The sequence below is a fragment of the Myxocyprinus asiaticus genome, chromosome 37 (assembly GCF_019703515.2).
Source record: "Myxocyprinus asiaticus isolate MX2 ecotype Aquarium Trade chromosome 37, UBuf_Myxa_2, whole genome shotgun sequence".
Lineage (NCBI taxonomy): Eukaryota > Metazoa > Chordata > Actinopteri > Cypriniformes > Catostomidae > Myxocyprinus > Myxocyprinus asiaticus.
In genome coordinates this window covers 778,230-850,318 of record NC_059380.1, presented here as the reverse complement: position 1 = coordinate 850,318, position 72,089 = coordinate 778,230, and the positions used below count along the sequence as shown (strand labels likewise).

General features: G+C 39.4%; 3 protein-coding genes across 11 annotated transcripts in view; 1 reads left to right on the top strand and 2 right to left on the bottom strand.

Moving 5' to 3' along the window:
* Window positions 1-19,180: 19,180 nt before the first annotated feature.
* Window positions 19,181-39,482, top strand: LOC127428098 (speckle-type POZ protein-like B). 8 transcript variants are annotated; one of them, XM_051676180.1, is made up of 13 exons: window positions 19,181-19,361; window positions 21,275-21,382; window positions 25,725-25,850; window positions 29,053-29,260; window positions 29,351-29,472; window positions 29,672-29,823; window positions 29,918-30,045; window positions 32,120-32,297; window positions 33,879-33,934; window positions 34,968-35,090; window positions 35,174-35,316; window positions 35,524-35,577; window positions 38,506-39,482. In XM_051676180.1, exons 4-13 carry the CDS (start codon window positions 29,183-29,185, stop codon window positions 38,648-38,650), a joined length of 1,179 nt encoding a protein of 392 aa, XP_051532140.1. In that variant the 5' UTR covers window positions 19,181-19,361; window positions 21,275-21,382; window positions 25,725-25,850; window positions 29,053-29,182; the 3' UTR covers window positions 38,651-39,482. The 8 variants fall into 8 exon arrangements, with proteins under 8 accessions (XP_051532140.1, XP_051532135.1, XP_051532143.1 ...); XM_051676175.1 differs by having other exon boundaries at window positions 29,135-29,260; window positions 38,506-39,481; XM_051676183.1 differs by lacking the exons at window positions 21,275-21,382; window positions 25,725-25,850 and adding an exon at window positions 27,500-27,641 and having other exon boundaries at window positions 29,135-29,260.
* Window positions 39,483-39,675: 193 nt separating this feature from the next.
* Window positions 39,676-48,623, bottom strand: LOC127428104 (neurexophilin-2-like). The gene is made up of 3 exons (XM_051676190.1): window positions 48,212-48,623; window positions 47,581-47,703; window positions 39,676-42,820 (listed from the first exon to the last, which is right to left on the bottom strand). Exons 2-3 carry the CDS (start codon window positions 47,623-47,625, stop codon window positions 42,074-42,076), a joined length of 792 nt encoding a protein of 263 aa, XP_051532150.1. The 5' UTR covers window positions 47,626-47,703; window positions 48,212-48,623; the 3' UTR covers window positions 39,676-42,073.
* Window positions 48,624-62,471: 13,848 nt separating this feature from the next.
* LOC127428089 (collagen alpha-2(VI) chain-like) overlaps window positions 62,472-72,089 on the bottom strand; it is a 31,170-nt gene continuing 21,552 nt past the window's right edge. The window contains exons 26-28 of one of the 2 annotated variants that reach the window (XM_051676160.1): window positions 72,051-72,089; window positions 71,923-71,961; window positions 62,472-63,924 (exon numbers count right to left, since the gene is read on the bottom strand). The exon at window positions 72,051-72,089 is cut by the window's right edge and continues 417 nt beyond it. In XM_051676160.1, coding sequence (XP_051532120.1) covers window positions 63,323-63,924; window positions 71,923-71,961; window positions 72,051-72,089 — 680 coding nt within the window. In that variant the 3' untranslated portion in view covers window positions 62,472-63,322. Of the gene's footprint in view, window positions 63,925-64,847; window positions 66,497-71,922; window positions 71,962-72,050 lie in introns of those variants that run through there. The other variant, XM_051676161.1, reaches the window with a different exon arrangement.

Genomic DNA, 72,089 nt, shown 5'->3' with positions numbered 1-72,089 from the left:
GAGCAATGTTATTCATTTAACCCTTTAATGCAAACCTCGGGACCTCATTACAACCTCTGTACTTCATCTATTTTTTTAAGTTATCCCACACCTCCTTAGTATTCCTGAACCTATCTCTTTTTAAATAGTGTAACAAAAAAAGAAAATGTCAAAATTGCAAAAATTGTACAGGGTCCAAAAGTGTATAGAGTCTTTAAAGACACAAGATATGTAAATGTTGTCGCTTTTTTGCGCTTCCATATATCATACTTTTATGATTATTTCATATCTACTCTATATCTATATCTAAGTTTACTATCACAGTATTATATTTCTTTGTTTATTACAAGACAAACAAGTACTACATTCATACAAATGACTATTATGTATATCACGTCGATTTTCTGTGCCACAATGGTGAATTATCAGTATTCCATATGCGTGTACAAACATGCTAACCTATACGTGCTATTTCTGGCACAAGTTGGCGCTGATGTTTCAGTGACTGACAGTGATAGAAGCAACATGGAAGTAAACTATAGCAAGTTTAACACATGAACAGTATGATTTGGCTATTGTCATTTGGGTGTACTACTGAAATTGAGTAAATTGTGTGACTATTTAGACTCAAAAAGTGGCAGAGAAAATACCTTTGTGTAACATATGTATTATGTGTAGCTCAATATGTGTTTGACAGCCAGTTGCATCTCATGAAATGTCGGTGTGGAAGAAATTAATCCTGTTCGATATTTGTTACATCATCTCTATGATATATGAAAAATATATCAGATTATTTTCTAATTGTTATGAAAACTTTAGGGGCACTATAGGGGCATTTTGTAGATCCAGTTGTGATAGATGTAAGTGCTGGGTTGCTAAAGACTAGCTATTATATAAAGGTATATAATAGTCTACTGTTTGGCAAAATACCCATCCAAGAGTTTATTATTATTGAGTGTTAGAGATACACCTAATGAAAGGCACTGAAAACTGAAAGAAAAAAAAATATGGTGACAATTGTTTTAAATTGCCTGTAAATTAGCCTCATGTTCTGCAAAAGTAGTTTTCACCTCAGTTCCAAAAGTGACAGATGACAGGAAAGCTCATGCAGTTTAACAGATTTTTCATCCGCTTCCTCCTTCACCAGCCCATGAAAACACGTGTTTCACTCAGTGATTTCTCATTACAAAAACACAAATTTAGATATAAGTACAAAAAGAGCTTTAAACCCCACTGTCAATGCCGGAGATGAAAGGAAACAACTGTCGGAACCCTGTCAAGCCGTTGACATTGCCGGGCATGCGCTGGCATTATCTGCACAGCACGTGCTGCTGGAAGTGCGGGAATCGCTCGTCTGCTGACCAATCCGCCACCTCGGCTCATGCTTCTCTTCTTTTCTTCTGTCAAGCAGTGGGAGAGAGAGGAGGAACAGAGAGACGATGATGTGTTTTTCTTCTTTTTTCTATTTCTGAGGCGAAATGAGGATTCTTTTTTTTTTTTTTTTTTTTGGAAGCTAAGACAGACAATGTGTTTTTGTGCGGCGCTGTGCGTCTGTATATATTGTCTCTAATGCCTTATCATTAAGGCTAATGTTGATTAACTTCTAACAGCTCTTTCTTGAAGCTGTGTGCGTTTGGAGTTTGGCAGGAATCATTTCAACACACTAACAATTAAACACACTAACCAATGCCTTCCCAAGCTTTTGTTGATAATTAGTTGTTTTTGAAATAGCTGGACTGTCAAAAGTCTCTGAAATATCTTTGTGCAAACAGGCTTCAAGTGCTATCAGTTCTCTCACTCTTGCTTTCTGAATGGGATATTTACACAGCTGCCATATGCTAAAGACTATTGAAGCATGAAAGTAACCTTTGTAAAATGTTATATCACTACACACAATCCTGGTAGTTTTCACTTCAATACATTTTCAATGGTCACATAAAGGTGCTGGCCGCAGGTCATCTCTTGAACGAGTGATCCTATAAAATAGCCTACATGCAGAGCTTCCTTTTAATAATGCTTGTGTAACTTTATGCTGACCTGTGCACACAGGATATAAACCCTCAAACAAAAACACATGCACAGTACTATAAATACACATAGGCCTCAGATATAGACATGCATTCACATAGATCTGTGCAGTGTAACCCTAATGTTGTCAGTACATAAATCAAGTTGTCGTCATTAAACATTACTTGAAATGTCAAGTTTGGAGCTCTTAACTCAAATATAAGTTCCCTGACTTATATTTATCTTAAAAATCTGTAGACTTAAGATTTTAAGTGTAAATAACTCAAACGTTTGAGTACAAAATTTAAGATATGGCGAATACCCTTAATCCGCTTGCTTGGATTATTTAATTATGCTTCCTTGGTCAAGGGAATTTATGAGGGAATTTACTCTAAATGGTTGTTATTAAGAGTTTAGAGAGGTTTTAGCTCTTTTGTAGTATTATTTATGTTGTTTTGTTGCACATAGTCTTTACGTATAATGTCACCAGGGTGATCTGTGCCCCTTTTGTCGAATTTGGACACTGTTATCTCTATTTCGGTTCTGTTACGTTTTCAGTACAGGCATATACTGTATGTATTTCAGTGGAGAATTAAGTTTATGTAATGATTGACCTAGAATTGGTTTAAATCTTTTTTTGAGCTGTGTTATTGTATGATCTTAATTTGAGTCAATTCAACTAAAATTATTAAGTAGAAACAACAATAATTAAATAGAAAATATGAGCTAAGTCTACTTGTATCTAGCTACCTAAACGTAAGGAGTTAAATTGATTCTATATGAATACCAAGTTAAGTGAACTTAATTACACAAGTTTTGTAGATGCCTTTACTCAGTTCAATCGAGGAAACGAGTTAACTCAATCAATTGAGTAGTGTCAACTTATTAGGGTTTTCAGTGTGCCAAACACACAGGCTCAGAAGGTAATTTCACTTATTTAAGGAATGATTCACCCAATCATTTACTCATCCTCATCTCGTTCCAGACCTGTGTGAGTGTGACCCGTGCTTCTTTCTTGGAACACTAAAGGAGAGGAGGCAAATGGGGACAGGTGCTGTCATGCTCCAAAAACTGACAACAAGCTTATAAAAATACCATATGACTGACTCGTGCACTATGTAACCAGCAGGGCCATTTCTAGGCATAGAAATTTTAGAGTCTTAGTTGAGATGCCCTAGGCGACCGCCTAGTTCACCACTAGCTGGGGGGGGTGGGGGGGGCACGCCAACACCAGCCCCCCACACACCCCACCCCCACAGGGATGCCAGTTGGGATCTCACCTAGGGTGCCAAAATTGTCAGAAATGGCCCTGGTAACAGGTTCTCTTTAGCCATACAATTACATTGAGTAAGAAACAGACTTAAACCAACATTGTCATTTTGGGTGAACCTTTTAAGTATATCTATATCTGCATGTAAACAAATCAGACCACTTTTCATCTAATAACAGATATATTTATTATTCAAAAAATGCTTTCAAAATGTTCCTTAATAATGGAAGAATTAACACTGTTGTGCTCTTCCACCCAAATCTTCTGTTCCTGTTTTTCTCTTGGAAGAGGTGTGAGTGCAGTGCAGTGTCATTTAATGTGTTGAAAATCAGCTCTGGGATCATCAAACACCTCATAACTTTCAGCCTCTATTCTTGAGCCTTGTATAGCTACACATACACAGCACATAAACATTAGATGTTCAGTCACAAGAGTGTTGAAACAACCCAAGAGGATCAACCTCAACACTAATATCATTATGCCACCTTTACATCTCCAGCACAGTGGGAGGAACACTGTCTTGGTGAGTGATTTGAAAGAATTGAAAGAGATTTTTAAAAGAATGTGAGTGAGTAAGTGAGTGATGGAAAGCCAATAGATTTCAGGCATGAAAGGGTTCTGTTTATTTCTTATTATAATCTTCTATGGTGATTCAACATTTTGCTCTCTCTTGTCATTTCACTAGCCCATACGATCATGGTGTTATAAACACATCTGCTCCAGCTGCAAACACAGGTAGAGATGCTCTTCTCCACAAAAATGCTGTTTGACTTTGTGGAATCCCTCTTGTTAAAGACTGGTCGGTAATCACTCTCTCTCTACTGTTTTTCCTTTATCTCTCTCCATCCATCTCTCCATTGCCAAAGGTTTTAAAACTCATTAATATTTCCCGGATTAGTATTCAGATCTCAAACAATGAAGTTAATTACGACAGATGATTATTGCTGTAAGAGCTGTGGAGTTCTTAAGGCATTAGTCTTTAGAGGGGTCAGACAAACTGACACCAGATCAGCTAAAGTTACAGAACTATTTTTGTTTCCATCAAAACAGAAAAATATATGACAAACACACGGCTCAGAAAACGAAATCTGTCTGCATAATAAAGTCAAAATGCATTCTGCTGACAAAAATGAGTGCCAAGAAAATGTGAATTATGTTTTTTCTATACTACTTGCTTCAGAAAAGCATCACGATTATTATCTTACATACTTATTATTGTTCCTCACAAATTTCGGCATCTAACTTGACCCTCACTGTTTGCCGTACACCCATGAATGAAGTGTCAATTCGACCGGCTTATTGAGGAAAGGTGTGCTATGACTTTTATAAGTGATCGGGCGAACAATGTTTGCCTGGCGAATGCAAAAACGAGCGAAAAATCCCATAGACTTAATATTGACGGGATCATATCTCTGGATCAGAATGTCATAAAGAGCCTTCAGGGTTGGCTCTAGCTGAGCCCTAGCAACCATTCAGAGCACCCTAGCAACCAACCATTCAAAATGGGATTTCTCTGGATTAAAATGACATATAGATCTGGGGGTTGGCTCTTTTGACTCAGGCTCCCAAGAAACCTGTTTATTATCACCCTCGCAATTGCCTAGCAACAAGATGGGCTCAACCTAGCAACCGTGTGGCATAACACATTACTCTGACTGAGACCATCGTAGAGACATGGGGGTAGGTTCTTTTGACTAAAGGCTTGAAAACAGCCTTTAAGTCTCACATGCAACTACCTATCCATGCCCTAGCAACCATCCAGTGCACCCTTGCAACCATATAGCAACATGCTCCAACCATATCTCAACATCAGAACATGGTACAGACATGGGGGTTGGTCCTTTTGACTGAAGCTGTCAAGCAGCCTCACTAACCTGTAAAAAATGCCTAAAAAACTGTGTATTTTTATAACAAGGTATATTTCAATATAATAATTTGTATGCCTGTTTTATAGTACATGTAATTCAGATCTACATTTTACCACTGACACTGGTATATAAAAGCCTTATATTCATACAACTTTCATCCATGTTTGATAATATATATTTTTTCTCCTCAGATACCAGTTCATCCACTTTCATCCTTTTCATTTAGTTGATAATCCTCTTACTTTCAAACATTGATAATGCCATGCAGCAGGTCATTAGACATTGAGACTCATGTTTTGTCATGGAAATGAATAAAGTGAGACAGCTTTTAATTCAGATCTAATGAGCCCACATCATAACAGAAAAAGTGGTTTAAAAAACTATTCAAATCTCCATGTCACTTTTTCAACTGTTAGTATTTCCGTGTATATCTCCCCTGGCTTAAATGAACTGCCTTTTATAGCTCATTGAGTGATAGCCTGGATTTGTTGAGGATCATTGCCATTACAACAGCCACTGCAAAAATACTGTTATCTTCTCCGGTGATATCAAAATGATATACTGTGTATTGTGAGGCATCATTCAGTCTCACAGATGTGATACAGATCAGCCTGCCTTAAGTATATAATGATGACAAGTGGAAAAAAATATAATTTTCAGTCAACCTCAGTGACACGCCAGTCTCATTTGGGTATGTGGGGGAGGGAGGGGGAAACTGGAAAATCATGTCTAATGCCCAGTCACAGTTAAAAGCGATTTTGCCTCAAATATTGCTCACATACCTTTTTATAATTACTATATTCCACAAACAAGAATGCAAAAATAATACAACAGTAGTAGCATCATTAGTGAACAAAAAGATCACTAAAAGCAAATAAATAATATCTTTTATTTTTAGCTTCTTCAGAGTCACCACCCTCTGTGTAGATTCCAGCTATGCACACTCTGTTTATTCTAAAAGCAACATCATGAGGTGCTTCATCCTGAGTTTCTAACACTACTGAAGGAGTTCACATGTATGCAACTAATACATTTCAAACATAGAAATAAATAGATTATAAATAATAAATAAATAAATAAACATAGGCACAATTTATTAGTCTACAATACTACTTTCAAGCATTTAAGCCTTTACATCAAAAAGTTTATAATATTTTATAATAATTATTATATAGGTTTGTGTCTTACAGATGTCTAGACATACATATTACTGTACAAAGGTCTTAAAGGAATGTTCTGTGATCAATACAAGTTAAGCTCAATCAACAGCATATGTGGCATAATGTTGATTACCACAAAAAGTAATTTCGACTCGTCCCTCCTTTTCTTTAAAGAAAAAAAAGCAAAAATTGAGGTTGCAGTGAGACACTTACAATGAAAGTGAAAGTGGGTTTAAACACATAAATGTGAACCTTATAATTTTATAAAAGCACTTGCAGTAATTCTCTTGTTAAAACTTTGTATTATTTGAGCTGTAAAGTTGTTTAAATTGTAATTTTTACTGTCATTTTAGGGTTTTAGAATTTGTTGACATAACATCATCATGGTAACGAAGGTGTAAAACTGGCTATAACGTTACACAGAAAAGGTTTGTAAGTGATTTTTTAACACTAAAATTATGTTTACACTGATATACTTTATGTATTGTGGCTATAATTTTGAAACAGTGAGTATTTTAACGTTCAAAAATTGGCCCAATTCATTTACAATGGAAGTACCTCACTGTAATCCAGATTTTTGCTTTTTTTAAAGACAAGGAAGGTCGAGTCAAAATAAAATGTTTTGGTAATCAACATTATGCCACAAATGCTGTCGATTGAGCTTAGCTTGTTTTGAACCCAGAACATTCCTTTAAGTGCAATTTTTTTCTCACAAAAAACATTTAAAGTGGTTATTTTATATATTATGATTTTAGTTCAAAAATATACATTTTAGATTTAAAAATTCCTTTTGCAAATATAATTACATATATATTATATAATATAGCATCACAGTCTAACTGTTGCTAGTTCTGATTGCTTGTCTTCATTGAGACATTACAATTGGTGTCAGAAGTGGGATGTCGGGAACCGGACCAGGAGGAGGATCTCCTGTCGATGGACGAAAGTGAGTGCGTGGGTTTCAGTTTTCCATGGAGACATGTGCGGTTCCTTCAGGCGATGGTGGTGCGACCGCTACCGCAACCGAGTGCGTTGACCGTCGTGATAGTACGAGGGTCCACGTGAAACTGCCGTGATATGACGGATCAGTACCCCCGGAACCCTATTTCACACAGGTCCAACTGGTGGTGTGGCGTGCTGAATGGAACCTAGAGGATGCTGCAGTTAATTTGGCCCTGGTGCTCGAAGGCACAGCATTGCAAGATCTACTCGACCTCACACCGATGGAGCAGCGAGATTAAGTGACTCTTGTTTCTGTGCTCAAACGACGGTTCAGAGAAAGGCAGACAACAGAGCAGCAACGGGATCAGCTGGCTGGCAGGCGGAGGAAGGAGGATAAGAGTTTAGGATCCTTAGCCGTGGGTACCCCCAGTGTGATGGAGCTGCTCAAGAAGAACTGGCCCTCCACACATTTCTGCAAGCTCTCCTCCCTGAGATGCTGCGGAAGCATGTTCGCCTCGCTGTCCCAAAATCTCTGGCGCAAGTATTGGCAGAGGCGGAATTTGGCAGAGGCTGTGTTTCTTATGGCACAAGCGCCAGAAGCATTCCACAACCCTCATGCAATAGTACAGCAGGCTGAATGTGCTGACGGTGGAAACACTGAGGAGGTGGGTCAGGTAGAGGCAGCTACCCTATGGGCTGAGTACAGAGAACTCCTGCCGAGACAGAGGAGGTGATCTACCAGGTGGGAACTATGCTACCACTGTGGAGAGATGGGACACGTGGCTCGTGACTGTCCTGCCCCTGTGACCCAGCCCTGCATCCCTCCACTGTCGGAAAACTAAAGGCAGGAGGCAGGGCGGTGGGACTGCTGCTCCCACCACTTTCTACTCCCCTCCATGGCAAGTGCTCTCTGGTGGGACACACTCAGGGCTTGTACGTACTCTGTGTCCTCGATGGCCACCCCTGCCAAGCCCTGATTGACACAGGATCCACCATCTCCACCATCTGCCCTGGGGCTCTGCAGGGAACCATGGGTCTACGACCACCTGGCTGGTCAGCTACCTCATTGCAGATGAGGACAGTGACTGAGGAGCAGGCAGCCATAAGGGGAAGGAAGCTCCTGCAAGTGCCTGTGGGCACTGATAACATCACCCATGAGTTTTGGTTGGCCAACGTTGAGGATGCCTGCATTATGGGGCTGGACTTCCTGACACTGTGGAGCGTGTGTAGATGTAGCAGGGACTCATCTCCACTTAGGCACAGACATTGTGACCTTGCAGAGGGGTCAGAGAACAGCTGGAGTGTCCCTGGCCCACCTACAGAGGAAATCAACCAGCCAGCAGACCTGGGATCCACCCCAGGAAACTATGCCCCTGGATGTCCAGATCATACTGCACCAGGACTCCCCACAAATCCCGCCCCACACTGGCAGTTTGATGCATCAGGTAACCCCATCAGATCATCCAGGCTGTCCATGAACTGTGGCAGCACAGCAGGGGAGGATTCAGCATTAATCAAGGTCAGTAGCTTGGGGAATGGCTTGACAAACACCAGGACATCTTCAGATGAGGAGTGTGGGCATACGGGGCTGGTAAAGCACAAAATTGACACCAGCACTGCTCCACCCATACGTCTGTGGCCCCACCAACTGACTCTGGCCAAGCAGTGGGTGGCGGAACAGAAGATCCTGGAGATGGAAAAGGCAGGAGTCATTGAGCTGTCAAACAGTCCGTGGGCGGCTCCCGCAGTGCTTGATAGGAAAAAGGACTCCTCCTGGCGATTCTGTATTGACTACCGATGCCTCGACACAGTCACAAGGAAAGATTCCTCTTCGCTGCCCTGCATTGGTGACATCCTGGATTACATTGCCAGGTCTAGTTTGTTCAGCTCCCTTAACCTCCGAAGTGGGTATTGGCAGGTGGAACTGGCCACTGAGGCAAAGCCCAAGACCGGTTTTACAATTGTCAGGAAGCCTTCCATCGGCTGCAAGAGGCTCTGTCTGGGGTTCCAGTGCTGGCATATCCTTACCCAGGACATCCATTCATTATTGACACTGATGCAAACAACGTGGAGGTTGAAACAGTGTTGTCTCAGGCTGGCAAGGACAGGGAACACGTTGTTGCTTACTACAGCCAAGCCTTGAGTAAAGCTGAGAGGAACTATTGCATCACCCATCAAGAGTTGTTGGCAGTGGTGCGAGCACTCTGCCATTTCAGACCATACCTTTATGGTCAAAGGTTCCGGCTGCAGACTGACCATGCTTCTATTACCTGGCTACAGAGTTTCCAAAATCCGGAGGGTCAGGTGGCCCGGTGGCTGGAGATCCTTCAGGATTATGACTTTGAAATCCAGCACCAAGCCAGCTGACAGCATGGGAATACAGAAGCTCTGTCCCACCGCCCATGTAAGGTGGTTGACTGCCACTACTGTAGATGGCCGGAGGAGCGAGAGCAGGCTGTGCAGGAGATGATCATGCGACAGATCGATGGAGAGGTTGGAGAATGGGCTGGCCTGGAACATCACGATTTGCAGCAGCTGCAGGAGGCCGACTCCACACTAGTGAGGCTACTTGAATGGCTGGCAGTTGGACAGCTACCAGAGTGGCAGGAAGTGACGGCACTGGAACCAGAAGTGACAGCCTATTACTCGCAGTGGGACACTCTCACCCTCTATAATGGTCTGCTGTACCGGCAGTGGAAAGCACCCAGTAGGAAACTACCTACTTGCAACTGCTGGTGCCTCACTCCCTTAGACCCCAGGTCCTGCGGATGGTCCATGGCTTGGTGGGGGCCGGCACTTTGGGGTGGCAAAAACACTGAAATTACTGAGGAGACTGTTTCACTGGGTAGGATGTCATCAGGATGTGGAGCATTACATCCACTGCTGTGATGCCTTCACAGCCCAGAAGGGTCCCACGCGATGACCACATGCCCCTCTGCAGCAGTACATGGTGGGGGTGCCAATGGAGTGGGTAGGGTTCGACATCCTGGGGCCCTTTCTGATCTCGGAAACTGGGAACCGCTACGTCCTAGTAGCCATGGACTACATCATGAAGTGGCCTGAGGCATATGTGGTACCTGAACAGATCAGAGATGCAACTTCGAGGTGGAGGTGTTTGGAAAAGTTTTTCGGCTCCTGGGGATCAGAAAGACCCATACCACCCCTCTCCATCCACAAAGTGACGGCCTGGTAGAGCGATTTAACCGCACCCTGTCCACCCAGCTAGCCATACTGGCCAGCAATCACCAGCGTAACTGGGACCATCACCTACCCCTTTTACTGTGGATGGCGGTCCAGGAGTTCACAGGTTGCACCCCGGCTGTTCTCAATCTGGTTTGGGCCCCCTCCTGAGCCAGAAATTCTGGGGGGGGGGCAAGAATGGACTACTTGTGGTGGCTGTGAGACAACCTATGGGTGGTCCAACAAAAGGCAAGAGATAAGCAGGGGAGTGCAGCTGCCAGACAGTAGCAGGCGTGTGATGTCAGCAGCAATGACAAGGACTTTGCTCCTGGGGACAATGTTTGGGTTTACTGCCCAGAATGTAAAAAGGGCCACTCTCCAAAGCTCTGCAGTCACTGGCGAGGCCCTTGCGAGGTATTGGCTAAAGTTTCTGATGTTGATGTGGTGATGTGGGCATAGCTGAGCAACGTCTGTGGACAGTGAGGCCGGGAGAGGACGAATGGGAAGGATTGACACCTGTGAGAAATTATCTCTAACAGCTATTCTGTGTTACAGTGAGGGCTGGAGAGGGATAAAAAGGGAGTCCAGACCACCGGAGGAGAGAGAGAGAGAGGGGACCGGAATGATGGTGGAGCATTTGAAGCAGCAGGGAACTTCACACTGCTCCAGTGATCTATTGAAGATCTGTGTGAAGATTGGGGCCAGTTGGTCAGCGCAGACTTTCAGACAGGCAGGTGAGACACCGTCTGGGCCTGAAGCTTTCCTAGACTTTTGTTTCCATAAGACCCAGCACACATCCTCCTCACAGAATATAAGTGCAGGTTGAGTAGCAGGAGGGGGAGGAGGGGGGTTCCAGGAGGTGTTGGTGTGTTTGTGAATTGAAGATCAGAGTGGGGGAGGGGTGTGAGTCTAGGCTTTTCAAACCTGCAGTAAAACACATTCAGTTCATCAGCCATTTGATGATTCTCTACAGAGCGAGGGGGAGGTGTCTTATACTTGGTAATGCTTTTCAGGCCTTTCCACACAGATGCAGGATCATTGGCTGAAAACTGATTTTTCAGCTTTTCAGAGTAGCTTCTTTTAGCCACTCTGATTTCTATAGTCAGCGTGTTTCTGGCCTTGTTGTACAAGATTTTATCCCCACTTCTGTAAGCATCCTCTTTGGCATAACAAAGCTGTATGAGTTTTCCTGTTAACCATGGTTTATCATTATTAAATGATACAAATTTCCTTGAAGGGATGCACATATCCTCACAGAAACTGATATATGATGTCACAGTATCTGTGAGCTCGTCCAGGTCTGTGGCTGCAGCTTCAAAAACACTCTAATCAGTGCAGTCAAAGCAGGCTAGTAGTTCCAGCTCTGCGTCATTGGTCCATCTCTTTACAGTCCTTACTACAGGCTTAGATCATTTTAGTTTCTGCTTGTAGGTCGGGAAAAGTTGAACCAGACAGTGATCAGAGAGTCCTAAAGCTGCACATGGGACAGAGCGATATGCATCCTTTAGAGTGGTGTAGCAGTGGTCCAGTATATTTCTGTCTGGTGGGGCATGTGATGTGTTGTTTGTATTTTGGCAGTTCACGGGTGAGGTTAGCTTCATTCAAATCTCCCAGAATAATGATAAGTGAGTCGGGGTGTTGTCGCTCCATATCTGTGATGTGATCAGCCAGCTGTTGCATCACTGCCTTCACGCATGCTTGTGGCGGGATGTACACACTGACCAGAATAAACGAGGAAAACACCCGCAGCGAGTAGAAAGGCTTACAGTTGATGAAGAGCGCTTCTAAATTAGGACAGCACATGTTCTTCAATGCTGTTACATCTGTACACCAACTTTCATTGATGTAAAAGCATGTTCCACCACCTCTCGTTTTCCCGGATGATTCCACAACGCAATCCGTTCTGAACAGCCAGAAGCACGGCAGATGTAGCACGCTGTCCGGGATGGCTTCATTCATCCAGGTTTCCGTGAAAAATAGAGCAGTGGAGTTAGAAAAGTCCTTATTTGTTTGAGTGAGCAGAAGCAGTTCATCCGTTTTGTTGTTTTTTTTTTTTTTTTGGAGATTTTTCCCCTTTTTTTTCTCCCAATTTGGAATGCCCAAATCCCAATGCGCTCTAAGTCCTCGTGGTCGCATAGTGATTCGCCTCAGTCCGGGTGGCGGAGGACGAATCCCAGTTGCCTCCGCGTCTGAGACAGTCAACCCGCGCATCTTATCATGTGGCTTGTTGAGCGCATTGCCACGGAGACATAGCGCATGTGGAGGCTTCACGCCATCCACCGCGGCAACCACGCTCAATTCACCATGTGCCCCACCGAGAACAAACCACATTATAGCGACCACGAGGAGGTTACCCCATGTGACTCTACCCTCCCTAGCAACCGGGCCAATTTGGTTGCTTAGGAGACCTGGCTGGAGTCACTCAGCACGCCCTGGGATTCGAGCTAGCGAACTCCAGGTGTGGTAACCAGCGTATTTTACCACTGAGCTACCCAGGCCCCCCATCCGTTTTGTTGGCGAGGAAGCGGACATTCCCCAGATGAATACTCGGCACCAGCGTCGTAAAGTCGTGTTGATGAAGCTTTACAAGCGTGCTGGAGCGCTTCCCTCTTTTGCGTCTATTGGGGCACTTGTAGAACACCGCTACTCCTCTAACTAAGATGTCTAATAAAACGTCCGAATAATTAAACACCAGCAAAAAAATTTATATATATATATATATATATATATATATATACTGACGGCCAAAAGTTTGGAATAATGTACAGATTTTGCTGTTTCAGAAGGAAATTGGTACTTTAATTCACCAAAGTGGCATTCAGCTGGTCACAAAATATAGTCAGGACATTACTGATGTCAAAAACAGCACCATCACTATTTGAAAAAAGTCATTTTTGATCAAATCTAGACAGCAGCCATCACTCCAACACCTTATCCTTGAGTAATCATGCTAAATTGATCATTTGGTACTAGAAAATCACTTGCCATTATATCAAACACAGCTGAAAGATATTTGGTTCATTAAATGAAGCTTAACATTGTCTTTGTGTTTGTTTTTGAGTTGCCACAGTATGCAATAGACTGGCATGTCTTAAGGTCAATATTAGGTCAAAAATGGAAAAAAAAGAAACAGCTTTCTCTAGAAACTCATCAGTCAATCATTGTTTTGAGGAATGAAGGCTATACAATGCTTGAAATTGCCAAAAAACTGAAGACTTCATACAAAGGTGTACACTACAGTCTTCAAAGACAAAGAACAACTGGCTCTAACAAGGACAGAAAGAGATGTGGAAGACCAGATGTACAACTAAACAAGAGGATAAGTACATCAGAGTCTCTAGTTTGAGAAATAGACGCCTCACATGTCCTCAGCTGACGGATTCATTGAATTCTACCCGCTCAACACCAGTTTCATGTACAACAGTAAAGAGAAGACTCAGGGGTGCAGGTCTTATGGGAAGAATTGCAAAGAAAAAGCCACTTTTGAAACAGAAGAACAAAAAGAAAAGGTTAGAGTGGGCAAAGAAACACAGATCTTGGACAACAGATGATTGGAAAAGAGTGTTATGGATCTTAACCCCATTGAGCTTTTGTGGGATCAGCTAGACTGTAAGGTGCGTGAGAAGTGCCCGACAAGACAGTCACATCTATGGCAAGTGCTACAGGAAGTGTGGGGTGAAATGTCACCTGAGTATCTGGACAAACTGACAGCTAGAATAACAAGGATCTGCAAAGCTGTCATTGATGCACGTGGAGGATTTTTTGATGAGAACTCTTTGAAGTAGTTTAAGAAGTTCTGAACAATTGTAATAGTAATTTTTCACGTTATTAATGTCCTGACTATACATTGTGACCAGTTGAATGACACTTTGGTGAATTAAAGTACCAATTTATTTCCATTAGAGCAAAATCTGTACATTATACCAAACTTTTGGCTGCCAGTGTATATATATATATGTATATATATATATATATATATATATATATATATATATATATATATATATATATATATATATATTATATAGTATTCTGATTTTAGTGTATCAGTAGGAAATATCAATTTTAGATTCCAACATTCCCTTTGCAAATAGAATTGAACAGAAGAAGAACAAGGAGCCCTACAACAGATGGTATGGCCCCCACAGAGCCCGGATCTCAACATCATTGAGTCAGTCTGGGATTAAATAAAGAGACAGAAGCAATTGAGACAGCCAAAATAGATGGAAGAACTGTGGCGAATCTACATGAAGCTTGGAACATCCTATCTGTCAACAACCAAGAAAAACTGTGTCCAGGTATACCTAGGAGAAATTGGTGCTGTTTTGAAGGCAAAGGTTGTCACACCAAATATTGATTTAGCTTTTTTTATGTTTACTGGACTGTGTATGATAAATGAAAACTATTTAGTTTACTTTGCAATATTTTTAATTTTTCAAGTGCCGAAAACTTTTGCATAGTACTGCAGGGCCGTTTCTGAGCATATGGGTCCCTAAGCAAAATCCTACTTGGAGGCCCCCCATCACCCATGGAACCCATGGCTCCCAACTCGTATGTGCACTTCATGATGACAAAAACTCTTTGAGCATGCCTGTGACATCTAGGTACAACTTTCTTTTCTTGCAGTTACATTCTCCCTTCCCTCTCGGGCCACAAGTGGGATATATATAGATAAGTTTATCTATCTATCTATATATATATATATATATATATATATATATATATATATATATATATATATATATATATATATATATTAGTGTGCATGAATGTAATGTAATGGTGATTGAAAGATATTCCTCAAAAGGCTATTGTATCATATTTGATACATGTAAATTCAACATGCTTTTTCAATAATATACAAAATTTTAACCAAGCATAAGTTGCTTATATTCAGCAAATACTCATTTAAAATATCAATAACAATATAATCATTAGTCAATTTTACTTTATTAACATAAGATATCATTTATCCCAACATAAGTCATTTTTTTGTGGAAGTGTGCTGCCATTTTAAATAGATCGATATAAACATTGAAACCACTTTTTTTCACAAATAAGCACTAAATGGTACCAAAAACATGTGAAACTTACATACCATCATTTTTTTTTTCTTTTCAGCTTGAACAGAGAGTGAGACAGGAGCCGTCAAACGTTGTGCATCATATTTAATACACACGGCGTTATAGGGTTAAAAAAAAATAAAAATAAATGACCTTGCTTTGCGGGGCCCCCGGTACTCAGGTGCCTTAAGCGGATGCTTATACTGCTTATAGTTAGAAACGGGCCTGCCATACTGTTTATATATAAACACACATACGGTACAGCAGTGTTTCCCAACCACTGTACCGTGGCACACTAGTGTTTGATGCGAGTGTCACTAAGATTGTCAGGTGTGCCATGGAAAATTATCAAATTCCACAAAATAAATAAATGCATGAAAAAAATAATAATTTCAGGGATCCAAACTCCTCACCTTTCGGAGAAATTCACAGTTTTGAAACCATAGTCAGTCACTTTAATGATTGTGAAGAGCAATGATTAACGTGCAAAAGTGACTGATATTTATACGCATTAAGGGGTGTTCACATGACTCGCGTCAGCGCTACAGAATACATTGAAGTCTATGAAGTGACGCCGCTTTACACCAAAATGTTTTTCACACACACGTTTTTGCTTCACCAATAATGTCTTTGAGAGTACTAAGCAACAAGAAATATTTATAATAATTTCTTTTAATTAAATATGACCTTATCGTTTATGAATATCAGAGACCCCTGTTATTGAACTAATTTAAATTCACCAAGAAAACGCTTAGACCTAAACATGAACGAGTCCTTTTATTACTTTCTGCTATCAAAGCAACTGCAAGCTTTTTTTCTGTCTTCCAAATACATGTTTTCAATGTTTACTGTGCACACCTCCCGCTTTTTACATGGCAAACTCATAAAATCACCCCTCTGTGACGCTTTCTGCAACTCTTGTCATGTGGAGGGCAATGCGGCACTTGACGTTGGTGTTGAATGGAGCACTGACGCCTCGACTCAACTCATGTGAAATGTGCTTTACAATGACGAAAGAACATTATTGAAACTCAAAATTATTATTATTTGTCTAATATTGTCTAATATTGAAAAAATAAAGTTTTTCGGAGGGCATAACTGGCTTGTTTATGCTCCTCCGCGTTCCCGGAATTGAAAGCGGAGGTCCGCACATTAAGTGCCGCGCGAACAATGATATTTATCCATGGCTTCTGGTTCGGATAGATCCGTATTGTTCTGGTCGGAACGACGTCCTCCATGCACTTTTTGATGAAACACATTACGCTATCAGTGTAAAGCTCGATGTCGTCATCAGAGGCGGACCGGAACATCTCCCAGTCCGTGTGATCAAAACAGTCTTGTAGCGTAGAGTCTGATTGGTCTGACCAGCACTGGATCGTTCTGAGGGTGGGTGCTTCCTGTTTCAGTTTCTGCCTGTAAGCAGGCAGAAGCAGAATGGAAGAGTGGTCCAATTTGCCAAATGGTGGGCGGGGGAGGGATTTGTAGCCATCCCAGAAGGGAGAGTAGCAATGGTCCAAAACCCGGTCCCCTCGTGTGTTGAAACTAATATGTTGGTGGTATTTTGGGTGCGACTGATTTGAAACTGGCTTTATTAAAGTCACAATGAACGTGGCCTCAGGGTGCGCGGTTTCCTGCTCACTTATACTCCCATACAGTTCCTTGAGTGCCCGGTCTGTGTCGGCTTGTGGGGGGGGATGTACACAGCTGTGATAATGACCGCTGTGAATTCCCTCGGTAGCCAGAATGGTCAACACAGAAGCATAAGAAATTCCAGATCAGGAGAGCAGAAAGACTTGATAGAATGTACGTTCCTCTGATCACACCAGGATTTGTTGATCATAAAACATACACCACCTCCTCTGCTTTTACCTGAGAGGTCTTTCGCGCTGTCCGCTCGGAGCATGGAGAACCCCGCGGGTTCAATGGCTGAGTCTGGAATCTCCGCAGACATCCAAGTTTCCGTAAGGCAGATAATGCAGCAGTCTCTCGTTGGAAAGAGATCCGCGCTTTCAGCTCGCAGAGCTTGTTATCCAGAGACTGAACATTTGCCAGTAGAATAGTGGGTAGCGGGGGTCGATTTGCACGGCGTCTTACTCTGATGAGAACGCCGGCTCTGTTTCCCCTTTTCCTTTTGCGTTTCGTGTCTGGACTGCCCAGACAAAGGGCTCGGCTTGCGTGTTTGTAAACAGCGGGTCGACATTGAGGAATTTGAAGTCCGGTTTACGGTGTGAAATTCCTGAACCAATGTCCAAAAGTGTTTGTCTGTCGTAGACAATAAGGCAGACAACATCCAAGACAAAAAACATAAGAATTGTGAACAAAACAAACAAAACAGTGCTATGTTGTGTCGGAGCTCGCAACGCAGCAGCCGTACTCGGCGCCATCTTGAGTCCAATTTATATTGGACTCAATAGATTCAATAAATAGACTACTGTAGGAAAACAATACCGTAGATCTGCTTTGTGTTTATAATTCTTATACTGAAGTCAGTAGATTTGTAGCCATGCAAGTTTTAATAAAGGAGAAGGACGTTATTAAAACTCACTATTATTAGACTATTATTGTTGTCTTATTGGATGAAAAATAATGCTCAGACTGAAGGAAGACTATAGATCTGCTTAAACACTATAAAGTCTCTTGGCAGATTTCGGTCATGAACGACTGAAAATGATTCACTGACTCACTCATAGCACATAAGACGCTCATTTGTCGCCACCTAGTGACATTTCCAGAAGGGGTCACTGAACTAATCAGATAATAAAATTGAACAAATTTGTGAAACAGAAGCAAGCCTCACCAAAATACTCTTTATTTTGCAGATAATTCTGCACAATTGTAAACTTGAATAAACTTGAATCACTAAAATAGCTGGAATTGGTGCTTTTATCTTATCCTTAAAAAAAAAAATCCCCAGAAAAAATGTTTGTGGAGCAGTGATTGTCTTACCTTTTTCGCCCCTCATGAGTTTGCATCCCTGTAATTTGTTGTGGCATTGCAAGAACAAATCTACAAATGAGAAAAGAAGCAAATTTGTTGTTTTTTCATTATCCGTTTAGCACTCTTGCCACCTGTGACCTCACACAGCGTAGCCTACCTATGTGTCTTGTTTAATTTTTTATTGCATAGCCGAATTTCAAACATTACAAGTAAACACGTACTAAGACGGACAGAAAACATGGACAAGTTCTTGAAAAGGAAAAATATTGACGATGGTTAGCCTATGTGGGATAGTGGTGTGCCGTAGAATTTTTTAGTCGTAAAAAGTGTGCCGTGGCAGAAAAACGATTGGGAAACGCTGCAGTACAGGGTAGCGGCGGATTACATGTAATCTGGATTTTGTAACCAGATAACAAAAATGAAGTATCTGTAATTAGATTCAATTATTTTTTTTAATAATTGTAATCATATTACAGTTACTTTGGAATGGATTATATATATATATATATATATATATATATATATATATATATATATATATATATAAAAAGAGTAACCAATGCAAAAGGTTCAGATTTGTCCAAAGCATCACAAAATGTTCAATACTGGGGGATGTCTTATCTACATAAATGCAGCCACCTTTAATGACTCTTCTGGAAGTAGTGAGCAAACACAATGGCACGTCAATAAGCGTTGAGTTGTAGTGTACACTGATAACTAACTGCGCTTGTTATTACAGCAGATGGTTTCAGAAGGAAGTTCCCCGCGCATGCGCACTGCGCCTGCTTAGAGCTGAAGCGCAGGCAGCGCTATGAGAGACAGAGAGAAAAAAACAGCCCTTATCTGTAAAGAAAGGCTCAAAAGTTCACTCCTTTTGCACAAAATTCTTCTTACGATTCACTCAGGTCATATGTCTTACTGTGGTTCTCTGTCTGTGACGCGGAGTGTCTAAAAGGTTTGTAAAATTATTGTTTGTTTCCTTTTATTTATAAAGACAGACAGCTTAACTCGTTTTCTCCTCTTTACACGATCATTATGTGCTGCTTCGGGACAAATAAATCAGATCCGTGCGGGGTTTGGTAGAAAGATCTGGCTTTGTTTCAGGCGGATTGTCTTTGTTATGCCTCGCATGAAATGTAGGCCAAACGAGACGAGCCTTGGCCGGATAACTTGCTTTCTTTCACTGTTTTTGATCGTTTTCCGCATCATTTGCACAGCGAGCGGATCTAACGGAAGACGACACGTGTTCGACGCGCGTATGGATGTAAATAGTTGTTCTGATGCGGCAATAAAGCCGCTTATCGATTTGTAGCGTGAACTCGGGGCGGATGGGGCTGATTTTGTGTTGCATTAGCTCATGATCAACTGCTTGATGTTTAATAAAAGTTTTGCATGTTTTACCGGCTGATTTAGTTCAAGACGCGCCCCGTAAATGAGTTGCACGCGTGCCGATGATTGGACGCGACGCGATGTGGAAAATAATCGCCGGTGTTTCCAGTCGTTTCCACGCTTTTGTTGAACCACCAGAATTTAACAAATAGTTAAAACAGTTTTATAAATGTAAAAAGCTAAATGTATGAACACCCAAACCTGTTTTATTTATTTATTTATTTATTTATTTATTTATTTTCACAATGAAGAAGTGTACTACGGGGCTAATGCATTTGTTTATTTGTTTACTGGAGGTGTTCTGAAATGCCAGATGTGATTTAAATTAAAAGTTATTTGCATTATAACTGTTGACCCCAATTGTGTGTGGGGTAAAAGCCCCTTTGCCCCCTCGAATTTAAATCAAAACATCATTCTGTTATTATTTATTATTATTTCAATTTATGTTGCAACATCAATATTCAATAAGAATGATTATTTAATTTTTTTTAATTTTTTTGTGATCAGAAAAATACAATTTTCCTTTAGGTGTGCATTTAGCCCTACATTTGTTTTTTAGTTAATTAAGAAGTCACTAAATCATTTAGTTTATTAGGAAGCCTTTGGTTTACAAAAATAATGTAGCCTATTTAATTTAATTGTTTTCTTCTTTTTTCCTCCTTTGTCATTATGTTGATGACTGTTCAGCTTAGTTGAGATGTTTGTCTTTTAATATTTTGGTGCCTCATTTGTTGTATATTTGAAAGTCTTGCTGTAAAAAAAAAATAAATAAAAAAAATACATATTTTAATCTGCCGTAATGATAACTAACCTACATCAATATACATAACATTATGTTCACTGATAACATGAGATTTTAGTTTGTGTTTTAGGGTTATTAAGATTTTATTTATACTTTCTGAAAATCTTTAGATGGTTATGGCCGAGCTGACACCTACTGTTATGTGCTTCAAGGCAAAAGTGGGAAAAACGTTGTTTTATTACATAATTTGTGAGTCATTTTTGTTTGGAAGAGCAGGACGTTCTACAGAACATCTGAGACATTTTGAGGTTGTTCTCCTAGTCTGTTACAGGAAGTTTAAAGCAGTTGCACATATTATTCATGCAAAAGTAGACATGTAGATAGGGCAGACATTTAAAAAAATACTTTCTATTTGTGTTTTGTATTTGGAAACCGGTTGTCTGACCATCATTGTTCCTGTTCTCAAACATCCAAATGCCCTTTGCACTATTTGCTGTGTCCTGCATTGATATGGGGGTTGCACATTTCAGCTCTTGGATGATAGAACGTTCCAAAACATGCCTCACGTGTTCATCGAATCTAAACCATCTCATTCACCCTACTCGGAAAATTTGAATCCCCATATCAGCATTATGATGTCACTAGTCTATTGTCAGAGGTGTGGACTGCAAAGCGGTTGGGGCTGAATTTGATGCAGTGCCATTCAATGTAGAATTGGTATTAAATGTTCTTGCCAGGGTTCATTGAGTCTCTGCTGAGCGCGACATCCCACAGAACTACCCACATCTGCCAAGTGTTTCACTCTGGAAGAACTTCCACAAGTGAGATTCATCAGTTTCAGAGAGGTGAGTGTGTGTGTGATCTATAGATCATTGGAATAATGATGACTTGATGATGATTGTAAAGCTGTGTTCACATCAAGTCTGAATTACTGTATTACCAGATGATGATGATGATGATGATGATGATGATGATACTCGGAGCTGTTCGAATGTCAAACTTTTAGTGATGTGCCACAGTAGTCTAGTCGATTAGTGGGGTCGACTACTAACATGAATATTTTTAGTGTTGTTGGCACTTCTCGGAGAGCGTTATTGAGTGATGATAGCTTGCTGTGTTTAAAGGCCGAAACATACTTCACGCGAATGCAGACGCAAGCGCTTGGCCAATGCATGGCCTGCATGCGCTCTTGCATTGCTCTGGCGGTTACAAACCTCACACCACAAGGGGGCGATAGAGGTTTTTTTTAGGCGCCACGAAACCGGATGTAGTGGAAACATGACAGATTTGAGGTGGATTAGTAATAAAGGCACAGTGATAACTTTAAATTTCTACCTAAAATAAACAACTTTCATCATTAGATATGTATTCTTTATAACACTTCTTGATCTTTAACCTTGCAGTCAATGCAAATAGTGTGCGTGCGTGCCTGTGCGTGCGCTAGGGGTATTCATTGAAGTTTGCTTTTAATAACAATAATAAAACGTTGTTATGATCGGTCACATTAAAACAACATTACCGAATCACGAAAATTTTACTCTGTGGTCCGACGTTTTATGAAGTCAAAAAGCCGTCCCAACATGTCCAAAATGACTGGATATCCATAGCTAGTTGGCGGCATCTCTGATGCAGATGCCTTTCCATTTCTTCCTGGCTCGGACAAATCAGTCCCATAGTTGTTTCCATTTTCTCTTTACAGTGTCGTTATCAGAATTTAGGGAAGCTACAGTTTCTTGCCAAGCATTTTCAATCGCTGTTTTATTCAAATGGTGAGGGGACGAGGGGTCGTAAATATGTTTGAATAACTTGTTCGCCATAACAGTTGTTGACTGAAAACAGAAAATCCGTTCTAGCTCCCCTTGTAGCAATGCTGAGAATGCAGCGCATACTTGCGTTGGTTATGAATTGAGCGCTGATACATTTCAATACGCAACGACGTGTGGAATCGAGCTCGTGTAGCGAGGTGCATCTGCATTCACATACTTGTGTGAAGTATGTTTGGGACTTAACTGTGAATAATAGCACAGTTAAACCTTCTGCTAGAAGTTTCGTCTCTAATGCTTTAAATTTAGTCCATTTACGCACCGCTGCTGTTTCAGCCAATAAAGCACCACATCAACAATATATTAAGACGATCACTGTCAGACGGTGAATTCTCTACTGTGAATAATGTTCCTGTATTTGTGAGGTGTTGTGGAGAGATTAAAGTCTTTTGCTGATTCTGTCTGACACTGCTTAAATAGTTGAGGTAAAAAGGTTTAAACTGCTTGATGTCGTGAACTAGATGTTGTGCACCCGCATCATCATCTTGCAGTTCTGCGCATTTGAATGTGCAGCGAGGATGATGTTGATGCAAGAAGATGCTAGTTGTTTAGTCTTTTTGTTGAATATCCATTAGTTACCATGTTGAAGTTCTGCGCTTAAGCCTAGCGTCCATACATCCCTCTGAACTGTCTCTGATTGGAGTCATGTGAACATTACGAAGCCTAATTATGCATAAATATCCTGAACACTGACTAGTCGACTGGTCGATTATGAAAATTGATAGTTTTGCTTATCCCTACTAACTTTGCTGTTGTTGTTTAATGTATGTCTTTTGTTCTAGACATTTTTAGATATTTCAAAACTAACCTGTGAGACGTTTTTAAAATAAGATACTATCAGTAGTAATATCTTGGGTGGATCAACTGCATGCTTTTTGCCGGCTACACATCCAAAATAAGTTGAGAACTGTATTCCCTTTTTTTTCTCCCAATTTGGAATGCCCAGTTCCCACTACTTAGTAGGTCCTCGTGGTGGTGCGGTTACTTGCCTCAATCCGGGTGGCGGAGGACAAGTCTCAGTTGCCTCCGCTTCTGAGACCGTCAATCCGCGCATCTTATCACGTGACTCGTTATGCATGACACTGTGGAGACTCACAGCATGTGGAGGCTCATGCTGCTCTCCGCGATCCATGCACAACTTACCACACACCCCATTGAGAGCAAGAACCACTAATCGCGACCACAAGGAGGTTACCCCATGTGACTCTACCCTCCCTAGCAACCGGGCCAATTTGGTTGCTTAGGAGACCTGGCTGGAGTCACTCAGCACGCCCTGAATTCAAACTCACGACTCTAGGGGTGATAGTCAGCATCAACACTCGCTGAGCTACCCAGGCCCCCGAGAACTGTATTCCTAAATGACTTTATTGCTGTTTAATGCATCAGTAAAAAAGACTAATTACTTCAGCTTTACATTGGCTCTCTTAGATGCATAAAAAGCAAAGCTGTTATTCATATTTTGAATAAATCAAACATAGAAGCAGCAATGGACATACACTATATTGCCAAAAGTATTCGCTCACCCATCCAAATAATTGAATTCAGGTGTTCCAATCACTTCCATGGCCACAGGTGTATAAAATGAAGCACCTAGGCATGCAGACTGCTTCTACAAACATTTGTGAAAGAATGGGCCGCTCTCAGGAGCTCAGTGAATTCCAGCGTGGTACTGTGATAGGATGCCACCTGTGCAGTCCAGTCGTGAAATTTCCTCGCTACTAAATATTCCACAGTCAACTGTCAGTGGTATTATAACAAAGTGGAAGCGATTGGGAATGACAGCAACTCAGCCACGAAGTGGTAGGCCACGTAAAATGACAGAGCTGGGTCAGCGGATGCTGAGGCGCATAGTGCGCAGAGGTCGCCAACTTTCTGCAGAGTCAATCGCTGCAGACCTCCAAAGTTCATGTGGCCTTCAGATTAGCTCAAGAACAGTGCGTAGAGAGCTTCATGGAATGGGTTTCCATGGCCGAGCAGCTGCATCCAAGCCATACATCACCAATTGCAATGCAAAGCGTCGGATGCAGTGGTGTAAAGCACGCCGCCACTGGACTCTAGAGCAGTGGAGACGCGTTCTCTGGAGTGACGAATCACGCTTCTCCATCTGGCAATCTGATGGACGAGTCTGGGTTTGGCGGTTGCCAGGAGAACGGTACTTGTCTGACTGCATTGTGCCAACTGTGAAGTTTGGTGGAGGGGGGATTATGGTGTGGGGTTGTTTTTCAGGAGCTGGGCTTGGCCCCTTAGTTCCAGTGAAAGGAACTCTGAGTGCTTCAGCATACCAAGAGATTTTGGACAATTCCATGCTCCCAACTTTGTGGGAACAGTTTGGGGATGGCCCCTTCCTGTTCCAACATGACTGCGCACCAGTGCACAAAGCAAGGTCCATAAAGACATGGATGAGCGAGTTTGGTGTGGAAGAACTTGACTGGCCTGCACAGAGTCCTGACCTCAACCCGATAGAGCACCTTTGGGATGAATTAGAGCGAAGACTGCGAGCCAGGCCTTCTCGTCCAACATCAGTGTCTGAACTCACAAATGCGCTTCTGGAAGAATGGTCAAAAATTCCCATAAACACACTCCTAAACCTTGTGGAAAGCCTTCCCAGAAGAGTTGAAGCTGTTATAGCTGCAAAGGGTGGGCCGACGTCATATTAAACCCTATGGATTAAGAATGGGATGTCACTTAAGTTCATGTGCGCCTAAAGGCAGATGAGCGAATACTTTTGGCAATATAGTGTATCTCTAATTGGTTAAAATGATCAACCACTGAAAAAAACATGTTAAATAGAAAATTAAATGGGACATTTTGATGCAACATGGGTAGACCTATGGGCAGCTAACATTGACAATTTTCCTGATTACTTAATTGTGACAGCTGTAATTGTAATCTCGATTATTTATTCAGTTACTTGTGCATGACTAACTTGAAGATACTTGGACGTTTTGTTCTACAGCATAAACACAGTCATACCTCAAATGTGTATTTTAAAGATGCTGTTTTTTGTTTGTTTTTGTATCTATGTTGCCAGATAAGGACTGCAGTAGTTTTCTGTTTCATCAGGCATGCACACTCACATGCTTGTGTTAGTTGTAGTCCTTTATTTAGTTAGCAACATACTGTACATTTTTAAAAAACACAGCTTCAAAATTCATGTTTGAGGCATGGCTCTATGTAATTTAAAGCACCTTCACATTGAAAAGTTTTGTCTAAATTGATTCCATGGTAAATTCCTTTACAGCGATAAAGATCCTTTAGTTATGCTAATGTTCATCAGCTGGATACATGATTAATATTTGGTTAACTGTGTGTGGTGTGTGTGTGTGTGTGTGTGTGTGTGTGTGTGTGTGTGTGTGTGTTTAAGATGGGTTATTTAGAGGCTAAGTTCAGGATGTACAGTTAGTCATTGTTTCCTGTCACTCTGACGGTTGTCTCCGAGCTTGACCCCGGGATGACATGGAAAAAAGTCCTGCTGATCTCTGAACACAAGGTATTATTTAACTATATACATTCTCACTTCTGTATGCTGCACTTTATTATTGGTAACTGTTACTTGGGATTAGAGTTCTCCAAGAGAACAATACCTAAAATCATGCGGCTTGTTGAGATGAGTCATGCTTGTACTTTTCTAAGTGATCAGACTTACGATTTTCACTCGGTGGGTAATAAAGCGGGATCGAAATCCCACAGTCTTACAATGAAGAGGGACCTGAGCTCTACATTGAGAAAAGAATATCGTAAACACTTGAGGATGGACTCTTGACTTAGTAACCACTTAGCTAATACATAGCAATGTGCTAAACAACAATCAGAACAACACATCAACCATATAGAAACTGGAGGTTGAACAATGTCTTTTACTGTGTTTTCCTGGGTCTTCGGTGGTAACTTACCGTAAACAGTCATCCACATGATCGAAGCTGGACCTTTTGAACGTAACACAGATTTTTTTATTTTTTTTACTTTAGGTGCCATGTGCAATCAAACTAAATTTAATTAACACCTTATTTCTATAATTAATTTTTTAGAAAGACTATCTACCTTCACCTAACCACAGAAATGATTAGCCATCCATGGTCTTACAGTTAAAGTCAGAAGTTTACATACACCTTAGCCAAATATATTTAAACTCACAAGTCCTGACATTTAATCGTAGAAAACATTCCCTGTCTTAGGTCAGTTAGGATCAGAATTTTAAGAATGTGAGATGAGAGAATGATTTATTTCAGCTTTTATTTCTTTCATCACATTCCCAGTGGGTCAGAAGTTTACATACACTTTGTTAGTATTTGGTATCATTGATTTAAATTGTTTAACTTGGGTCAAATGTTTTGGGTATCCTTCCACAAGCTTCTCACAGTAAGTTGTTGGAATTTTGTCCCATTCCTCCAGACAGAACTGGTGTAACTGAGTCAGGTTTGTAGACCTCCTCGGATTGAGGTCAGGGCTTTGTGATGGCCACTCCAATACCTTGACTTTGTTGTCATTAAGCCATTTTGCCACAACTTTGGAGGTATGCTTGGGGTCATTGTCCATTTGGAAGATCCATTTGTGACCGAGCTTTACCTTCCTGGCTGATGTCTTGAGATGTTGCTTCAATATATCCACATAATTTTCCTTCCTCATGATGCCATCTATTTTGTGAAGTGCACCAGTCCCTCGTGCAGCAAAACACCCCCACAACATGATGCTACCACCCCCATGCTTCACGGTTGGGATGGTGTTCTTCGGCTTGCAAGCCTCACCCTTTTTCCTCCAAACATAACGATGGTCATTATGGTCATTATGCTTCATCAGACCAGAGGACATTTCTCCAAAAAGTAAGATCTTTGTCCCTATGTGCACTTGCAAACTGTAGTCTGGCTTTTTTATGGCGGTTTCGGAGCAGTGGCTTCTTCCTTGCTGAGCAGCCTTTCAGGTTATGTTGATATAGGACTCGTTTTACTGTGGATATAGATACTTGTCTACCTGTTTCCTCCAGCATCTTCACAAGGTCCTTTGCTGTTGTTCTGGGATTGATTTGCACTTTTTGCACCAAAATACGTTCATCTCTAGGAGACTGAATGCGTCTCCTTCCTGAGCGGTATGATGGCTACGTGGTCCCATGGTGTTTATACTTGCATACTGTTGTTTGTACAGATGAACGTGGTACCTTCAGGCATTTGGAAATTGCTCCCAAGGATGAACCAGACTTGCGGAGGTCCACTATTTTTTTCTGAGGTCTTGGCTGATTTCTTTTGATTTTCCCATGATGTCAAGCAAAGAGGCACTGAGTTTGAAGGTAGGCCTTAAAATACATCCACAGGTACACCTCCAATTCAGTACACCTCATATCAGAAGCTAATTGGCTAGTTGTTTAAAGGCTCGACATAATTTTTTGGAATTTTCCAAGCTGCTTAAAGGAACAGTTAACTTATTGTATTTAAACTTCTGACCTACTGGAATTGTGATTGTTTTACTTTTAATTGACTATCTGTCTGTAAACAATTGTTGGAAAAATTACTTGTCATGCACAAAGTAGATGTCCTAAACAACTTGCCAAAACTATAGTTTGCTAATATTATATCTGTGGAGTGGTTAAAAAATGAGTTTTAATGACTTTAACCTAAGTGTATGTAAACCTCTGACTTCAACTGTACCTGTGCTAATATGGCATTGCACTGTAAATATAATGGCAAGTACATAAAGGGGTTTAAAGTCTGGACCTCCAAGACTTATCGACAAAGTATGGGCAAAGTTTTCCTCCAGCCTAATATATGTCATATTCAAATGATGCTTGATATTAGGAAATAAACTGGCCATGTTTGCCTTCAGATATTCCTAAAGATTAGCCTAATGAAAGGAAAACGATATCTGTTATGAAGTAGGAAACAAACATTTTCACTAGCACAATCCCAATTCAGAGTGTTCTTCTCATGGGATCAGTCAGAATATTATAACTAGTCTTGCTGAAAATTTCTCGTGAAAAATAGTAACCAAAACACGTCTAATAGATTAGCATATTTAATATGAAACTGCAACATTTGTCAGAATACTACAGTTAATGTTACTGCTGTAAAATTGTGATCAATTTTAGTAAGTTGATGTGTATTTGAAAAACTGAAAAATGTTGGTGCATGTCAACATAATCCAGCAGAGCGGATCCCTTGGATCGCTCATGCGAGTCGTGCCACACTAACACGAGTGAGAGGCATATTTAGCACGTTTAAAGCTCAGAACGCGAGATGGATATCATTAATATTGTTTGCAGGAAAAACCTGTTTTACCGATTAATCGGTGCCGATAGTTGCTTTATGGATCTATCGGTTATCTGCAAAAGTCTATGACGATAGTTGGCAATATTTTTTAGCTTCCATGTCTGTGCCCATCATAGCAAGGAAAGATAAAAAAGTTTTTAAAAACTATCGGCTGATGAATCGGTTATCAGCCCTTTCCACCACTTTAGTTATCGGTATCTGCAAAATTGACTATCGGTCGACCTCTGATAGCAACGCCCCTAGCATTGTGACAGCGAGTTTTGCACACAGAAAATGTAAAAAGCTAGTTTCTTACTGTAACAGAAAATAGAAGCATGCTAGTAGAGTTAGAAAGCGCTGTATACAGTATAAACATTGTGCAAATGATTTACCTATATTGACATTTAACACATTTATGAGAGCTAACTTGTGATTGTAATCACTTCCCATATTTAGAAATCATTGACTTGGCTGACCGGTTGATTACAGTCTACGTTTTGACTACAGCTGGATCGTTTTGTCTGGCTTTTGTGTGTAGGCTGAGCAGTGAGCAAAATCAGGGGTGTGGACGGGTGGAAAACAGGCCATGTCACGGGTTCCCACACCCCCTCCTCCAGGGGAAATGACATCAGGACCTGTGGCAGAGAGCTGGTGTTATACACAGGTGAGAGAGACCGAATGAAAACAAACTGCTCTAGTTGAAGTTGCTTTCTGTTTCAAATGTCACAAATGTCCCTCTGGTTTTCTATGGCAGGTAAAAGTGGTGAAGTTTTCTTACATGTGGACCATAAACAACTTCAGCTTTTGTCGGGAGGAGATGGGAGAAGTCATAAGGAGCTCAACCTTCTCTTCTGGCCCCAATGACAAGATGAAATGGTTTGTTTCACCGAGTGTTGTTAAAAAGCTAAGAACCACCAACTTCTTGAAGAAGCACGCACAGACACACACATCGAAGTTGGAAATGTTTCAATACAATTCTCTGTTCAACCACAGTAGCTCATGTTGATTTAGGTCATTTGGAGGAAAGGTTACTCCCAAACCTTCTCAGTCTCGTTTCTTCTCTGTTCGTGTGTAGGTGTTTGAGAGTGAACCCAAAGGGTCTGGATGATGAGAGTAAAGATTATCTCTCTCTCTACTTACTGCTTGTTAGTTGCCCAAAAAGCGAAGTGAGAGCAAAGTTCAAGTTTTCCTTACTGAACGCCAAAAGAGAGGAAACTAAAGCCATGGGTAAGAATTTTCAGGATGATTGCACTTGACTGTTATGGGTGCGTGGTGTGAAAACAACATGTCTTTATGCTTCTGTTTTCTCCGCACACTGTAGAAAGCCAAAGAGCCTACCGCTTCGTCCAGGGGAAGGACTGGGGCTTCAAGAAGTTCATCAGGCGAGATTTTTTACTAGATGAAGCAAATGGACTTCTTCCAGATGACAAGCTCACTTTGTTTTGTGAGGTACCGTGACATCTGTGTATTTGTCTTAAGATAACACAGGGCTCCAGACTGCGACTAAAAATAATTTAAAATCTAGTCACTATTGTTGACAGTCTGGTTGTGTGCGTTGATATGCGGTTTCGTCAGATGCTGTATCATCTTGTGAGTTAATGATTAACATGTTTAGATCGCGCACCAGTGTGTCTTCTGCCGCTTTTCACTCATGAAGAAATGACTCTATTGAACTCGCCGTCAGTGAGTTCACAACTGGGAGCACCTGGGAGAGCAGGCATTTCAAAATAAGAGTCCCCAGTAGTTATTCGGGCTTGTTTATAATTAAAAGTCCAACATTATGTACCAAATGTCTTTTTATTTTCTGGTTATTATTGGGATTTTGGTAGCACCCTAAACTACATCTGGGATTTAATTGACCCTTCACTAAGCCCCACCTTAAAAGCGCTTCTGACCAATCCTGTCTTAGCAACTGTTGCCCTGCTGCCATTACTCTGACATGCGTTTGCGATTTTCCAATAACAGCCTATGTGTGTTTGAGTACTTGTAAGCAGGATTTTATCCAAATAATCCAAAAAAATGTAAAACACGCTGTTGTAATAGTGACACGAGTTACCCAGAGAGTTCCCCCACAGTGTTTTTCGTTCTTTTCTTTAAATCTGGAGAAGAGCATGTTATTGATTAAACTATATCATCCCTCATTCCCAAATTAACATGTAACATCTGCAATGACACCTACATTTGCTCCAAGGTAAATTAAAGCTGATAACTGAACGTTAATTAATTGATGTATTGATTCAAGTCATGGTAAAAGCGATAGTAAATAAACAGTTCACAGCATCAAAATGTGGCTTAAAATGAAAAATGAAAGTTTTCTCGTTTGCCTTGATTCTGATTCACAGTCTCCACAGTTTTTAATCAAATTACTGTGTAATTCAACAATTTATTTTACAAAAAGCTTCAGATAAATATGCATTACAATGTCACTCTTCATTCCAGTCCATGTAAAAAAATATTATCCATTCCGTTTATGAGAATATTTTGCCAAAAAACGCAGCAATCTCCCATTCAATCCAGTGGGGAGTCCTGCAGAGCTTGTCACAGCGAGCGACCGTAACCAAGGGGGGCGGAGCTTAGCGAAGGGTCAGTTCAGTTTGGATTTTTGTAGTCTCTTTTCTGGGCTGTCCCGTCAAAGTAAAGACGGACTATGAAATTTAGCACAGATGTAATAATATAAATATAAGAATCAAAAATAGAATAAATGTAGCCATAACTGAGTTGCATTGACCCAAAAACACGTTTTGAGTTTTGTGCACTTTAGTAAGAAGGAAGGTTAATAAGCTTTATAGTGATAATTATGTTTCTACTCCAAACCGCTGTCGAGATTTAATATTTTAAATGCTTTCCTTTTTAACTTAAGTGCATGGAACTCCGTGTGTTTCAGGCACAGAGTAACTCAAAATGATGGAGCACATCACATAGATAGATTTTTAAAACCATCGGCCGATTTATGGGCTATCAGCTGTCTTCGACTTTCTGTCTTGCTTCTGAACAGTCATCTAAATTCACCATTTGGCTCCTAAATGTTTCAGTTTAAGACCCAATGGCTGGAGCCCTGTAACCCCTGTAACACAGGAAACACAACACAACCTGTCGAAGACTATCTTGCTTGGCTTGTTTTAATGTAGCTACATGTAATGCACATGGACACCAGCCAGCCTCTTCAGCAGTATCACTATCACCATTGCTCATACTTGGGGTTAGACAAGGTTTAGTTTTGTTCAAATCCTGAGGTATTAAACATTCAGTGTGTAAGAGCGTTTGTGCTCCAGAGATGAAGGATCCATCAAATTATGTGTGTTGTTGAGGAGAGGTGTGCTGGTACTTTACTGACAGATCATACTTACCATTTTTATCTGGTGCAGGACGATGAAACGGGTGAAAAAAATCTCATAGCCATGTCTAGGGACCAGAATATCGTAGAGATTTGATTTGGGCCAGTAAGCAAGCACCCAGAACACTCTAGTATTCTGGACTTTTGCATGGGCGTATTTTAAGAACTGTAATATGTTTGCATTTATAGGTGAGTGTGGTCCAGGACTCGGTAAACATCTCTGGCCAGTCTAACACAAACATGTTGAAGGTTCCAGAGTGTCAACTCTCAGATGATCTGGGTAACCTGTGGGAAGGCTCCAGGTTCACTGACTGCAGCTTGTTCGTGGGAGGGCAGGAGTTCAAAGCGCACAAATCCATACTGGCAGGTGAGCTCACGATACCACATACAGATGTGTTCACGATACCACAATTTCAGCAGTTGGAATCAGTGAAATTTCACGCTTCTCGATACCAATTTCTAAACCACAGCAATAATATGCTAAAATGGTAATGTGCTTATGAACACTCATTTAGCAATTAAAATAAAACTTCAAACAAATGCATGTGTCCTTCAGGTGGTTTTCAATTTAATTGTATTTATTTTCAGAATTCCATATTTAAAAAATTTAACAAATTAAAATAGAACAATTACTTTTTGACATACCATTGTGTTTTTTTTAACCAAACTTTTCAGTACAACAGCACTCTTGCTTATGATGTATTTCTTACTATTATTATTATTATTATTAATTATTATTATTAATAATAATGATTATTATTGGGGGGGCCTGGGTATCTCAGCGAGTATTGACGCTGACTACCACCCCTGGAGTCGTGAGTTCGAATCCAGAGCGTGCTGAGTGACTCCAGCCAGGTCTCCTAAGCAACCAAATTGGCCCGGTTGCTAGGGAGGGTAGAGTCACATGGGGTATCCTCCTCGTGGTCGCTATAATGTGGTTCTCGCTCTCGGTGGGGCGCGTGGTGAGTTGTGCGTGAATGCTGTGGAGAACAGTGTGAAGCCTCCACATGCGCTACATCTTCATGGTAACGCGCTCAACAAGCCACATGATAAGATGCGCGGATTGACGGTCTCAGACGCGGAGGCAACTGAGATTCGTCCTCCACCGCCCGGATTGAGGCGAGTCACTACACCACCACGAGGACTTAGAGCACATTGGGAATTGGGCATTCCAAATTGGGGAGCAAAAAAAATTAATAAATAAAAAAAATGTTTATTATTTTTACCACAGTGAATATTACATTTTACGCGATTTTTCAATTTCAGGCATCTAGATTTTATTTTGAATCGTTCTTTTATTTTGACGTTTGTTTTTGACAGAAGCCTCACACCTCTGGATAAACACTTCGCTACATGGCCAGTGTGATCGTTAAAGCACAAATGCTGTGATTTAATTATATAAATATAGTCTACATGTGCTGTATGCTTCACAGTGAATAAGTGCTCTGCTCTCTGTCATCTCATACAACACACAGTGCAAATGATTCTCGATGTCTGTGGAGATTCCAGTGTTCACACATTCACTTTAAAACACGTTGCTCATGCAAACTAAACTTGCAGTCTTTTGCGGTTTAATGATCACACTAGGACATAACACCATTTTAATTTGATTAATTGTGTATTAATTGTTTCTCCAAAGGTGTCAAATTTGTGTGAGCATTTGGAAGCAGCCGTGTGTCAGTTAGACATTCTGCGATTATCAAATTGAGTCTGTACTACCGGTACTGCAGAAACACTGGTATCGTGACATTTTTTTATTTTAGTATTGCCTTGGTACTGAAGTTCCGGTACTTTTTTGTGTTTTTGGGTAGACTCAGATTTGGCCGGACTGCATTGACAAAAGAGAAAGAGAAGTTCAGTGAAATGATGGTGTATGTGCTGTACACACTGACGAAACTGATGATTCATAATTCCTGTCCTGTGCTCAACTTGCTTTTTTGTTTGACAGCGAGGTCGCCGGTTTTTAATGCCATGTTTGAACACAAAATGGAGGAGAGTAAAAAGGTAAGAACATAAGATCATCTAGAATTTAAGATAAATTACGATGTGTAATATCTTGCAGCAATGTATTCAAACTTAGCAGGAAGAAGCACATTTGTGTAGTTAAGCTCAATTGACAGCATTTAAGGCGTAATATTGATTACCACAAAAATCAAGTTTGACTCGTCCCTGCTTTACTTTTAAAAAAGCACAAATCTGTGTTCCAGTGAGACACTTACAATAGAAGTCAATGGGGTCAATTTTTGGAGGGTTTAAAAGTCAGAAATGTGAAGCTTATAATTTTATAAAAGCACTTACATTAATTCTTCTGTTAAAACTCGTATATTATTTGAGCTGTAATGTTGTTTAAATCGTATTTTTGAATGCCCAATTCCCAATGCGCTCTAAGTCCTCATGGTGGTGTAGTGACTCGCCTCAATCCGGGTGGCGGAGGACGAATCTCAATTGCCTCCGCGTCTGAGACCGTCAATCCGCGCATCTTATCACGTGGTTTGTTGAGCGCGTTACTGTGTGGAGGCTTCACACTATTCTCCGCAGCATCCACGCACAACTCGTAATTTTTAATGGTCATTTTAGGGTTTACGCCGTTACGTCGTCATGCAAAGTTGTAAAATCGGATATAACTTTCCACAGATGTGGTTAGTAAGTGATTTTCTCACAGTAAAAATCATGTTAACACACATTTTGTTTATGTCTTTTGTCTATACTTTTGAAACAGTGAGTATTTTAATGTTTACAGATTGACCCCATTGACTTCCATTGTAAGTGTCTCACTGGAACACACATTTGTGCTTTTTTTAAAGAAAAGGAGAGACGAGTCAAACTTGATTTTTGTGGTAATCAATATTATGCCATAAATGCTGTTGATTCAGCTTAACTTGTATTGAACCCGGAATATTCCTGTAAATTTGAGTGATTAAATCCCATAGACTTGCATTGAAGGAGAACAGAATATCATAGATGCTTGAGGATGGGCCACATTTTCTTCAGAACATGTAAACATTTATTCATTTTTATTTCCATAACCCTATTGCAGAACCGTGTAGACATCAGTGATGTGGAACCGGACGTGTTTAGGGAAATGATGGTATTTATTTACACTGGTAAAGCTCCTAACCTGGAGCAAATGGCCGACAACCTGTTAGCTGCTGCAGACAAGGTAAAAGACTGTGTTGGCTTTTTTGTGCATGCTGGAAAACACTTCCTGTCATTGACCTGCAGTCTGTTGATCTTTCTCTTTAGTACGCTCTGGAAAGATTAAAGGTATTATGTGAAGAGGCTCTCTGTAACAGTTTGTCTGTAGAGAACGTGGCCGACATCCTCATTCTGGCCGACCTGCACAGCGCAGAGCAGCTTAAAACACAAGCCATAGACTTCATTAATAGGCAAGTACACACACACACACACACACACACACACACACACACACACACAGTCAATGTTTGAAGGAAATGGCCTTTGATTGATGAACTGACCATGAACAATAAGTACAGCGTCTACTCGCTTTAGATTTGTCCTTTTTAAACACTGCAGCCCATTCAGGGAGAGCGCTGTATGATTTATTTATTTATTATTGTGCTTTTCCTCCGCAGATGCAGCGTTCTCCGACAGTTGGGCTGTAAAGATGGAAAGAACTGGAATAGCAAGTATGTGTGCCAACATGTTACAACCTCCCAGAATCCCAAGCTTCAGTTTGTGTCCTAATTGTGTGATTAAGTGATACCTGTACAACAACACCATTCCCTTCATTGCACTGCTTGTGAAGAGTATATACTTGCATTACCTAGTAGAAATGCATTAATACATGAGAGGTTTGACATATATTATTTATATTAGATATGTATTTTTGAAGACATTTTCCTGGTTTCAGTACAACTTAAGCTCACATGTGTTGTGCCCTCGTTTAAACGCCCACAGGAGTTACGTTGGTAACGTATATAAGCAGAAGTTCATCCACATAGAGCTTCAGCTGCAGCACCGTCACTAAAACTATCATTTAAGCAATAAGCCACTTCTGATTCTGCATTACAGTGATTTTACCAGAGGTAAGGAGTAGAGATGTCCTGATACCGAGACTGGTATCGGAATCGGGTCCGATACTGTGCTCATGTTCTTGTACTCATGCTCGTAAAAATGCTTTGATACCAAAAACCAATACCATCTGACGTACGAATGTCATTGAGTAAACATTCAGCGCATAAATGAAAATTACGTTATATCTTAGTGTAGAGCTGGGCGATATGACAGTATATATTGTGGCGAAAGGATGCACTCCACATTAATTCGGTCATAATTATTTTATTTTATTTATTTTAAAAAAGTGTTTATATTAAATGTATTATTTATTTAATGTGTTTTTTTTTTTGTGAGGTGTTAACATAATTTTTGATTTTTTTTAAATTTTATTTTATTTTTTACTAATGCATTATTTTCTTTGTTGAATTGCTTTGATCTTGAGTTTCTTGAGGAAAATTTATAATAATAATAATAAATAGAGCTGCAAGCAGCAATTCAATTCTTTTAAGAACTTTCAAAATATGCAAAAAAGGTATGATTTGTATATGTGTATGTACTTTGTAAGTTGCTGAATTTGCAAACTGGTGTTAAATATGACTGATGCCTTGTGTTCAACGTTCCTGAAACAGGATAAAGTCAGACTTAAAATGTGCGGACAAGTTATTGTTAATGCAGATTTTGTGAGCAATGTAAAACTGTTGGATATGTGTATCAAGTTTCGTAACATTTGGCCTTTTCATTTGGTAGATATTGGTCAATACGTACAACATGGACAACGCCTGAACAATTCGTTGGCTTATATCTTCTCAACGCTTCGAATCAAAATTCCTTTGATAACATTTTGTTAGGAGGGTTCATACCAGTTTTTGTGAGAATCGGATATATGGCCTAGGAGGAGTTAGAAAATGCAATAAAACAAAGATATACATTTTGTAGGTTTTGGTGCAAGGAATTAGAGGAAAAGTTTGAGATTATTCAACTCGTTTGTGGAGTTATTGGCGAAAACATAAATGTCCTTGTTATAGCGCCACCTTGTGATCTATTTTCATAAAACTTGGTACACAGCCTCATTCTGACACTGTCTACAAATATCTCAAGTTTCGTAACAGTCGGCCATTCAGATTTGATGTTATTAGCTCCTGAAATTTGATTGGCTGCTGGCGGCCATGTTTTTTTATTTGTCCAACTGATATTGTAGGATATGTTAGCCTTTGGCCCCTACAAGATGCATACCAATTTTCAACTTCATTGATCAAACGGATGCGGAGTTATGAGCGTTTTTTTTTCACGACTTTGCGTGCATCCTCAATGTCCTTTTGTGTATTTGTATCAAGTTTTGAAACATTTGGCCTTTTCATTTGGTAGATATTGGTCAATACGTACAAAATGGACGATGCCTGACCAATTCGACAAATCAAAATTCCTTTAACTTTTTGTCAGAAGGGTTCATAGTTGACAAACCCCAATTTTCGTGCGATTCGGACATACAGCCTGGGAGGAGTTCAAAAAAGCACAAATATTTCATTACAAAAATGAAATCGGATGATGTAAGACACTTGAGTGTGCGACAAACAGTTTAGGAGTTATGGGCCAAAATGTAAACATGATCTCTATAGCGCCACCTTGAGGCCGATCAGGCGGAAACTTTGATAAGCTGTAGTACTCTGGGGGACTACCTTCCTTCAAAGCTCTCTACGACTTACGGTTTGATCTGCACGATCAGTTTTAGGGCAGAATAAAAATCCTTACAATTACAGTAGGGTTTCAGCTCTTCGGGCTTGAACCCCTAATAATATTGGTCAACAACATATCAGACTGAAATGTGGCATAATATGAAATTTAGCATTATAATAAGAATGATTTAAAACTGAGTTTTTTTTTTGTTTGTTTTTTTACTTTATTGTCATGTTCCAAATAAAGAGAAGTTATGAGGAAGTTTTTATTTATAAAGTATTTAATTCACTGATTATTTAAAAACAGGCATTACAATATTTAATATATTCACAAATTTCTATAGATTTTTCAACAAAAATTTACTATATTGTGATTAGCATTACATCGTTATCTAATATATAATGACTCATTGTGATATACGATTTTGGTTGTGTTGCCCACCCTATCCTAGTGTGATTATTAAACCGTAAAAGCTGTGATTTAATGTGATAAATATATATAGTTTGCATGTGCTGCTCACTTCAAATGTGAGCGCTTGCGAAAGTGTTGAGCCGGTGTTTTGCAGACGGCGGCTGCTTTTAGAGCTCCTTATTAGCTCATACAAGGAAAAAAACCATCATGAGCATCTTGTGCTCTGTTTGTAACCGATGACAGCGAGCAGAGCGATAATTCGCTTTGTAGCGCGGGGCACATACAGACTATAGATTTATTTAATTAAATAGCAGCCTTTTGCGCAGTCACATTGGGTCACTTTTTAATATTTTTTGTTTTATTTTTTTATTGAGAGCAGTTCAGATTTTACAAACAAGAGTACATATTAAAATGTTTAAAACATTGTTATTCTAGATGGTATCTTACAAAGTTGCTCTGGCTTGTTCTTGCAGTCATGCAGCAGATATAATGGAGACCGCTGGTTGGAAGGCGATGATTCAGTCCCATCCTCACTTAGTGGCCGAGGCTTTTCGTGCTCTCGCATCAGCTCAGTGCCCCCCATTTGGTCCGCCTAGGAAACGACTGAAACAGTCCTGACCTTTGCCCTCACAGACTGCATAGAACACAACACATGAGGAGGCAACTTATTCCCCTCCCTTTTGGCCCTTTTCTTCACTCATTCGTCGCCCTCACTAGAGACACAATGGAGGAACCACAGTGTTCTCGGCTAGCTCCAGAGGAAGAAGAAATGGACTTTGCGGTGGTTGCGCTCATGCCTCGTCCAACGAGTCATTTAAAAAATGGCCTTACAGGATGTGCCCATTTGTTCCCTTGTCTCTCGTGGCTATGTGCCTGCTGCGACTGATCCCAGACCTGTCTGGATTGCACTAGCCCCCACATAATGCAGTAGTTTTAACATGGTGGTGTTTAGAACCTTCTGTGTTACATGTGCTCAAGGGGGGAGGGTTGCATCGGTCAAAGTATACACTCGTTAAACGTATAACCACGCACAAGCATCGAGCGCAAATTTGTCTCCACTGACACTTTTTAAAGTGATGATTTTGCCCATATTGCTGGCAGAATGTCTCGTATGTTTATCATCATTAAAATCAGCGTAAGTATTAACTGAGGTCGTGCTGTAGAATACTTGGTGCGTTGTGATGCAATTCACATTGAGTATTACACAAAAACAGCTAAAGATGTCGATATTTTGCACCAACTTAAAACTATTTGGTAAAAATGAAAAATTGTTTACCGTGCTGTTTACAGAATTTATTTTCCCCTTTCTCGCACACTCTTAGTAGAAGTTGAGTTGACTTTCCATTGTAAGTGTACTCGATGGAACAGGAGAGTTCTTTGTGTTTGAAAAATGTATTGCGGTACAGAAGAACTTTGATTTATTGCTTTGGAAATAAAATGGAAAAGAATGCAAATCAATGCTTTTTTTTTCTCCATGGTTTATTTTGCTAAATTTTTAGCATATGTGCACAATCGTGCACACTAGACTTTAATGGTATACGTCTTTACATTTGTGAGCTGAAAATTTCTTTGTGTCTTCGACAACATTATCACATCTCTTAACTGCTGTTTGTGAATGGGACTCTTGATTATGCTTATACACGAGTTCGCCCCATTCACTTCCATTGTAAGTGTCTCACTGTAACACAAAATTATTTTTCTGTGGTAATCAACATTATGACACAAATGCTGTCAATTTGAGCTCAACTTGAATTCAACTCAGAATGTTCCTTTAATATGCATCACTAAAACGACACAAATATGTTGTTGGAAACTCTCCATATTCTGTCGCTTTGGTGCACGACTTCAAGAGTCATCTGAATAAACTAAAAATCTTCACTTTCAGTCTTGAAACATCTGGAGACGACTTAAGCTGAGATCAAAGCCAGCGTGCTGCAAATCCTGAAAAGACGTGTTAAAAATCAAGTCATAAGATTACACAGACTCACACTAACATTACGTGTTCATTAAGAGATCAAGGTCGGTGCATATCATTAAAACTTTTTTGAGTAAAGAGACTAAAGTTTTTCTGTTTATGTGAAACTGTGTCGTCCATGACTTCGTTCTAAAGAAGCAACAGAGGTTAAAATGCCTTTCAGTTTCCAGTTTCAACAAACACTGGTAGTGCCAGAGGGATATTGGTGCTTTTGTGGCAGAGATTAGACTTTTCAAGCTTCGTCTGGTTTTACACTGTAGCATCTGTACAAAAATCTCTGCATCCAGAAACAATCTTTAAATGCAATAACTTGCTTCACCTCTGACTCAACTTTCATTTTCAGCCCTCATTTTTTTTTTTTTTCTTCATGGCTTGAAGGTAACCACCCAGTTACCTAAAGTATCACGAGAGCCTCGTGACGTTCATACACTGCTTATTTGGAGTCTTTTTTTTTTTTTTTCTCCCCAATTTGGAATGCCCAATTCCCAATGCGCTCTAAGTCCTCGTGGTGGCGTAGTGACTCGCTTCAATCCAGGTGGCAGAGAACGAATCTCAGTTGTCTCCACGTCTGAGACCGTCAATCCGCGCATCTTATCACGTGGCTTGTTGAGCGCGTTACCGTGGAGATGTAGCGCGTGTGGAGGCTCACGCTATTCTACGCGGCATCCATGCACAACTCACCACACGCCCCACCGAGAGTGAGAACCACATTATAGTGACCACGAGGAAGTTACCCTATGTGGCTCAACCCTCCCTAGCAACCGGGGCCAATTTGGTTGCTTGGGAGACCTGGACGGAGTCACTCAGCATGCCCTGGATTCGAACTAGCGACTCCAGTTGTGGTATCAGCGTCTTTACTTGCTGAGCTACCAGGGCCGCCTTATTTGGAGTTGTACAGAAACCCTAAACCTAACCTTAGTAACTCTCGCTACACTTGAGTCACATCAACTTAGACGGTGTTGCCGTGTAGACAGCCGTATTTATTCAACCACCTGTCATGTAGAGACCAACTCCCAGCCATTCTTGTATGGAATGCCCACTTTTCACAATCCAAACAATTCCCAAAGGATAAAATCAAGTCCCATCCTCTCTTTTCTTTTTTTTTTTTTTTCTAGTTAAATATCCTGTTTGACTGACATAATGGGTTGCAAACATAGTTTCGACTGAAGGAAGAATACACCAGGGAGTTTTCTGAAAATTGTACTTCAAAATGTTGTTTTTCTTTAAAACTGAAACAAAGTACAAAAAAAACAGTGGGTGCTTCTCATTGAAATTGTGCATCCTTTTATCCTTTCCTCGCTTAACTGTTCCCTCTTTGGAAACTAGGACGGAATTACGTCTTCTCTGTGCAGCTCTATTACCTCTGAGCACTTGCTGTTATGTTGAAACTAAAATTAATTTATATTTTCATGATAAATCCTAATAATCCATGATGCACTCTTTGCTGGTTTATTTAAACTGCAAAGGTATAACATGAATTAAAACTGTTGGGTCAGATGTGAGGGGGGAGGAGAACTTATGCATGTGTCTAAAAACTCTTCCACATAGGATGCTCCTTGGCTTCCTCGCTCAAGCATCCTCTGTAAGCTTATTCCGTCCTCGTGGTGCATTTAGAAAATTGGTATATCCTTCATGATGGCAGACTTTGATTTCCGGGTCACAGTTGCAAGGCCAGAAGAGTGAGGGATTGAGGATGCACAATTTGAGAAACGAGAAGCACCGTTTGTGTTTCTCTGAACACAAAACAGGAAGGCATCACAAATGACTGACCGCAATACAAGATATTTTAAATTTGTTGTTCTGTTCTTGAATGCCAGGCTACGTGGATTGGGAAATTTGATTCTTTTGAAACTTTGCCCTGATAGCTTCACAAGGGTAGCTGAGAAAGTGTCAGGGTCACTGTGGAAACTGAAGATGCATGAGTCTTTCCTTTAACGGTTGGCTCAAGAGAAGGACGAGACGTGTAGAATCAAAAGGGTGGTTCCTCATCTGACCTGGTTTCCATTCATCCGGTTCTTCGCAAGAGGCTGAAACAAGGAGACGACACTTCAACAACCTAGGCAGAGCTATCCCACAGAGCTGTAGGGAGTGTCACTGTGGTAGTTGTAGTCTGGGCAGACCTTCTGTACCAACTTGTAGTCTGCATTGTAGAAGTCAATGTAGATGCAGATGACTTTAAAGGGCTTGGAGCAAAGCCAGGACACGTGGCTCTGGGTCTGTTCCTGGAGGCAAATCCTGTTCGGGAAGTCACTGCAAACTGACGTCCTCTTACTGCGGTCCGTCTTCTCATACTCCACATGACAGTTGAAGGCCTTACTGTCTTTGGGTACGTCAATCGTTTCCTGTTGTGTGATCTCAAAATCGACAGCCTTGGAGGGCGGGACCAAGCTGACGGACACATTGCCCAGACCCGTGGAATTGTGGCGGAAATAGACGCTGAAGGTTCCGTTACCGTGGTCGACAATTTTCCCAGTGATGAGTAGGTTTAGCTTTACCGTTTTGATATTGGAATGGAAGTCGCCCCAACCGAACATCTTCTTAAACTTGCCTGTTTTCACGTAGGGACGACGTTTGGCTCTTGAGAGGGTTCCCTCGGTGTCGCTGTGGTTGGATAACCATGCCCACACATCCATTGCACCAGAGTCAGGAGCGGCTTCACGGGACTGGCCGTTAGATTGGGATGGGTGGGAGAAAAGCCGCAGGGATTTGCGAATCCCTGAATGAGAGTCGTGAGGGGACTCTATTTCCTCCTTATCACTCTCAGTCCAACCCAGAGGAGACACAGCTGCTCGGAGCTCTGCTCCACATGTCACCTTCAAAGACAAAAGCAGAGACAGAACCGTTATCTGAAAGAGTTGTTAATGTTTTTAGAGAAATGAAAGATTCAATCCAGTCATCCTTGAATGGCTTGTTTCGTTTCCAGTAGCTCAACGGGTAGAGCACTAGCAACAGCAAAGTCATGGGTTCGATTCCCTGAAAAAATTTGTCACTTTGATTAAAAAAAAGTCTGCCAGATGCATAAATGTTAAAACAAATCTTAAGCATAAAAATATTTAGATTTAGATAGATATTCTGGGTTCAATACAAGTTAATCTCAATCGACAGCATTTGTGGCACGTTGTTAATTACCACAATAATTAATTTCGACTCGTTCCTCCTTTTCTTTAATAAAAGCACAAATCTGTGTTCCAGTGAGACACTTACAATGGAAGTCAATGGGGTCAATTTTTGGAGGGTTTAAAGGCAGAAATGTGAAGCTTATAATTTAATAAAAGCATTTACATGAATTCTTCTGTATTTACTTGTCTACTAAAGTTGTTTAAATCATAATTTTTACGGTTGAGTTAGAGTTAGGGTTTACAATGTTAAGTTGTCATGGCAACAAAGTTGTAAAATTGGCTATATCTTTCCACAGATGTGGTTAGTAAGTGATTTTTTTCACAGTAAAATCATGTTAACACACATATTGTTTATGTCTTGTCTATACTTTTGAAACAGTGAGTATTTTAATGTTACAGATTGACCCCATTGACTTCCATTGTGTCTCACTGGAACACACATTTGTGCTTTTATTAAAGAAAAGGAGGGACGAGTCGAAATTAATTATTGTGGTAATTAACAACGTGCCACAAATGCTTTCGACTGAGCTTCACTTGTATTGAACACAGAATATTCCTTTAAGAGTTTTCCAAATACCAATAATTGAATTTACCGTAATATTCTGTACATGTACCCACCCAAAAGAAAGGAGTAGCTTACCAAAAAATGGAAAATCTCTCATCATTTACTCACTCTCATGACGTCTCAAACTCATATGACTTTCTTTGTTCTGTGGAACACAAATGAAGATATATTGATGGAGATATGAGATGTTTTTGTCAACACAATGCATGTCAATGGGGACCAAAACTTTCAAGCTCCAAAAAGGACATATAAAGTCTTTATAAAAGTAATCAATACGACTCCATTGGTTTAATCCATGTCTTCAGAAGAGATACAATTGGTTTTAGGTGTGAAACAGCCTTTATGTCCTTTTTGGATATTGAAAGTGTTGGACCGCGTTGACGTGCATTGTATGGACAAACAGACATCATATATCTTTAAAAAAAAAACTTCATTTGTGTTCTGCAGAACAATGAAAGTCTTATGAGTTTGAGACGGCAGAAAGAACGATCATTTCCGGGTGCACTATCCCTTTAAGATGCAAAATTGTACATAACAACATGAATAAAATTACAGGCCAAGTGAGTGTATGTACAGTGCATCCGGAAAGTATTCACAGTGCTTCACTTTTTCCACATTTTGTTATGTTACAGCCTTATTCCAAAATGGATTAAATTCATTATTTTCCTCAAAATTCTACAAACAATACCCCATAATGACAACATGAAAGAAGTTTGTTTGAAATCTTTGCAAATTTATTAAAATTAAAAAACGAAAAAATCACATGTACATAAGTATTCACAGCCTTTGCCATGACACTCAAAATTGAGCTCAGGTGCATCCTGTTTCCACTGATCATCCTTGAGATGTTTCTACAACTTGATTGGAGTCCACCTGTGGTAAATTCAGTTGATTGGACATGATTTGGGAAGGCACACACCTGTCTATATAAGGTCCCACAGTTAACAGTGCATGTCAGAGCACAAACCAAGCCATGAAGTCCAAGGAATTGTCTGTAGACCTCCGAGACAGGATTGTATCGAGGCACAGATCTGGGGAAGGGTACAGAAAAATGTCTGCAGCATTGAAGGTCCCAATGAACACAGTGGCCTCCATCATCTGTAAATGGAAGAAGTTTGGAACCACCAGGACTCTTCCTAGAGCTGGCCGCCCGGCCAAACTGAGTGATCGGGGGAGAAGGGTCTTAGTCAGGGAGGTGACCAATAATCCAATGGTCACTCTGACAGAGCTCCAGCGTTTCTCTGTGGAGAGAGGAGAACCTTCCAGAAGAACAATCATCTCTGCAGCACTCCACCAATCAGGCCTGTATGGTCGAGTGGCCAGACGGAAGCCACTCCTCAGTTAAAGGCACATGACAGCCCGCCTGGAGTTTGCCAAAAGGCACCTGAAGGACTCTCAGACCATGAGAAACAAAGATTGAACTCTTTGGCCTGAATGGCAAGCGTCATGTCTGGAGGAAACCAGACACCGCTCATCACCTGGCCAATACCATCCCTACAGTGAAGCATGGTGGTGGCAGCATCATGCTGTGGGGATGTTTTTCAGCGGCAGGAACTGGGAGACTAGTCCAGATCGAGGGAAAGATGAATTCAGCAATGTACAGAGACATCCTTGATGAAAACCTGCTCTAGAGCGCTCTGGACCTCAGAGTGGGGCGACGGTTCATCTTCCAACAGGACAACGACCCTAAGCACACAGCCAAGATAACAAAGGAGTGGCTCCGGGACAACTCTGTGAATGTCCTTGAGTGGCCCAGCCAGAGCCCAGACTTGAACCCGATTGAACATCTCTGGAGAGATCTGAAAATGGCTGTGCACCGACGCTCCCCATCCAACCTGATGGAGCTTGAGAGGTCCTGCAAAGAAGAATGGGAGGAACTGCCCAAAAATAGGTGTGCCAAGCTTGTAGCATCATACGCAAAAAGACTTGAGGCTGTAATTTGTGCCAAAGGTGCTTCAACAAAGTGTTTTTTTTTTTTTTGTTTGTTTTTTAAAATGTTTTATAAATTTGCAAAGATTTCAAACAAACTTCTTTCACATTGTCATTATGGGGTATTGTTTGTAGAATTGAGGAAAATAATGAATTTAATCCATTTTGGAATAAGGCTGTAACATAACAAAATGTGGAAAAAGTGAAGCGCTGTGAATACTTTCCGGATGCACTGTAGAAGCAATCAAAGGAGATGCATCACCAGATATGAATACTCAAAACATAAAAAGGAGGATGAGACATTAAGAGCAGCATTAGACAGCTTTGGTTTAAATGATGCAAACAGGATGTAACATCTACAGAGTACACGACTGTTCAGAGTTTACTACTGACAAAATAAACACTTTCTCCACCTCAAGCTCAAGACAAACACACCTATCACTCCTATCTGTTCTGTGCTCGGCACTTTAACATTTACAATCAGAGTTCTAACAGAATACATCTTTAGCACTGTACGATGCCATGCTCTGGATGCTGAAATATGAATGAACAGGAAAGAATAGAGGAACAACAGCAAGGAGGAGCTGCCCTACTCTCATTCTCTCAGAAAAGGCTGTTTGGACCCATGAGTGTTTCTCCAGCATTCCTCTTTCATTTACAGAGATTAAGAAATAAGCAGTGAAGGCAGACAGCTAGGAGACATGCATCATTAATCGTGCACGCCCTGTAATTCAAAGACGGAAATCTTCAGCTTCTCGAACGCAAATGCAAATATTTCCAAGCACAGAATCTGATGGGTAAAGATTATGGAATGAATCAGTATGCATGAACAAATCTGTCCAAGTACACTTCTTTTAGTTATCTTTCATATGGTGTAATAATATGACCAGTGTTCAGATGGTCTCGGAGCCCCCATAAGAATTAAAAATGTAACTTAGGCGGTTCTGTTTTGCTTCATTGAAATATTGACAGAACATAAATGTTTTTCATTCATCCAACTTTTCATTAGTGATCCATCAGAAAGTAAATGAGGTGCACACAGTTTTGTAGTGTTTCCAGAATAGGACGTGTAAAAAAAATAAAAATAAAAAACTGTCTATTAACCACAGAACAGAAAAACTCACCAACCTCTCCAAGAAATGAGAAACAGGATGCACAGAATACTTCAAATTTATAAAATTATGATTTATATATATATATATATATATATGCATAGCAGAGCAGAAACTAAATAATATTGCTCTGACATAAACAGTGGAAAAGGATTTATTTATTTTTAAATATTGAATAGTTTTTCTTCAACATCATGAGATTTGGGACTCGCTCCTAATCTGCCATAAATACATTTATTGCTGTTCAAGGAGGAAAATAAAACCAAATGATAAAAATCAGGCGATGTATTGCGCAGTCCCTTGAAACAGGACTTAAGGCTTCATCTTAAACCGACTTTTAAACCTTAAATGAACCTCTGTGTGGGTCAATTCATGTGCATTCAGATTAATCTTTGGAAATAAACATGCACACATTTTGTTCTCCTAAGAGAAATAAGTAAAACTGAAGGATTAAGGGCCCTGTGGATGCTGGATTATTTTAAGATTAACAGAGAAAACAAGACCAGTCCTTACGAAGAGCCACTGCTTGTGACAGGCACATGCGCCGATTGTCTAAACCGTGTCATTTAAAAAAAAAATCATTATTATTTTAATACAAATGCAACACTAATTTCTATTTATTACTTTTTGAATGACTACCTACTAAGAACACTAATAATTGCATTAAAAAAAATCCAATGGCAATTCAAATAATTGTTATGCTACTCATGATATAAAGAGTAACAATATATAATAATAAGCATGTTCGTTCATTCATTTTGACAATCAAATATTTGTCATTAACCAGATACTTATCATATGTAAAAGTCAGTTTGATTTAGAATAATGGATTCTTTTAGAACACATACCATGTGTAAGCAGAGCATAAGCAGGGCAGAGAAACACTGGCGCATCTTTGACTATTTTATGAGTCCAGATTTTTAGTTGGTGAAGATCAAGTCCCCTCGTGGCAGAGTCATGTGCCAATAAGCCTAAAAACACAAAACAGATCATGCTTAAAAATGGCATGAAATACCAACAACACTCTAGAAACAGTTAATCATGTGTGTCAAATAAAAAGAAATGGCCACAGTGTTCATATTACTGTAAATATCTTATTTTCTAGCAGACAGATAACATGGAAATAAACGTTTTTCAACATGATTTTAGATTGGAGAAAGTGTAGCTAGTCGTCATTTGAGTTTTTCCACCATTTTAATGAGCAGTTCACTTGCAGTGTGACCAATTCATTTGTATTACAAACATTTAATGCAGTCTCTCAATAATAGTAAACTGATGTGTAATATAGCAATAAACAAGAATGCAGGAAAAAATATTGTTTATAATAGTTTTAAACATGTCACACTGCTTGAAATGTTATGATGTTATTGTTAAAACTATTAAAAAGAACATGCAATACTGTGTGCTAACATAAAGTGCTACGTACAAAAATAAATCCTGCAAATGATGTTCAATATTATCAGTATGAAATGAACTCACCGTTCTACTGTAGAGTTGATCTGGTGCATCTTTGTAAAGTGAGCATCCTTAATCAGAGTAGATCAGAGAGTGTTCCTCGACAGAGCAAACTCAAAGTGAGCAGCAAGAAAAACTTCTTTGCATGTGATTAAAACAATATAATCTGCTCCTTTAGTCTGCGTGGCTCGTGTCCAGCTGCATTAAATCCTCTTACAGCAGCTCTGCTCATCTGGCCGGCTTACATATAAATATATAATAACGCAGCTGTAATGAGACGATGTGATTGTCTGTCCAAAGGGTGGGGAAAAAAAACATAAAACTGACCTCGAAGCAGAAGCAGCCTCCTGAGTAAGTCTGATTATTCTGCTCTTCTTCAAGTGATGCAGTGTAAAGCATCAGCTCGCTTTTGAGCCCAACCCCTCAACATCAGGACCAATGATCAGCACCGAAGACTGTTTAACCATCTTTATTTTGCATGTACACCCACACTCAAAAAAACAACATTTTAAGACAACAAAATTCCATCAAATCGAATTGAGTAATCTTTAATAAAATAAAAAATACATATTTTAAGTTTTATTCTTTTTATTTAGTTAAGCATTACAAATTATTTATTTATTTGTTTATTTGTTTCTTTATTTTTTTTTAGAGTGTACATGTTAACTCAATATCAACCAGAGTTGAAGACTTGCCTTGAGGAGGCATTTTGGTTGGTTTACTGCATATGCCATATATTAAAATTATATTAAAATTATAATTTTAATATAATTATAAAATTCCCCACACCCTTTACATTAGCTATAATAGAAGTTTTCTTACTGTGCTCGTTACTGACCATGTTGACAATAGTGATTTTTATTTTCTATTTTTTTCCTTTGGTCTTAGGAGGATATGCATTTAAAACCCACTGTGTAATAGAAGCTCTTTGGTTAGTTCAGGTGCACCGGTGAAGTCCTGCATTCAGATCAATGTCATGTTTAGTCATGTGGTTAAGTGGGAAAAAGTCTTTTGATTTTCCATTTTTAACAGTGTAAAAACTGTGCAGCAACTCACACTGAGCTGAACACAATTAGCAAGTGCAGTTTTTCAGTTTGTTTGGAATCTGCGCCGCTCTGTGGTTATTTTTGCAATTGCAGTTCAGGCCAAAGACAAACTGATCTGTCAATCAGGGCCGTAGCTAATGGAGTGAAAGGTGGTAATGATTCTAGGGGCCCACAGGCACAGGGGGGCCCACAAGAAATTTTAAACTGTATTTTTTTAATATGAAAGGGGCCCAGAATTCCTTGCTACGGCCCTGCTGTCGATGCAAGAGTCGCTTCTAAGCTTCAACAAAGAATGAACTAGCCCTTCCCAGAAGACTCACTGACAGGATTCTTTAATAATCTGGTTCTGATGCTTCACCAGTGTGGCTAACATCTGAAGTCTGGCTTGGGATCACCGGAGGGCAACTCTCTCTTTCGGCTCGCTCTTGTAATCATCGGCTTCACACTGAACAGATCTGTCGGTGTCCTGAAACCATCCGAATCCTCAGACGGCTCCTCCTGCAGCCCATTCAAGTCCTCGCTTTCACAAATCTTACTGTTTTCGAGCTGTTGCAGAGGCAACATCAAACTTGACACAGGCCGTGTCATCAGACTTCAGCACCGGGCACGTTCCCTCCAAGGCATCGGACACTTCCTGCTTGTCCAACTTACCCTGGACACTGTTTCCTGTGTGTTTGTTGGAGTTCTGCTTAAAATCTGCATTTAAACTGGACCTCTCATCATGAGCGAGGAGTTTGTCCTCCTGTGCCACACTGATGCTGAGGTTAGGTGGAGAAAGCTGCTGGAATAACGTGTTGTTTATGGAAGACTTACTTTTCCGATGGGCGGCCAGACCACGTGTCTCTGTGTCTTACGATGTCGTGACTTTGCTTTGGTCAAGGATGGGTCTGTATGAATGGAGGTCAAATACTTGCAACACAAGCACACAAAAATAAACACACATGTATATTACTTTTGGAGTATTTTACTTTGAATATCATTGTTACATTAAAAAAGTTAGTAGTTGTTTTAGGTTGTTTTATGTCTGGTTATTTTAGTTTAAAAAAACAAACTAAAGAATTGCAAAAGTGCATAGTACAAAAAAAGTCTCATATACAGGTGCATCTCAATAAATTAGAATGTCGTGGAAAAGTTCATTTATTTCAGTAATTCAACTCAAATTGTGAAACTGGTGTATTAAATAAATTCAATGCACACAGACTGAAGTAGTTTAAGTCTTTGGTTCTTTTAATTGTGATGATTTTGGCTCACATTTAACAAAAACCCACCAATTCACTATCTCAAAAAATTAGAATACATCATAAGACCAATAAAAAAAAAACATTTTTAGTGAATTGTTGGCCTTCTGGAAAGTATGTTCATTTACTGTATATGTACTCAATACTTGGTAGGGGCTCCTTTTGCTTTAATTACTGCCTCAATTCGGCGTGGCATGGAGGTGATCAGTTTGTGGCACTGCTGAGGTGGTATGGAAGCCCAGGTTTCTTTGACAGTGGCCTTCAGCTCATCTGCATTTTTTGGTCTCTTGTTTCTCATTTTCCTCTTGACAATACCCCATAGATTCTCTATGGGGTTCAGGTCTGGTGAGTTTGCTGGCCAGTCAAGCACACCAACACCATGGTCATTTAACCAACTTTTGGTGCTTTTGGCAGTGTGGGCAGGTGCCAAATCCTGCTGGAAAATGAAATCAGCATCTTTAAAAAGCTGGTCAGCAGAAGGAAGCATGAAGTGCTCCAAAATGTCTTGGTAAACGGGTGCAGTGACTTTGGTTTTCAAAAACACAATGGACCAACACCAGCAGATGACATTGCACCCCAAATCATCACAGACTGTGGAAACTTAACACTGGACTTCAAGCAACTTGGGCTATGTGCTTCTCCACCTTTCCTCCAGACTCTAGGACCTTGGTTTCCAAATGAAATACAAAACTTGCTCTCATCTGAAAAGAGGACTTTGGACCACTGGGCAACAGTCCAGTTCTTCTTCTCCTTAGCCCAGGTAAGACGCCTCTGATGTTGTTTGTGGTTCAGGAGTGGCTTAACAAGAGAAATACGACAACTGTAGCCAAATTCCTTGACACGTCTGTGTGTGGTGGCTCTTGATGCCTTGACCCCAGCCTCAGTCCATTCCTTGTGAAGTTCACCCAAATTCTTGAATCGATTTTGCTTGACAATCCTCATAAGGCTGCGGTTCTCTCAGTTGGTTGTGCATCTTTTTCTTCCACACTTTTTCCTTCCACTCAACTTTCTGTTAACATGCTTGGATACAGCACTCTGTGAACAGCCAGCTTCTTTGGCAATGAATGTTTGTGGCTTACCCTCCTTGTGAAGGGTGTCAATGATTGTCTTCTGGACAACTGTCAGATCAGCAGTCTTCCCCATGATTGTGTAGCCTAGTGAACCAAACTGAGAGACCATTTTGAAGGCTCAGGAAACCTTTGCAGGTGTTTTGAGTTGATTAGCTGATTGGTATGCCACCATATTCTAATTTTTTGAGATAGTGAATTGGTGGGTTTTTGTTAAATGTGAGCCAAAATCATCACAATTAAAAGAACCAAAGACTTAAACTACTTCAGTCTGTGTGCACTGAATTTATTTAATACACGAGTTTCACAATTTGAGTTGAATTACTGAAATAAATGAACTTTTCCACGACATTCTAATTTATTGAGATGCACCTGTATATACAGTATACCATGGTCTATTCAAATACTCGATTCTGATTGGCTGGAATGTGTGCGTTAAAACCGTTTAATGCACAGGTTGTTACAGTCAGTTTGTATCACTGTTCTATATTAATACATTGTCTTCCGTAATGAGACATTGCAAGAGTTTTATGCCTCTGTTCAAACGACCTCCAGACGAATAATGTGTTCCAAGTCTGATGAGCCTCACACCGTGTCCTAACCAGACACGACGCTGTGACGCGATAAAATGTATCTTTTCCATGTTAATCAAAGTTTTTGTCCTAACCAGCCGTGAGTTTCTATTTCTGCAACGTCGAACCAGGCAGCGCTGTCAACAAATGGGTCTGAAATTATTCTTATTACAGTATAATAAATCCGGCATCTCACTATTTTGGTCGAGGGTGTCACACACCTACCGAATGTTGTGCTTGAGGTCTCGTTCTCTTCAGTCGGAGCTCTGTTACACACACACCGGTTCAGAATGGCAGAGGGGAGACATACCGGCTCATTCTGACTTTCTCTCCGCTTCCCTGTCTTGTGGAGATCAGCAAAATAACAGCAGGAGTACCGTGTGAACATAAACAATCGTAACAGACTGAATAAGGTTGCGATTCATAAAGGAACTTTTCCCTGCGTATGTGTGTGATTGTGTATTTATCCCTCGGGGCTTGCCGTAGAAAGTGTTACGGAGCTTATGTGAGAACATGAGTTGCGTTCAATAAACATACCGTTCCGTCTGTGATTGCTCTGTTTTCTACATTTTATTGTCAATTATTCTCATTTTAGTGTATGGATATCAAAGTGTCGCATCGCACCTGGTGTGGACAGACAGATTGCTTGTCGCTGGAATCTTATTGCTTCTGGTTAAGACAAGGTGTCAGAGCCGGGATTAATCGCCACATCACAAAACACATCGTTATGTCACGTTGGCATCTTTAAATCAACTGTGAAGCGCTACAGGAAAACAAACAAGCGACTCCAGTGTTCATCAGTCATGTATTACTGAGTCTGACCTGGAGATAATTAGAAACGCACCTGCACTTTACTCTTGCACTCCCATACGGATAGTAAGGAAAGTATGGTTTGACATTCAGCTGTTTTGAACGGAGGGGGAGAGATGGAAAGCGGGACCATCATCTAATATTGCTGCACTGCTCAGCACACACCTGTTAGAGGGCGCCACTTGATCACACAGTGTTGACTAAAGCAAATGTATTTAATTCCTTCTTAGAAAAGAAACCAAAACAAGTGAATGCCACATGGACTCACCTCTGCTGAAACACATGAGGTCTGGAGCACACTGCGAGTTTTATTTGTTGCTACAGAATCAGAGTGTTCTGCGACCAGCTTCCTGATCAGAGGCAGGCTTCTCCACATTAATCTAAAGGTTAACATTCAAACAATTCAACACCTTTGTATTGAGACACTGACGGACACTGTGCATCTCAAGATCATTCTGGCACATTCTCTCATGCAACTAGTCATGTAGTTCCCACTTGTTGAGTCTTATAGATGTTAAACATCTTGAGCTTGTGCAAATGCTCATTGTTCTGTGAAAACCACCAAGTTTGGTTTCTCTAATAAACAAAACTCAAAGTAAAAAATCTCTAATACCAATGCTATTCGTTTTCAGCAGAACATACCCCCTCTCCATGTGACGATGTCTCTGAGGGTGCCACTGATCGTAAGATAAAGATGCCGGATCTTATACAAAAAGAAAGAGAGCTTTTAAGGCAACATGACAAAGGTACACACTACTAGAAACTGACATGACCGCAGTCTGAAATGCAAGGGACAGTTCACCCCAAAATGAAAATTCTGTCATCATTTACTCACCCTCATGTCATCCCAGATGTGTATGACTTTCTTTCTTCTGCAGAACACAAATGAAGATTTTTAGAAGAATATTTGAGTTCTGTAGGTCCATACAATGCAAGTGAATGGTGACCAGAACTTTGAAGCTCCAAAAAGCACATAAATGCAGCATAAAAGTAATCCATACGATTCCAGTGTTTTAATCCATGTCTTCTGAAGCAATCTAATCGGTTTTGGGTGAAAGACAGACCAAGACTCTTTTTTTTCACTATAAATCTTGACATCAGCGGTCTCCTTGGCGATCATGATTTCAAGCTCGATTACACTTCCTAGCGCCACCTAGCGCTCTGAGCATGCACCACGTAGGGCTGGGCCATAAAGCAATAATTATATGTTTTGAAGAAAATATATTATTCGATATCAGATGATAAACTTTTGAGGAATTTTCAATATTTAGCCTATGTTCTACATCTGTATGACTGGATCAGGTGCGTGTCTCTAAAATCGCAAGCAGTTCAGAAACGTTATAAACACAAATATCTAACTGAATCACAGACATGAATTCAGCTGGTTAGGAAGTATTGGCTGGCTAGCACTGCTGTCATGTAAACCAGTTATGAGGCTAGGAAGCCGCAAGGTAGCTATCCGGCTAATTTTACATCATTGTGTAGCAAACAAGACAGCACTGACAATGCAATACAACAGTTTTCGACTGAACACAACAGCAACTCTGATGTCAACATCACTGCTGTTTATTTATGTACTATTTCGTTAAACGTGTTTTCATGACACTTGATGACTCAGGCGAGAAAGTGCTTCTTCTTCTTGAGATGTTTATTGCTGGTTGGCAATCCAGTTTATGGTACATTACCGCCACCTACTGAGCTGGAGTGTGAAACGTCTAGAGGACCCGAGAACCGACGTGTTTTCAGTTTTTCAAGTAGGACTTCGGGTTCGGGTCGGGTTCAGGTTTTTATGAACAGGCTTACCGAACTTGTTTCGAGCACGTGCTCTCACTCACAGACATGTGCGAATGACGATTAGCTTTCTTCGAACAACTCACATATCCCGTTTAATGCAGAATCGAAATGTCTGTAGTCCATTTCTTTTGACAGATCCTTTGAAAACACACTTACTCCATTTACCTCAAAAACGACCCGTCATCAACCGGAAAAGCATTAATATATTTAGATTACTGTTGTCAGACACTTGTTTAAAAAATTTAATTACGAGCATACGTGTAACAGAAAATAAATAAATAAATAAATCTGTTCACATACTCTTCTAAGATGATTGTATTGCTGGCATTGGGTAAAGGAATAGCTTATCCCAGAATGGGAATTCTGTCCTTATTCACTAAGCCATGGAATTTCAAACATTTTGATGCCAAGGACCCTCAAATGAGATGCGAGAGACCCCCTCCCTAGACCCTGAGATATATGCAGCTATATATTTTCATGTATAAAGACATATTACTGTGTGAGGAAAAATAGTATGATTGATATTATAAAGACGTGTTGTTTGCTAAATTATTGTTTTTTTTTATATATTCCCACTGTATTGTACCTAAAGCAAACCATTTAAATATATCTGGAAAAAAAAATATTTACTTTGTATCAAATTGACAGTGTATCCATACAATGCAAGTCAATGCGGTCCAACACTTTCAATATCCAAAAAGGACATAAAGGCTGTTTCACACCTAAAACCGATTGTATCTCTTCTGAAGACATGGATTAAACCAATGGAGTCGTATTGATTACTTTTATAAAGACTTTATATGTCCTTTTTGGAGCTTGAAAGTTTTGGTCCCCATTGACATGCATTGTGTTGACAAAAACATCTCATATCTCCATCAATATATCTTCATTTGTGTTCCACAGAACAAAGAAAGTCATATGAGTTTGAGACGTCATGAGAGTGAGTAAATGATGAGAGATTTTCCATTTTTTGGTAAGCTACTCCTTTCTTTTGGGTGGGTACATGTACAGAATATTACGGTAAAATCAAATATTGGTATTTGGAAAACTCTTAAAAGAATATTCGGGTTCAATTCAAGTGAAGCTCAATCGACAGCATTTGTGGCATAATGTTGATTACCACAATAATTAATTTCGACTCGTCCCTCCTTTTCTTTAATAAAAGCACAAATGTGTGTTCCAGTGAGACACTTACAATGGAAGTCAATGGGGCCAATCTGTAAACGTTTAATGAAAATAAATATGTAACAATAATAATATATGAAATATAATATATTATTTATTGATTGAATACATTTTTTTTGCACACACTGAAGTGAATGCATGTTTCTTATTATCGGAATTTTTTTTTTTTTAACTAAATGCTTAAAATTAGCTTTCTAGACAGATACAAATTGTAAAACTGAAATTTTAATTAAAAAATGTAATGAAGTAATTTCATCAGATAGTTAAGGTAAAGCAGCAATTTAGCAAAAAAAAAAAAAAGAAAAGTATAATTTAAATGTTTTTAAACTGGAGACCGGAGACCCCCCCAGAGGGACACAAGGAGGTGCTCACCTCTCCTTTTTGCAGCATGCATCTATTCATGAATAGTTTGTATACTGTATGTGTTGTTTCTTTTTAGGGATATATTTTCATTGTCACTGTTGTCTTTAGCTTGCACACTGGTTGCTCACTATTTCCTTTAAAGCTGCTTCGGAACAATAAAAAGTGCTGCACAAATGAATTTAAATTTCCCTCAAATTTCTCTAACATTGTAATACGTTAAAAAATATATTTTTGCCAAAAATTATTAAAAATGATTATTTTTGGTTTAAGTGAAAAAAAAAAAAACAACGAAGAAAAGGCAATTATTTAATTATTTTCTGTATAATGTCATGCTTACTTTTTTCTGCACAGTAAAAATCAGTCTGTATACATGTAAATAAATACTGTAGCTGCCTTCATATTTAGGAACGGGGTTTTTCACAGGGGGATCGTTATACTTGTGGGTCCTTGGCATGAGAAAGTTTGAAAACCACTGGTGTAATATACAATGTAATATAATATAATACAAATCAGCAGGCATGTCCAAACGTTTGACTGGTAGTGTATTTGCCTGATCATGCACTTGAACAAACAAAGTAACATATAGTAGGCGAAGAACATCATATTATTTAATGTAAAAACAAGATATTATGAATAGAGGTAGACCGATATATCGGTTTTACCGATTAATTGGTGCTTTTTGAAACTATCAGTTATCGGCATATGTCTATGCCAATAGTTGCCGATAGTATTTTTTTATGTATTCCTCTGTGTTCGTCTGTGGTCGGCACTGGAGGATTCTGCAGTATAGACCATTTCAAGCATGTAAACAATAACAAAGGAATCAGAACGCTACTGACCCTGAAGCACTTCCGATATCATTACCGGATCCTGTCAGTAAGACTCTGAGTTATCATATTTTCTCAAAGAACATCAAACGTTTACCTGAAGCGACTTATAAAGATGTGTTGTTGATACTGAGCGTCTAGACGAGAGAAGCGATGAAACTGTATCGTAGTTTAGATGCTCACAATTATTTCCTCAGTGGAAAGATCAGAAATATTGGATCACTGCTGCTATAATCAATGAAGCCGTCTGCGTGACCTGCAGACAAGGTAAGGATTTCTATTTTTGTGTTTCTAATTTGTAAGACGTTTTGGATAAAAGCGTCTGCTAAATGACTAAATTAAATTGTAAATGACTTGCGCAGCTTCATTCATTATAATGGAAATGATCTAAAGTCACTTTTAGAGCTCTACATCTCAAACTTACGATTATTTTGCATAATGTCGTTCACCTGCCGGAGATAAGACGTGTGCTACAGTTGTTAGTACAGCACGTCTCCAGCCACCGAACAACATGGTCCACATTTTAATAATGACATTTTATGACAATCGCGTTAACGTTAGTAACGTTAATTGTGTAAAAGTCACTATGAATTAAGTGCCTCCTGCTGTTGTTTTGAAATGAGTTTGTCACTTGAACTTTTCCTGCTAGTGTTCAAAGGCGTCGGGGGTCTGGGTAGCTCAGCGAGTGTTGACGCTGACTATCACACCTGGAGTCGTGAGTTTGAATCCAGGGCGTGCTGAGTGACTCCAGCCGGGTCTCCTAAGCAACCAAATTGGCCCGGTTGCTAGGGAGGGTAGAGTCACATGGGGTAACCTCCTCGTGGTTGTGATTAGTGGTTCTCGCTCTCAATGGGGTGTGTGGTAAGTTGTGTGTGGATCGTGGAGAGTAGCATGAGCCTCCACATGCTGTGAGTCTCCGCGGTGTCATGCACAACGAGTCACGTGATAAGATGCGCGGATTGACGGTCTCAGAAGCGGAGGCAACTGAGACTTGTCCTCCACCACCCGGATTGAGGTGAGTCACTACGCCACCACGAGGACCTACTAAGTAGTGGGAATTGGGCATTCCAAATTGGTAGAAAAGGGGATATCAAAAAAAGAATTTATAAATAAAAAGTACAAAAAAAAAAAAAAAAAGAGACAAAGACATAATTTCCTTAAACTGAAAAATAGTCAGAACTTGAAATTGTCTAAACCAGCGGTTTAATATTTAATAGAGGAAAGATACCCAGAGGAATGACACTGAGCCATATGAAGAAGAAGCAGTCTGTCACGTTATTAAACCAGTCAGGTCAGCGTAAACCTCATTTGATTGGTTACTAAAAGCAGGTAGACCCGCCTTTCCCCTCATGAGAAATTCGTGCTCAAAGTGTGAGCGCAACAAAGGGAAGACGAAACAGAGTATATCGGATTATTTCTGGAAAATATTTATGCCACAAACACAAGTCATTTACACATTTGCAGTAGCTTATTTTACACATACAGATTGATTCTACGCGGTCAATCTGTTTTGCTGTTCATGACACCCTTTCTTTGCTTGCATATCGCTGATTGCAGGTTTGCAATGTTTTTGGCCATGTTTAGGCTCAAAAACAGTGCCAAAAGTGTAAGCGCAAAAAAAGGAAGTCAGAAGAATACACACCACATTTACTTTGTGTTAATAGACAATTACAGATTTACAACACATGAATTGTACTTATGCAAAGCATTAAAGTATTGCTAATTTTTTTTTCTTAAGCTTGCAACTTGATTGACACCTTTACAAAATGTTCTGTGCGCATGCAATTTATTTGTACGCGTTCACAAATCTTACTCTGTGCATGCAAATCATTTAGGCACTATTTTACCTTCATAGGGTCCTGTCTACGGAATGCCGACTGATCCAAAAGCGTTTCGTTTTTTTAAGACAGCTGCTCTTCTGATTGGATCATCATGAGTATACCAAAAGTGCATTGAGTAATAAAGACGAGAGACGAGAGAAGAGGGAAAAACAGTTTCTAAAAACATGCTTCTGTGTGCACAAGTGCACAATACCTCCTTGCTTATAATCCTTAGAGGGGACTATAGCAGATTAATACTATAATAAATGTACATTAAAAAGTCTCAACATATGTTTATATTAGTGCTGTCGAAGTTAACGCGTTATTAATGTGTTAACGCAAAATTTGTTTAACGCCACTAATTATTTTAATGCCGTTAATGCGTAATATAACCCTTTGAATAAACCATTGTTCATGAGAAGTGAGTCAATTCATGCAAACGCTGCTAATGTCACATGCATTGCCATCAGGAAAACAGATGGTGGGAGACATTATGCTGATACCTGCGCCAAGACTTTGATCAATGTAGCATAGCTTCAAAGTTGAGGTAAAAGTGTGAGCACACGGCGATCCTTGAATAACATATAACATGCCAGTAAAGGCAGCCACTGGAGTTTCTGGTGCCCCCCTAGGGAGTTGGTGCCCTACGCAGACTGCGTAATATAAGGAGCATATAAGGAGCGGCGGTACTGATTACTGGTGTTGTATCGAATTGTGTTCCCCGTCAGAATCTGTTTCCCCTAGCTCCGATAGGGTATGGGGTTATGGTTATGGTTAGGGTACGGTAGGGTAGGTTAGGGTTAGGGTAGGTAGGGTACGGTAGGGTAGTGTAAATTAGGGTTAGGGTAGGTAGGGTACGGTAGGGTAAGGAAGGGTTAGGCTTAGGTTTGTGCATGGGGGAATGCATTCTGACAGTGGAGAATGTTACCGTCAGATACTGTTCCCCCATACAGATCTGCAGGGGGGAAACAGATCCCGATGGGGAAACAGAGTTCGACACAACACCGGCTAACGGAAACCCTGCTGCTGTCTCCAAGGTTCTGTCACAGTGTCTCTGTTTGATAGTGCACTAGCCAATGCAGAAGTTTGAGACATTGCTGGTAATCTACCAATTCATTAACCCATTTAATCCCACCAGTTACAATTGTGACCAGTGTGTAAATGGAGTTTTTGATGTATTTTGCACAGAGTTGTCAACTGTAAATGACAGTGCAGACTTTTTAGCATGTCTTTCAAAACTCCATAAAAAGAAGCGGATAAATCCTGTCATAATGCTCTTACAACTACCATATTTTGTACATAATTTGAATTGAGTTGTGCTGTGTTCATTTTCTGTTGTTCAGCTCTGTTGGTTGGTTAGGTTTTGTGTGGATGACTGAAAAATACATCTGGATGAACCATATTTTGTCCACTCATGTTTATAAAGGTATTGCGATTAATCCCGATGAAACATTTTAATCATTTGACAGCCCTAGTGTATATACAGTGCATCCGGAAAGTATTCACAGTGCTTCACTTTTTCTACATTTTGTTATGTTACAGCCTTATTCTAAAATGGATTAAATTCATTATTTTCCTCAAAATTCTACAAACAATACCCCATAATGACAATGTGAAAGAAGTTTGTTTGAAATCTTTGCAAATTTATTAAAAATAAAAAACGAAAAAAAATCACATGTACATAAGTATTCACAGCCTTTGCTCAATACTTTGTTGAAGCACCTTTGGCACCAATTACAGCCTCAAGTCTTTTTGAGTATGATGCTACAAGCTTGGCACACCTATTTTTGGGCAGTTCCTCCCATTCTTCTTTGCAGGACCTCTCAAGCTCCATCAGGTTGGATGGGGAGCGTCGGTGCACAGCCATTTTCAGATCTCTCCAGAGATGTTCAATCGGGTTCAAGTCTGTGCTCTGGCTGGGCCACTCAAGGACATTCACAGAGTTGTCCCGGAGCCACTCCTTTGTTATCTTGGCTGTGTGCTTAGGGTCGTTGTCCTGTTGGAAGATGAACCTTCGCCCCAGTCTGAGGTCCAGAGCGCTCTGGAGCAGGTTTTCATCAAGGATGTCTCTGTACATTGCTGCATTCATCTTTCCCTCGATCCTGACTAGTCTCCCAGTTCCTGCCGCTGAAAAACATCCCCACAGCATGATGCTGCCACCACCATGCTTCACTGTAGGGATGGTATTGGCCAGGTGATGAGCGGTGCCTGGTTTCCTCCAGACATGATGCTTGCCATTCAGGCCAAAGAGTTCAATCTTTGTTTCTCATGGTCTGAGAGTCCTTCAGGTGCCTTTTGGCAAACTCCAGGCGGGCTGTCATGTGCCTTTAACTGAGGAGTGGCTTCTGTCTGGCCACAGGCCTGATTGTTGGAGTGCTGCAGAGATGATTGTTCTTCTGGAAGGTTCTCCTCTCTCCACAGAGAAATGCTGGAGCTCTGTCAGAGTGACCATCGGGTTCTTGGTCACCTCCCTGACTAAGACCCTTCTCCCCCGATCGCTCAGTTTGGCTGGGCGGCCAGCTCGAAGAAGAGTCCTGGTGGTTCCAAACTTCTTCCATTTACGGATGATGGAGGCCACTGTGCTCATTGGGACCTTCAATGCTGCAGAAATGTTTCTGTACCCTTCCCCAGATCTGTGCCTCGATACAATCCTGTCTCGGAGGTCTACAGACAATTCCTTGGACTTCATGGCTTGGTTTGTGCTCTGACATGCACTGTTAACTGTGGGACCTTATATAGACAGGTGTGTGCCTTTCCAAATCATGTCCAATCAACTGAATTTACCACAGGTGGACTCCAATCAATTTGTAGATACGTCTCAAGGATGATCAGTGGAAACAGGATGCACCTGAGCTCAATTTTGAGTGTCATGGCAAAGGCTGTGAATACTTATGTACATGTGATTTTTTTCGTTTTTTATTTTTAATAAATTTGCAAAGATTTCAAACAACTTCTTTCACGTGTCATTATGGGGTATTGTTTGTAGAATTTTGAGGAAAATAATGAATTTAATCCATTTTGGAATAAGGCTGTAACATAACAAAATGTGGAAAAAGTGAAGCGCTGTGAATACTTTCCGGATGCACTGTAAAACTTTTACAGACCCACAGACTCCCATTCAGACTCACAACCAACCCAGGGACCCCAGTAAAATAAGAGATAAATATTCTTGGTAACATTATAAAATAACTTTCATTAAAACATCAAACTAATGCCTATGCGTTAGTGATGTCACAATATTTGGAACCCTGGAACAAAAGTCAGAAATCAAAGTACAATGCATGCAATGCATTCAATACAGAATCATTAGCGTTATTCTACAATATACTTATGTTCAAGCAAGTTGGCACAAAACATACATTTCTGGCCTGTATATTTTCTTCAACTTGCAGAGACCTTGTAAACCAATGACCAGGTACGTTGACCACACATTGAATTATTTGTACTTTGACTCATGTACCGGTCCAAAGTCCAAAACAATCCATGTGCACATCAGAATACTTAACTGCTTCTGATGTTTCAGTATATTGTTTGGTATAAACAAAAATCACAGACACGTCAGTCATGTTACCACAGCTTGGTTTAATGAACTAAAACTTTAGTTTGAGAGCAACTATGGAATTAATCATTCAAGTGTCCAAAAGCATGCCAGATTATTATTACTGTTATTTTTTAATTGCTTTCTGGAATTAAGTGACTATGTGTGATCGTGGTGCTCAAAATAATCGACAAATTTACCCTTTTTATTAAAATGTAGGTGAACCTATTTTCTATATTTCACTAAATGCAGCATAACACGAGTGCATTAAGATGTGGGAGGTGGCATAGATTTGTCTTTTAAATAAAACTACCAACTCACTTCAATTTCTCAAATCTATGAGTGTTTTGAGATATGCAGTTATTTGACACATACAGGTTTTGGTCAAAATGGCTTCTTCTACCCCTGAATTATTTGTTTACTAATGTGTATCTGATGAAAATACTTCTTTAATGATATACAGGAAAAACTCCAGTCTTACTCTGGTTTAGCACCATGTGTTAAAGGAATATATCGAATGAAAAATTCAGCCTTTCAGCATAAAAATACAGACATAAAAAATACAATTGCATCTTTGTCAAACTACACTTCCAGTACATATTCTTTGGAGTGTTACTGATATCATGATCTCCTGGTTTACTGCAGTGTCTTTCTATAACTGAAGCCTATTCTACACTGGTGCATCACTGAGCTGAGACTAATGATAAGAGTTTTTTCAGTTCAGCCTTTTTTAAAAGACATTCATGCCATCATCTCTGTAAAACAAACCATCTTTAATGCACAAATTTACCAAATGAATCCATTCAACTCTAAACATTCAGCTGAACCCTCTGACACACCAATCGCTCCCCTCTACTACGACCCCGTCCCACCCCTCAGCAGATCCATCGAAAAAATCGCTCGAAAAAGCTGGCTTTGTTCAGATGGGCAAAATCTTGACCCCTAAAAATGGCCGTCTGGTCACCCAGTGCAAGCTTGCTCAGAATTTCCTTGTCAACATCGTTGCCCATGGAAATCACCGTGGCAACACCCTCTGCCCTGCGCATGGCACTAATGCCTTCTTCGAGGTTCTTGTTGCTGGTGACCCCATCAGTGATGAAGACGAACGACAGCTCAGCGTTTCGTCTAGCCAATCGAGTGCCTCTGCTGGTGACGATGTTATTAATGGCGTAGACAATTCCACTTCCCACATTGGAAGTAGAGTCCAGGTACCTCATGTTGGCCAGTCCATCAGAGATGACGGTGAAGTTGGTGGAAAGTTTGAAGGCCAGTTGATGTTGGTTTTCATCGCCGTACTGCAGAAGAGCCACACGAGCGTTCCGTTCGTCGTCGTCTTCCCGGGCGAGGGTCATGCGACGAGCGACATTCTCCATAAACTCGCGTGCGTAGCGAAAGTTCTCCTGACCCATGCGCTCTGAGCCATCCAGCATAAAGATGAGATCTACCGGCCGCTGGACGCAGTTGGCTACTGCTGGCTCTATAAAACACAAACACAGTAATGTTGGTCTTAGTTAAACTCTTGAGACTGATTTTGTCTGGAGCTGAACAATGTTCAACCTAAAAGTTCCCTGGTTCATTTGTCAGAGGACGTCTCGCTATATGAGCTGATTTTATGCTCTCATGCCACTCAATAGTGAGACAATCTATGATAGTATGATAGAAATTATTCAAATAAACATCACTATAATGGAACTTTAGCGTCATGTGAAGCACAAACACTTCAATGGACTACAGTGCAAAAAAATCTGAAAAAAGAAAAGAAATAATGAAATAAAATAATTAAATAAAAACTAAATGAAATAAAATTGTATTTATTTTTAAAGACTATTTTTTTACCTTTTTTCATTAAAAATATCTAAACAACCTTAAAACAAGAAGAAATGACTTGAGAAGCAGAATGGCATAAGAAATTACGTCTTGTTTTCAGAGAAATTAACTAATATTGGTGTGATTTATGCTTAAACCAAGAAAAAACTATTTGCCAATGGGGAAGGAAAAATAAACTTGTTTTCGCTTTGAATCAAGTTTTTTTTTTCTTACCACACTGACAAACAGTTTTCTTGTTTTTTTCATTATAAACATAAATGTTACTAAATTTCGTTAGATTTCTCTGAAAACAAGATTTAATTTCTTATGTCATTTTGCTTCAAGTAAATATCTTGTTTTAAGAATGTTTAGATATTTTTACTGGAAAACAAAACAAAAACATACTCGGTAAATAAAGAGATTTTTCTGAAGTGTAACATGCATTTGAAACAGAGGCAGACTTCACGTTAGATGTTGGTATTATCAAATCAAAGAAATGCACTTAAATTAGTCTGAAATGTTGTGACATTACAATTTTAAAAAAGGGTTGTTATATCAAAAAGTTAATATAAGAGTAAATCTTACAAAAAAGCGTTTGATTGCTAAATGCATATATGTTTATTTGTTACAAATTTCTTCTTGCAAAAGTTCTTGCAGTCCACGAGCTTATATCATTTCTCATTGCACATTTCTAATATACAGTGTAATATACGTATAATTATTGTAACTAAATGTACATAAGTTTGCATTACCAAGAAAAAGTCTCATTATTTTAATGAAACAATGTTCCCTCTGAAATTCGATTAGCTCATAAAGCTCAGACACATTCAGTGAGTCTTTCTCTCATGCATAAGCAATGCTGTAGATGTGCAGTACATTTCTAATTCATATCGCTAATATGTATTTACAGCCAAAAACAATAATTGTGCATACAATATGTGACACATAGATGGCCATAAACATTCATGTAAGGAGTCTACAAAAAGCAAGACTGAATTGCATATATATATATATATATTTATTTATTTTCTCTCTTTTGACTACATTCAGAATAGTGATTGATCAATTTGGGTTTTCAATCACTAATTATTATATATATATATATATATATATATATATATATATATATATATATATATATATATATATATATAATTAGTGATTGAAAACCCAAATTGATCAATCACTATTCTGAATGTCTCCAATTGTTATGGCCCTAATCTAAAATTAATATATTAACCAGAAAAATTGCACCAGATTGGATAAATGAAAAATACCGGGGACATCTGATGATCAATAATGGTTTAGCATCTAAAAAGCTTGTATAAATATTGTCCAAAATCTATGAGAAGCTACAGGGGCATGGCTTCAGAATTCAGCCATGATGTGCAAAGTGCAAAACTGATTTCAATGATTATCGTGAAGCTCACAATACATGTCATCTGTATAGATGCGTCACACTGACACATCTCCCGTCACATTTATAAGATGAAATTGCCTTCAAATCGTAGCGACCCTGAGGATTCAAGCAAATTAACGTAAACTAACGAGAGCACGTGGCACATGCAAAGTGTCCTAGAGTCTGTTTAAAAATGTTCATTCTGCTTCAATAAGAACACACACACACACACACACACACAAAAAGATTACAGCACAGCAAGCATTGAGGTGAAGAGACGTGGTTGCCGTTTCACATTTTCTTAGCAAGGAACTGCTCGTAGCAAATGTTAGTAGAGTTAGTGGTTGTTAAAATGGCCATGAAGTTAACTATTTTACATGCTTGTTTCCTGCAAACTAAGAAAAGTATTAGCATTACATTCTAGTTGTTAATGCAGAAATGGTTGCTGATAGAAACAAAATTCATTCTTAAGCACAACTCTACAGCGAGGCCAAGGGCTTCCAATTCTTTCGATTTGGTTTTAGAAATGGCCAATCCATATCAGAAGCCTAACACAAGCCGAGAGCCTTGTTTGGGTCTCCCATGATGTCAGAATAGACAATTCTAAACGAGTCAATGAACAGATCGGTCCATCTCTGTTTTTCAGGTCCAGAGGCCTGTTTCGCTCTCTGGGCTGTGTAAGCCAATGTAGCTACAGCTCTGGTGTAGGTATCGGGGTGCTTGGCCTCTTGTAGATTGTTGATTAAGTTTGCCACGCTCGGTACAGTGTTCGGGACGGGACTGTCCTTCCCCTCCTCTGCAAGGGCGTCGTGTAAGGGATACCCATTCCACGAAGACACCACATCTGCAAGTGAGTGTTGAAACAATAGTTTTAGGGGCCTCCTAGCAACTGGCACCGCCTAGTTGCTTTTTAGATTTTATGTTTGGATCTTGTCTTTTTCAATCTGTGTTTAGCTAACAAACTCTCTCAATGAAACATCATTCTACCAGTGATAATCCACGCATGGCCAATGAGTTGCTTCAGTAACGTTTCAGCCTTGTTTCAGAGGACTTCGATATCTTTGGATGTCGTTAACGGCAGCGGCTTTTCATGTGATTTGATTGTGTTTTTCATGAGAACGACAGAATGCAAAATGCCCATTAAAACAATAAGAAGTGATTTGTAAATGTACTTTGATTTCAAACAAAAACAGTATAAAGACAAGTTACGTCATGCTTTCCCTAATCAACAGCATTGCTTTGAAGATGTATGTTTTTGTTTTTTTTCCTGAAATTGATGCCTGCACCACATTCCAAAAAAGTTGAGAGAGAGGCAATTTAGGACTAATAACAATCTGATGTTAAACAGGAGAGGCAATCAAGTTGTAGCATACAGTATAAGCAGCCTCCAAAAAAAGCCTAGTCCTTCAACAGCAAGGATGGGTTGAGGCTTGCCAATATGCCAACAGATGCATCAGCAAACAACCTAGCGCTTTGAGAACAAAGTTCTCCAAAGACAACTGGAAGGATTTTGGACATTTCACCCTCTCCAGTGCACAAAATAGTTAAAAGATTCAAGAAATCAGGTCAAATCTCGTGCATAAAGGGCGAAGCCAAGACCAACTTCTGAATGCACGTGATTTCTGATTCCTCAGACGTCATTGTTTTAAAAACCGTCATGCATCTGTAATGGATATCATGAACATGGGCTTTAGAATACTTCGGGAAACCTTTGTCAGTCAACACCAATCATCGCTACATCCACAGTTGCAAGTTAAGACTTTACTATGCAAAGGAGAAGCCATACATCAACACTGTCCAGAAGCGCTGCCAAATTCTCTGGGCTCAGTCTCATCTTAGATGGAACGTAGAACAGTGGAATCATGTTCAAACATGTCCACATTTTAAATAGTTTTCCGGGCCAAAGAGGAAAAGGAACATCCAAGCTGTTATCAGCATCAGGTCCAAAAGCCAGTGTCTGTCATGGTATGGGGGTGTGTCAGTGCCCACTGCATGGGTAACATGCATATCTGTGACAGCACCATTAATGCAGAAAGATATAAAAAAAAATTTGGAGCAACATATACGGCCATCCAGACACTGTCTTTTCCAGGGATGTCCCTGCATTTTCAAGCAGGACCACATCAAGCCACATACTGCTCATATTACAAGTGCATGGCTGCATAAGCGAAACAGGGTGCAGGTGCTAGATTGGCCTACCAGCAGTTCTGAACTATCTCCAATTGAGAATGTGTGGCACATTATGAAGTGCACAATAGGACAATGAAGGCCCCGTACAATTGTACAGCAGAAGACCTGCATAATGGATGAATGGGAGAAAATTCTGCTTGCTGAAATGAACAAACTTGTGTCTTCAGCGCCCAAATGCTTAATAAGTGTTATTAGAAGAAATGGTGATGTTACACATTGGTAACACTCAACTGTCTCAACTTTCTTGGAGCATGCTGCAATCATTTTTTTGATTGCAATTAGAGTGATTGCAATGAATGAAATAGAATGCAGTTAGATTTTAAATTAGTTTCATTCACATGGTAAAACATCAAATAATGTGTTGTTGTAGTGCTTTGAATATAGCACTTTGGTAACACTATTTTAGGGGTCCACAATAATGCACTTGCTAAGCATATATAAGGCAGTAATTAATAATGAATTGAATGTTTAGTAAGGCTAAGGCATAATTTTCAACTTATTAAATGTTGTAAGACCCCGCAATAATGCACTAGCTAAGCATGAATATGGCAGTAATTAATAATTAACTAACTGCTTAGTAAGACGATCTAAGCCATCATTTACAACTTATTAAATATCCTATTTCTGTATAGAAAGTCTTGTAGTTAATGCTCTATTTCTGAGACCCATCATATATCAAGTTTACTAACCAGTATTAAGCCAGTAATTCATGCTAACTAGTACTGGCTTTACAAAGCTGTTACTTATTAATTGCTAATATCTTGTAATAAAGACATTTTGACCCCTTGTTATAAAGTGAAAAATTTACCTTTTCAAATTATTGCTTTGCTTTGCTTGTTACTAATGAATTGCTAAAATATTAAAATGAAGACAATGTGGCCTCCAGTTCTAAAGTCAAACTTTTACTTACACAAGTTATTGATTTGATTGATACTTATTAGGTGATTACGATATTTTCAGTAAACTTAAATAGTTCATATAGTTTTATTGTAATTGAAACATGAACAAACATTTGACTATTTTATAGATATTTTAGATCCCTTAACCTTACCCCTAAACATAACCACATTTCGACAATAAAGTAAACATAATCAGACAGTTTGTGTTACAATATACAGAAAAATTGCAAAATTCAGTACAAAAGTAGAACGACGAAGTGCTGCATACCTGACGGCATATATTAGCTTTGTGTGAGGTAGAGAGAGAGAAATTTAAGCTATTAATAGCTGGAAATCTTCTCCTGACGCACTCCGTGAAGGTGCTGTCATATTTCATTCAAATCAAAACATCACGGAACATGGCAGGTCGTAATGGGTCACGAGACACGTGTGAGTCAATGAGCATTCAACATCACTGCCATAAAACCCATGTTGTAACGCTTCTTGTTGCGCCATGTTTTGAATCTGAAATCACAGTGGGATGACAGCTGTTACAGGTGCTACGGCTGATGACGGAGATCACTGAATAAAAGGCTTGAATTTGGGTCTATTCCTGAAACAGAGCTACATGAAGACGTGGATTATAGCGCACAACTAAAATGGATTACTTTTATGATTGTTTAATGCTGCTTTTGTGATTCATTTTTTATTGTATATTTCGAAAACTCAGTTTGTGTCCCATGGCAAACTAAATAAAAATTAAATGCTTAATAAATGGTTAAACAATTGCAGAATTTGCATTCATTTTAACATGTTTATTATTTGTGAAAATTATATAATTCTTTGAAAGTGACAATCAAATCAATAACTTGTGTAAGTAAAAGTTTGACTTTAGAACTGGAAGTCACATTTTAGCAATTCATTATTAAAAACTTAGTAGAACACTTGAATACCACCAAATAAATGCAAAACAAAGCAATAATTTGAGAAGGTACATTTTTCACTTTACAGCAAGGGGTCAAATTGACTTTATTACAAGATATTAGCAATTAATAAGTATAACTTTGTAAAGCCAGTACTTGATTACTCTCAGATTATTAGTCTCAGAAATAGAACATTAAATACAAGACTTTCTATTAAGAAATAGGATATTTAATAAGTTGTAAACATTGGCTTTGATTGTATTACTAAGCAATCAGTTCATTATTAATTACTGACTTATTCATGCTTAACTAGTGCATTATTGTGGGGTCTTATGACATTTAATAAGTTGAAAATTATGGCTCAGACAGCCTTACTAAACATTTAATTCATTATTAATTACTGCCTTATTTATGCTTAACTAGTGAATTATTGTGGACCCTTAAAATAAAGTTACCATCACTTCTCTATGTTATTATTGGCATTTTGCTTACTGTCCCAAATCTTTTGGAATTGAGGTTGTAGTACTAGAGTTATGTTAATGCAATGTTTGTGGGCTATATTTGAGCATGCAACTCCACAAACATTTAATATCTGAATATAAGCAATGCTTTACTGAATTCTCCGAAATGAGGATAAAACATTCCAACAGCAATATTTTGGTGTTGCGCAGATAAAAACCCTAGAGAGAAGAATGTATATCGTATATAACATTTTCATTTGTTTATATGTAACATAGCATTTATTATGTATGCTAAACCAGGGGTTTTACAACTTTTCAAAGCCTAGGACCCCAATATATGATGATCCCCTTGTGAGGGACCCCTGGTCCTAAAATACATATTTTGTAAACAATTCAAAAAAAAATGTGTCAAATAAATACTCAGAAAATAATAATTTTGTATTGTTTATTACGTTTTTATCCCCTAATCTTTATATTTTCACTATTTATGTTTGTATATAAACCTTGAAATGTTTTCAATTAAATTACAATTTCAATAAATATTATTCCAAAGCAGCTTAACTGAGAATATGGCCTTACAACCCCCAGGAAAAAAGGTGACAGCTAAAGGTTCAAGAAATATTTTTTATCGCAAACCTATATGCAGAATTTTTTTTTAATTCTTACAGTTAAAGAATAGGGCTGACAATACAATAAAATAATCATGTTTTTTTTTTTTTTTTTAACATCCCTGGACCCATTTTGAAAACCCGTGTGCTAAACTATTGCTGTACAAATGTTTTTTTTTTATTATTAAAATGCTGATCGTTGATAGTATTCCTGGCAGTGTGCATGGACAATGCATTTGTGCATTTTGTACGATTTTAAAGAGAACGCATTAAAAATATAGCCTAACCACATAAGATTTTTTTAGCCTGTTTTTATTCATTTCTTTCTTATGACTAATACAGCTGCTATTAGCTTCATCCAGTAATGCTGCATGAGCAATATTATAAGTATTGTGAAGAGTATATTGCCCCTATTCAAACCCTAAGAAAAAGCCAATTAAAATACAGTTGTGAAGTGTAAACAGAAGAAAGATACTGAAATTTATTGTATATGATGTGTTGACTTTAAAACATCTGTAGACTAAAACCTAGGGATGCACGATATGAAAATGTTTGGTAGATAACGATACCAATAATTTGCCACTTACCGTATTTTGTCGTCAGATCACTTTTACTTAGGAATGCTTAAAAAATTTACAAAGATGTACAGAAGCTTTTCACTGTTCTAACAATAAATAATTTCCAATCTAATGGGATCTGTTGGCCAAGCCACAGTGAAAGATAAAAACAAGATCAAAAAGATACAAAAAATAACTAAATAAGATAACATGATGATTGATATGGGAAAAAAGTTAATTTTATACTTTTAAAAAAATTTTGCACTTTCATTTTTGCAGTTTAAAACTAGTAATTGCACCTCAATCATGCAGCATTAATGGATATTATACCGATATCTCAGAAGTCAAAATTTGCTGGTTTTAAAGCGCTTTGGATGGTTTCCCGTTTATGGCATTTTCCCCCATTAATGTGAGAACGAGAAAGAATAAAAATTTAATTTTAGAGTTTTTACAAAGTGTGGTACTGATTAATTATATATAAACCATCAGTTTTTCATATCAGCATTTTCATGCTTATTACCGCTAATATGCCGATAGTATAAATATCGGCAGCCGATACATCGGTGCATCCCTATTAAAAACATTCATTATGTCTCTTTAATCTTGTTGGGGACAAATTAGAAAAACATGCTGAAAAGAAAATTCTCACTTACCACTTTTGCATGGAAGGTCAGGACATACAATCACTGGATCTAAAACATAAAACATAGTATTAATGTAAGGGATTTGTACATTTTATGGATATCATGATGGCAAATTGAAGGCCAGTTACGGGACTCACCTGGGCAAAGAACGGCCTCAATTCGATCAATGAAATCCT

Coding starts and splice junctions, on each gene's coding strand:
- LOC127428104 (XM_051676190.1), bottom strand. CDS start 47,625: ATGCGCCAGTGTTTCTCTGCCCTGCTTATGCTCTGCTTACACATG. Junction 42,821..47,580: donor TTATGCTCTGCTTACACATG/GTATGTGTTCTA, acceptor TTGTCTTTGAAG/GTGACATGTGGAGCAGAGCT.
- LOC127428098 (XM_051676181.1), top strand. CDS start 29,183: ATGTCACGGGTTCCCACACCCCCTCCTCCAGGGGAAATGACATCAGGA. Junction 33,935..34,967: donor AAATGGAGGAGAGTAAAAAG/GTAAGAACATAA, acceptor ACCCTATTGCAG/AACCGTGTAGACATCAGTGA. Junction 35,578..38,505: donor GGAAAGAACTGGAATAGCAA/GTATGTGTGCCA, acceptor TTGTTCTTGCAG/TCATGCAGCAGATATAATGG.